This window comes from Aquarana catesbeiana, linkage group LG07 (assembly GCF_042186555.1).
Source record: "Aquarana catesbeiana isolate 2022-GZ linkage group LG07, ASM4218655v1, whole genome shotgun sequence".
Lineage (NCBI taxonomy): Eukaryota > Metazoa > Chordata > Amphibia > Anura > Ranidae > Aquarana > Aquarana catesbeiana.
In genome coordinates, this window is record NC_133330.1 from 18,253,432 (window position 1) to 18,325,520 (window position 72,089).

General features: G+C 44.5%; 1 protein-coding gene across 1 annotated transcript; it reads right to left on the reverse strand.

The window, feature by feature from the left end:
- Positions 1-20,495: 20,495 nt before the first annotated feature.
- On the reverse strand, positions 20,496-48,380 carry LOC141102847 (uncharacterized). Its single transcript, XM_073591875.1, has 4 exons — positions 47,920-48,380; positions 32,609-32,997; positions 20,910-21,020; positions 20,496-20,793 (listed from the first exon to the last, which is right to left on the reverse strand). Exons 1-4 carry the CDS (start codon positions 48,378-48,380, stop codon positions 20,687-20,689), a joined length of 1,068 nt encoding a protein of 355 aa, XP_073447976.1. The 3' UTR covers positions 20,496-20,686.
- Positions 48,381-72,089: the final 23,709 nt, after the last annotated feature.

A 72,089-nucleotide genomic window follows, 5' to 3' on the forward strand; every position in this document is an offset into this window, starting at 1 on the left:
GCAGGAGGAAGAAGAAGATGTGGTGGAAATTGGCACCACAACAGGTGAGTGTCTGCGACCACAGACTCAGGTAAAAGAGATGGTTGGTGGCAGATTTTTGAAACCTGTTTTTGTTTTGTTTCTCTCTTTTTAGGTGATCGTGATGTTAGGGATCGAGATCCTTTCACATCAGAAAGTGCCCAGATCCTCATCGGGGAGATAATGAGGTGTAATGTCGAATTGCAAAACATCCAGAAAAAAATAAATGATGTGATTCAAAAAAATAATAACATCATTGATGTTTTGGAGCGAATTTAAAACCCCACAAAATCACTTTTTGGATTGTGGTCCAATCTTTTAAATCTTTTTGCAATGTTTTGAAAAGCCAAATTTGGAGTATGCACACAGTGTGCCAACATGTGCTATCTGCCATCACGGGAGATCAATGGACGCGTTTTGGGGGTGCAACCCCTTCCTCAATAATAAAGTAGCGGTGAGGAAGGGCTTGCTCCCCCAAAACACGTCCCTTGATCCCCCATGATGGCAGCTAGCACATGTTGACATTCGTAAATTGGTGTGCATCTTCCAAATTTGGCTTTTCCAGGGGTGATTTCCCCCCATCTGAACGCTATATCAAACCCAGTTCCTAAATACTGATGTCTGATATAGCCTTCAGGTTTTACATAATGTGAACTTTGTAAGTTCAAGATTTTTGGCTTTCTTGTTGGTTTTACACTGGCCTGTTTTATCTTAAAGGGACATTTCGATTTTTGATAATGCTACTGCAAAAATTGTTATACAACAAACATGTTGGTTTGTTTTAAAAACCTTTGGTAAATGCACATGTGATTGTGCAGGTATAAAAAAGTTGGTTAATCAAGAATGTGTGGATTATTGTCTCAACACTACAACACTTTTGGGGTGATGTAATTGCTGTTTTCTGCGAAAATGGGGATTATTTCCTAAGGGCAAATCCACTTTGCACTACAAGTGCAGGTTCAGTGCAGTTGCAAGTGCAGTTGTAGTGAAATGTGTTTTTGCATTTAGTAAATAAAAGACAACAGTGCTTTGTATAATAAGGTTACACAATCACAACATTTTCTGGACTCAACACATTTCTGTCAGGGTCAGCTAAAACAAACACAAGCAGTAAATGTCCACAAAGAATTTCTTTTTTTGTTTTATTATAAAAAGGCTTCACAGATTTGCTGGCATATTGATAGCCCCCCTACCCACAAAGAACTCCAGGTAGCGTAACTGACATCACGGGCACTCAGGGAGGGCAAGCCAGGACGGCCACTTTCAAGCGCCGTCAGTGTGGTTTGATGTATCATTCCGGCCTCAGGCCCAACTGAGCCAGCATAGTTGGCCGAATGTTTCCTTAAAAAGTTATGGAGAACACAGCAGCAAGTATAATATGGTTCAGTTTATACTCCGCCATATGGATGGGTGTCATAAATAGGCGGAACCGGCTGGCCAGGATTCCAAATGTGTTCTCCACCACTCTTCGGGCTCTGGCCAGACGGTAATTAAAAACCCTCTGTTCCGGGGTGAGGGTCCTCATTGGGAATGGCCGCATCAGGTGGTCCCCCAGCGCAAACGCTTCATCAGCAACGAACACAAATGGGAGTCCTTCAACATTGTCCTCTGGAGCTGGCAAGTCCAAGCTGCCATTCTGGAGACGCCTGTAAAACTCAGTCTGGGCGATGACTCCACCATCGGACATCCGGCCATTCTTCCCCACGTCCACATACAGGAAGTCTTAATTAGCCGACACCACCGCCAACATCACTATACTATTGAACCCCTTGTAATTATAATAGTATGACCCCGAGTTGGGTGGTGGGACGATGTGGACGTATTTCCCATCAATTGCCCCTCCGCAGTTAGGAAAGTCCCACCGCTCGGCAAAGTGGGAGGCCACAGTCTGCCATTCCTGTGGCGTGGAAGGAAACTGTTGAGGAAAAAACAATAAACATTACTATTTTTTCTCAGAAACATGGCAAGCAGATTAGACACAAACATTCTGGGGCAACCTCCAGATAGCATTTATTAAGGGGAATTTAACAAGGCCAAAGTATAAGGTACACCTATCATATTCCCCCTCCCCCCCTCTCATGGGCCATTTCTAACATTATAGGGGGGGAACTCTCGGAGAGGTAACCCTCTTCACTTCATTGAGAGATGAATGCCTAAATACAGGGTATTACTTGGAACAGCCCCTCCTTAGTTACACTATTGGCAGCCCACTGGACAGGTAAGAAGTGTCATAATACAAAGATATAAATACACACTGTACACATTTGAGGACATTTGGACATTCTGCTATTACCTATCAAGATAATAATAGGATAGAAAAACTTGAAACAGTACCATTTGAAAGTATACAGGCAGGCCCTTGCACTACATGCTTTGGAGAATTCATCCATAAATCTGAGCACTAAAGAGGTGGGTATAGTGTGTATGGGTTTGGCAAAGTCAGCAGATAGATGATTGAGGATAGATAGAGAATTGGGATCAGCTGACTTAGCAGTTGGGGGTTGGGAGGGTTACTAAAAATTATTTGGGGATACCACCAAAAAAAAAGCCTCTGGCACTCTGCCTGAATTTAAAGCAAAAATAACATTTCTAAACATTTTAGGGGGTGTTTGGGGTAAAGCACTACTATGGAGCAGAAAAAAATACATTGTTAAGTGACTACATGAGGTGAATATAGGGCCAGGAGACACCATGCTGGGGAGGTTATTGAAGGGCAAATATGTATGAAGGACCTAAAATAATAATTACATAAAAATCCAGCATGCATGAGAACAAAGGGGACATTCATAGCATATTCCAATCATGGTAATTAGGGAATGAGGAAAGAAATACAATATATTAGCAAACATTCAATACAATAAAATGTGATATTAAAAGAAAAAAATCTTACCTTCATATACTCCTTCTGCAGGACCTGGATGATGGCAGAACAGGTCTCCGGGATAATGATCCCCAGAGCCTGGGAGGAGATGCCTGTCGAGAACTTGAGGTCTTGCAGGCTTCTCCCTGTCGCCAAATACCGCAGGGTAGCGACGAGCCTCTGCTCCGGAGTGATGGCTTGCCTCATGCAGGTATCCTGCCTGCTAATATAAGGGGTCAGCGAAGCCAACATACGGTGAAACACGGGGTCTGTCATCCTGAGAAAGTTCCTGAAATCATCAGGATTATTCTCACGGATCTCACGGAGCAAAGGCATATGAGAGAACTGGTCACGCTGAAGCAACCAATTCTTGGTCCATGAACTCCTCCCCACTCTGTTCATGGACTGGACTTGTGTCAAGGTCAGGACCCAAATACCAAGCCCCCACACAGCACGAACTCTACGAGGAGTACGCATACGCAACATGGCTGGAAAACGGTCGGCTGCTCAGAACGAAGTAACAGAACGCACTGAAGAACAGCAAGGCCTGTGAAGAGCGACCTGAAAAACAGTAACGAATGAACAAGAATACAATGACTAAGTTACGCGGAACTTGCTTGCACGCACTGAAGAGCAGATACAAACCCACAAGCACAAAATGAACGGCCGAAAACGATCTGAAAACCACGAGTCTGAAAAAGTGCGAATCGTCTCTCACCAAACTTTTACTAACACGAGATTAGCAAAAGGAGCCCAAAGGGTGCCGCGCTTGGTTCTGAACCGGCCTTTTCTAGTCTCGTCGTACGTGGTGTACGTGACCGCGTGGTTGGCGATCGGAAATTCTGACAACTTTGTGCGACCGTGTGTAGGCAAAACAAGTTTGAGCCAACATCCGTCGGAAAAAATCCTAGGATTTTGTTGTCGGAATGTCCGAACAAAGTCCGACCGTGTGTACGCCCTATTAGTGTAGCCAGTCTTATGGGGCAGACTGTGTTGAGAGGCAAATTAGTCTAGCGCCCCCCATAAAGTGGCTGCACTGCTTCCAGTATGCGGACGGCTGGCATTCCGCAACTGTGGGGGGAGGGGGGGTGGCGCTGCTTCTAATTTTGACTGTTCTCTCATCCTGGACCAAAAACCTTCCTCACTGTGGTATATATGTTTTCTGCTGGATCATTGGCATGGTTATATCTTCTTAGTCCTCTCCATAAAATTATCAGAAATTTGTGCTTAAAGTAGAACTATAGCTATAACACTTTTTTTTCATTTTGGATAGAATAAAAGAGGGTTATAGCCCCTGCCAGTTTATTTTTACTATCCCTGTCCCCATAGGCGTGCGCACAGGGTGTGCCAGGTGTGCCTGGGCACACCCTAATCACCCTGTCCTGGGCAGATTTCCCCTGCTGCTTGGCTGCAGAGCAAGGGACTGGGGAATGTCTGTCCTTAGTCCCTTTCTCTGTGTCAAAAGTGAGACATCAGGGGTCTGTTTAGACCCATGATATTTAACCAAAGCCCCCCAATGGGGCTCCTAAAAAAAATTGTCCATTGCCCTACTGCCCTATATATACAGTATATGCACACATATAAGCTTTGGGGTGCACACCCTAATGCAATAGGCTGTGCACACCTATGCCTGTCCCATTGCAGAGATTTCCCTTCACTTCCTGCCCCATAGCCAAACAGGAAGTAAGAGGAAATCCATGCAAATTAAGGGAATCCATCCCCACCCCCAGGACCTCAGAACTAGTGTCCCCACTCGAAAATTTCAGGGCGGGTCTTAAACAGAAAGGGGTGTGACCTTGACAGGAAGGGGTGGGTCATATTTAAATTAGGGGGTGCACGAGTTTAGTCAGGCCTAGGGCAGCACAAAACCTAAATACACTACTGGGTCACATGACAACTTTCTGATCTAGGCATATCCCTGACAATAAAGCAGAGAGATGAGTGGAGGGTTCCCCACTACTGGTTTCTCTATAGTGCTGTGTTGGGGTTGGTCTATAAATGGCTAGATTTGCCTCCTACATTGTGTGCAATGTCTATCATTTCCCTCTTACATTCTGTTGACATCTTCTGTAGCTTTATTCCTGGCCGGCTATTCTCTGCAATCTCTGTATTTATGCATCTGTTGCCCCTCGATCTGAAAACACAATGATTCCCATCATGCGATGCCCTGTGTATTTGTGTATATGTAATGATAATAATAATAATAAATGGTGCGCTAATCCAAGAAGCTATGCAGCAAAAATAGACAACTATGTCTTTTAAAAAAGAAAAATGCAGTAATGTGAACAATGATAAAGTGCACTAATACAAGAAGCTATGCAGCAAAAATAGAAAAATATGCATAAATGACTATCCCCAATAAAAAAAAAACAATAAATACAACAAAATGCGATAATATGTGAAACAGTGATAAAAGTGCTTGAATCAAAAGCCGATATTTTATTATTTTTTATGTAAAATCAGATGAATATCTGCTTTTTTTTGTTCAATAAGTTTTTATTAGACGGTATTAAACATTTTACAGTACACGAATAACTGAGAGAGGTACATTATCTCCACATGTCACATATAATGGCATTACATCTTATCATGTGACACAGGTCATGTATGAAAATGGCTGAAATACTCTTTATAAGTATCATAGTTAAAGGGCTGCCATTACTTCAGGTCCACTTAAAGTCTACAGCTTAGAGGTGGAGTCACTATGTAACAAAAGTGTGACATCCGTGGGTCCTATACCTCCAGGTAACATGACCTTCATATAACAAACAAAAAGGAACTGTACCTCAATGTAAAGAAGAGAGTAAAAAGAAAGCAAGGAATAAGAAAAAAGAGAGATAGGTAATGGGTGAGGGGAGTTATCCAGCCTCTACAGGATACAACTTTAGGAATTCGTCTACTTTTCCCAGCTATCCCTGTTGGGCCATAATTTCTGCTTATGCCGCTGAAAACTTAAAGGCGAACCAACAGGACCATATTTTATTTGCTAAATTGGATTTATTTCTCAATGCAAGCGTACTGGAATATCTGCTTTAGATTTGAGCACTTTTATCACTGTTTCACATATTATCGCTTATTATTGTATTATTTTTTTTTTTTTTAATTAGGGATATTCATTTATGCATATTTGTCTATTCTTGCTGTTTAGCTTCTTGAATTAGTGCACTTTATCGCTGTTTCACAAATTACTGCATATTACTGCAATTTTTTTTTGTGTTTTTTTTTTTTTTAAATAGGGTTAGGCGTTTATGCATATTTGTCTATTTTTGATGTTTAGCTTCTTGAATTAGCGCACTTCATGACTGTTTCACTTATTATCGCATATTACTGCATTTTTTTGGGGGGGGTTAAATGAGGGATAGTCATTCATGTATATTTGTTTATTCTTCTTGCAATTGCGTCTTGGATTAGTGCACTTTATTGTTTCACAACATTATCGCATATTACTGTTTTTTAAAAATTTTTTTAATTAGGGATAGTAATTCCTGCATATTTGTCTATTTTTGCTGCATAGCTTCTTGAATTAGCGCACCATTTTTTATTATTATTATTATTATTACATATACACAGATAGACAGGGCATCCCATGATGGGGATCATTGTTTTCAGATGCATAAATACAGAGATTGCAGAGAATAGTCGGCCAGGAATAAAGCTACAGAAGACGTCAACAGAATGTAAGAGGGAAATGGTAGATATTGCACACAATGTAGGAGGCAAATCTAGCCATTTATAGACAAACCCCAATACAGCACAATTAAGAAACAAGTAGTGGGGAACCCTCCGCTCATCTCTCTGATTTATTGTCAGGGATATAAGGCATGCCTAGACCAGAAAGGTCATGTGACCTGAGACCTCTGTAGAGTGAGGAGAGCCCGGTATAGATGGTGACAAAAGTGTCCACCTTTTCCTATTTCCCATGAAAGGGATCTCTCTGTATACAGCATAATGCACAGATCTCTCTGTATACAATACAATGCATGGATCTCTCTGTATACAGCACAATGCATGGATCTCTCTGTATACAGCACAATGCATGGGTCTCTCTGTATACAGTACAGTACATGGATCTCTTTACAACACAGTACAGTGCAGTCATCTCTCTATAAACAATGCATGGCTCTCTACATACACCCCCTATAGCTGGTGGTATTCTGCATTTTTACTGTATTGCTGGGATTTGTAGTCCTAGACAGTGGTGGAACTACCAGGTTTCTTGCACAGAGTCTTGGAGGTTTCTATTTCCACCTCTCGTTAAATACACAAATTTTCTGCTAAATCTCAGCATATAAACAAGGAAAAATAAAACATTCCAAATTGTGCTACACCCAGGGCCGTCTTTAACACAGGGCAAACGGGGCATCTTCCCAGGGCCCTGCCATTGTTGGGGGTCCATAACAGCTACCTCTGGAGCCCGTGCTGCCCGCTGGCTTTTTTCAGCTGAGTCCCTCCACCTCAATGATCCGGCGCTGGCTGCTGAGCTGCTTGCTACTGTCACTTGTAAATGCACAAGCTATGCTTGTGCATTTACAAGTGACACAGCTCTCCTCCCGAAGCAGTTTAGAACCCTCTCTGATCTGCAAACAACTCGTCTATCTATCTCTATATGAGAGCAGAGGGGGGAGGGGCGGGGGATGTACACAGGCAGAAGCTGCTCCACGGACATGCAGTAAGTAACAACTTCTCTTCTGCATCCCCACTCTGATGTTATTTAGGTGGTCGGAATGCTCAGTATTGGAAGGGGGAGGAGGGGGGATTGATGCCAGAGGAATGCTGTGTATTGATGGGGGCTGGGCTACAAACTGGAATCTGGGGAGAGGAGAGCTCTGTACTTGGGAGGGGGGAGGACTTGGATGTACACAGATCACCCCTAAACCCTGCACTCCATACACAGATCACCCATAAACCCTGCACTCCATACACAGATCACCCCTAAACCCTGCACTCCATACACAGATCACCCATAAACCCTGCACTCCATACACAGATCACCCCTCAATCCTGCACTCTGTACACAGCTCACCCCTCAATCCTGCACTCCGTACACAGCTCACCCCTCAATCCTGCACTCCCTACACAGCTCACTCCTCATTCCTGCACTCTGTACACAGCTCACCCCTCAATCCTGCACTCCGTACACAGCTCACCCCTTTTTCCTGCACTCCGTACACAGCTCACCCCTCAATCCTGCACTCCATACACAGCTCACCCCTCATTCCTGCACCCCATACACAGCTCACCCCTCAATCCTGCACTCTGTACACAGTTCACCCCTCAATCCTGCACCCCGTACACAGCTCACCCCTCAATCCTACACTCCCTACAGAGCTCACCCCTCAATCCTGCACTCTGTACACAGCTCACTCCTCAATCCTGTACTCCGTACACAGCTCACCCCTCAATCCTGCACTCCGTACACAGCTCACCCCTCAATCCTGCACTCCGTACACAGCTCACCCCTCAATCCTGCACTCTGTACACAGCTCACCCCTCAATCCTGCACTCCGTACACAGCTCACCCCTCGTTCCTGCACTCCGTACACAGCTCACCCCTCATTCCTGCACTCTGTACACAGTTCACCCCTCAATCCTGCACTCTGTACACAGCTCAACCCTAAACCCTGCACTCAATGCGACGCTTCTGCATTTACAAGTGACAGCGCTCTCCTCCCGATGGCCATTTAGAACCCTCTCTGTTCGGCAAACAACTCGTCTATCTATCTCTATAGGAGAACAGAGAGGGAGGGGGATATACACAGGCAGAAGCTGCTCCAGAGACATGCAGTAAGTTACAACTTCTCTTCTCACCCCTCTTTCCTGCACTCCGTACACAGCTCACCCCTCAATCCTGCACTCCGTACACAGCTCACCCCTCATTCCCTGCACCCCGTACACAGCTCACCTCTGAACCCTGCACTCTGTACACAGCTCACCCCTGAACACTGCACTCTGTACACAGCTCACCCCTCAATCCTGCTCTCCGTACACAGCTCACCCCTCAATCCTACACTCTGTACACAGCTTACCCCTCAATCCTGCGGTCCGTACACAGCTCACCCCTAAACCCTGCACTCCATACACAGCTCACCTCTCAATCCTGCACTCCGTAGACAGCTCACCCCTAAACTCTGCACTCCATACACAGCTCACCCCTAAACCCTGCGATCCATACACAGCTCACCCCAGTCCTGCACTCTGCAGATAGCACACTCTTTAACCCTGCATTCTGTACGTAGCTCACCCCTCCACACTGCTATATGGCAGGCGGCATGACTTGTCATTTATTTCTGGCAACCTGTCCTCAGGGATACTGCTCCTATTGGGCTCTGTTCCTAGCTGCTCTCAGTTAACCTTCATAGCTGTGTGTGCTTTGCTCTGCTCATTGCTAATAACAATTTCCAGGAGTTTTCTTTCTATTGGCGGGTCCCCTCACCTCCCCAGTCCATGATGTGAAGGCAGTAAGAAGATGATGTGCTGTAACCTTCAGCAACCAATCAGTGAACCGTATTGATGTGCTGTGACCTCTAACAACCAACAAGTAAGTGGTAATGATGCACAGTAACCTCTAGCAACCAATAAGTGAGTGGTAATGAGGCACAGTAACCTCTAGCAATCTAATCACTGAGCGGTAATAATGTGCAGTAACTTCTTGCAACCAATCAGTGAGTGGTAAGCATGTAACCTCTAGCAACCGGTGAGCGGTAAGGATGTGCAGTAACCTCTAGCAACCAATCGGTTAGCAGAAATTATGTGCTGTAACCTCTAGTAACTAATCAATGAGTCATAATGTGTGCTGTAACCTCTAGCATTCAGTTAATGAGCAGTAATGATATGCTGTAACCTCTGGCACCCAATCGCAATTGCTGCCTGACCTGATTTTGAGTCTAGCTGCTATTTACTGTATGTCTCAGAGCAATGGGGCTTGATTGAAGCTGGGGGGCCCATAGGGTCCAATCAATATGAAAGATGGCCCTGTGTTGAGCTGCAATTTTACCGCCCCGATCCTTACCCTCTTCGGTGGTGTGATCGCGATCCATTGAAAAATGGGGCCACTATGGAAGTGCTTCCACACTCCATCCAAAACAAAAACCTTCTGTGACCAGACCTGGGCTTTACCTTCATAATTAATGAAGACATGATGCTGTACAGTACTCTGACATTGGGCCCCATGATAATTATACATGGCCTTATATTAGCAAAATGTCAGTGGACATCTGGAACAGTCACTTACACATCAATAAAAAAGGTTCCCCGTGGGGTTTTGAATTGCAGCAACAAGATACAAAAAATAGAAAAATATATAATTTTATTTAGAAAAAAGTTGTTACACCAAAGAGACATTTGTTTGTGTTAAAACATTAGCTTTGTAGGTGATGCTAATACATACACATAAAAAATGCAGCCATTGAATACAAAAAGGAAAACATAGCATGATATAAATATGTAAATCATAATGAAGAACCCCGACACGTTTCAACCTATGTCAATCAAAGACAAACTAGTTACAAGTGAATTTAAGGGGGAATTGTTTAAAGATCACTGTCCCGTACGAGTGTCATTTCCGTGAGGCCATTGCTCCCATTGTCCCCTTATCAAAACAGAAAATACTTTTTTTATTGCCGAATGGAGAGGTGTTTTCACCTCTCCATTTCGCCAATTGTCAGACACATGGCCTAGTTTATATGATGCTCTGCAAATGCAATGCTTTCTATATAGGCAAAACCAGACAGGAGTTTTGTTGCCGTATTGCACAGCACACTTACAGTATGCAAATTGGAAATCAGTATTTACCTCTTGGTAGACACAGTATCTAAACACAATTACAAGATGCCCAAAGTTTCCTTCGTCGCCTTTGACCGAATACACATTTCGGTCAGAGGCGGCGATTGAAATACGTTTCTCCTTCAGCGAGAACAGAGGTGGATCTTCAGGCTACAGGCTACAGCAGAGGTGTAGCTTGAAGCTTGAGGGCCCTGATGCAAAAGTTGACCTGGCCCCCCCACTACCACCTACCACTTCAACCGTGTGTGCAGATACACCCACCACACGGCAAGATACTCAAAGTGGCTTAAGAGTTTAGAGTTCCCAGAGTTCCTCCTTACATTAGAGGACAGGGATCACCCCTGGAGTATCAGAGGACAGGGATTACTGCTGGAGAATTAGAGGACAGGGATCACTGCTGGAGAATCAGAGGACAGGGACCCCTGGAAGGTCATTTGGCAGAGCTCCTTTCCCATTCCAGCACTATAAACAGCTCCCCCCCCCCACAATACACAGGGCTGAAATCACATTCCTTTACACACAGTCTATCAGCCTTCACAGGGTGTATCTGACTTGTATGTTGCCGTTCTGACCTGTGAAAATCTCTGGTCGGAACAGCAGTGTAGTTGCAGTAGGCAATAACACCTTGTGCAGATCATGGCTGGCTGGCTGTGTTGTAAAGGAATGTGATTTCATCCCTGCGGAGGAGGAGCAGTATAGAGTGCTGTACTGGGAAAGAAGCTCAGCAGCGGGCATAGCATCCAGGGCGAAGGGGGTGGTTAGGGGGTTTTGGTGGGTGAAACTTAGATCTGGGGGGGCAAGGCCATGTGACATGAAATCTTGAGCCTGCAGCCCCTCAGGGAATGTTAAGGGATTTGTTAATGTTAAGGGATTTGTTATAGCAATTTCTGAAGGTTTCTCTGTCAGTGTTGGCAGGTGTTGGGGAAAGGTCACCTCCCAGAGGTGCGTGTCTTTACCCCAGTTGTCAGGGAAGTGGGGTAAGCGGACATCCCCGGGTGGGGGGGTACAAAGAATCCCAGCTAGTGACTATAAGACACTGAGCGGTGTCTTACCTCACCAGTGACATCGGTCCCATCATACCGTCAGGACAGCACTCTCCTCCTCTTGCCTCGCTGAGCTCAGGTACCATTCCATGTTGCCAGCACACAGCACAGACACTTCCCCATCCTGGGCTGTTCTCACCCCATGCTCTTCTCCATTCAGGAAATGGCTCACAGCTTCTCCCCAGCCAATGAGAACAAAGGGGGTGTGGACTGTGGAAGGCAAAGTGGAAGCTCAGTACTGGAGCGTGGCTGTGGGACCCTAGGGCAGATCGGAGCTGGACATTGTGGAGGACATGATAATATGAGAGGGAGGCTGCAGGGGCCCCCTGGAGCTAGGGGTGGGGTTGCGATTTTGACCCCTGCAACCCCTTATGCTACTCCCATGGGCTACAGTATATCCTGGCCTGAACGAGTCATTTGCTCCCTTTCTAAAGGGTTTTGTATTGGGGAAAACACAATAACATCCTATTAATCATTATGATTTTATAATTTTCGTCTTTTTGACTGTCATTTTATTTCCTAAGATCCTCTGTTTGGGTCTCACAGCAGGGTGGGGGGAGTATGGCATCCTTTGCCACTATATGTCCCCCTTCTTTGCGCTCCCGTGGCGGTTTTCTTTATGTTGGCCGCTGGAGGGAGCACACTGGCTTGCTGCGCATGCGCGAGTTTTCCTCGGCATGCGCTGACGTCATGATGTCACACAGATTTGCAGCAGAAGTGATGACATTCGTTGGCGGGTTCTCCCCTTTCTGGAACGCCGGGGAGACTGCGTGGTGGCCCCCTCTGTGGCAGCTCACTTTTGGCTCCATTCGAGGAGTTTTTTCCCCCTAATTGTTGAGGGAAAGGGAAGCACCTTTTCCGCGACCAGAACCGGATTTCTTGCCAGTTGGAGGGGTGGCATATATAGTTAGGCTCTTATGGCTCTAATTCAGATCCTATGCAGCAATCATCCTGGACAGACCTGAATTTCGCTTGTCTTAAAAGTAAGTAACATTATTGATGGGTACTCACTGGACGTTATATTTTGTCCACCGAGTTTACTCTATTTATTCTTTATAATATTCTTACCCTTTTAATGTTTGGCCCTTAGGTCCTGTTAGTTAATCCGCTCATGAAAATGCATGTTTGATGCATGACCTTTACGTTTGGTCACATATACTTCTCCCTCACCTTATATGGATGAGTTATACTTGCCATTAACGTTTAGGTAAATAATTTTAGGGTCTTTTTGGAGTACACTGCAGGGTCACTTTTTTTGTTCACTCTTTCGTTTCCACTTCTTTTTATTCTGTCACATACACCTTGTTTTTCTCGCACTCACTTGGCACCCCATCATCCTCTCACTTTTGTATCAATATATCTGGGTGGTCCCAGTCCTGTTCACCACACTTCATTTGTGTACTATTCCCTCTCACGTCACATCCATTTGTGTTTTGTTTTCTTTTCTTTCTACACACTTTCATTCACACTCATCCATCTCATTCCTTCTATATTCTATTCTCCTTCTCCTTTCCCTTTCATGTTTTTCATATTCCCCCTTTCCCTTCACCTTTTTGAATTTCTTTGGTTTTGCTTAGTTGGCTTTAATTTTTGGTGGGTTTTTTCCTTTTTTCCATCATTCATATTTCATTCTCATGCACTTTCACGCTCCCAGTCATCTTTATTTCATCACATATTCTCACCGTTCATTCGCCCTTTATTATTTGTTTATTTTTATCTTTATTCTTATTACCCATCTCCTCACTCATTTCAATTTAATTATACCCTAATAATATTTTTTACTAATAACTATCTATTAAGTGATATTTTACTAAAGCATTACTTTTACACACCCCAACAGTGATTGGCCTGTCTCTCGGTCCTTGGCTCCTCCCTGCCCCCTCTTATGTGTGGGCTCAAGCGCGGCCTCTTGTAGGCCCTCTCTTTGGCTCGCTGGTTTTTGCCCCTCCCCCTTTCGGAGGTGGGGGTGTCTTGGCGCATTGCTTGGATTCTCTGGCAGCTCATGGGCACAACAATCAGGAGGTTTCTCTCAGCCGTGATTGGTAAATATATTAAAACTATTATAACATACGTGTCAAGATCAATATATTTTGCCTATTAACATTTTGGTTTCTAAATGATTCTACCACTATATATGTATTTTTTTTCTCTAGGGCTTTTTGCTCGCTCCCTCAGAAGAAGACCTCCACTGTTAAAGGTCGAAACGTGACGGGGTTCTTCAGTATAACGTACATACTTACTTACTTATGTTCTTCCTTTTTGTATTCAATGGCTGCATTTTTTATGTACATGTATTAGCATCACCTACAGAGCTCATGTTTTAACACAAACAAATGTCTCTGTGATGTAACAAATTTTTTCTAAATAAAATTATATATTTTTCTAATTTTTTGTATCTTGTTGCTGCAAGTCGAAACCCCACGGGGAACCTTTTTTATTGATGCCTTATTAGGGGCATACAGAGTCCGTTTTCTCACCACTAGTATAGTTTTCCATTTTGAGTCACTTACACATTCCATGTCTCATATCTGTGGTGCAGTCGGTCGGGTTTAGGGTTTTACTAAAGCAAGTTTTTTTTCTATAAAAATAACAAACATGTTATACTTACCTGCTCTGTGCAGTGGATTTGATTTGCACAGAGCAGCCCTGATCCTCCTCTTCTCAGACCCCTCTCTGGTTCTCCTGGCCCCTCCCTCCTGTTGAGTGCCCCCTTAGCTAGCAGCTTGCTATGGGGCACCCGAGCCGAGCCACAGCTCCCTGTGTCCATTCAGACATGGAGACGCAGTTAGGCCCTGCCCCCTCTCTCCCCATTGGCTAACTGACTTTGGCCGATCAGGAGGGAGAGTCCCAGATGGCTGGGGCACCTCATTTATATTGCTGGATCGTGAGGGGGCTCAGGTAAGTATTAGGGGGGTTGAGGGGAGGCTGCTGCACACAGAAGGCTTTTTATCTTAAAAGAGAAGTATGTTTCTTGTTTTTTTTAACCCATCATACTTACCTAGGTGGATGCTGCATCTGTCCACCACCGCCTCTGCACTGAGAACCGAGTGATCGAACACCGCCGATGGCTCAGTTCTCTCACCTCCCCGAGTGGAGAGCTGGTGCCTGTCAGTCAGCATCTCTCCTGCTCTGATTCTCCACACTCATTGGAGCGCAGAGCTGTGGAGGGATGGGGAGCGGCTCGCTGAGAGACTGAGACTGCCATCAGTCCAGGCAACTGGTGGATCCCGACTTCATTGGTGGGATGACGCGGTGCCTGGTCTGATTCCAGTGACGTCAGCAGAGAGCCGACTTCAGCCCACTCTCTGCTGAAAACGGGTCACAGGAGTGCAAAACGAACGTCATTCCTGTGACCCAGAGGAGAAGCCCAGACAAACGAGCTCAGGCTGGACTTCTCCTTTAATGCATAGAATGCACCTTCTGCCTTTACAACCACTTTAAAATATTGTCAATTTTTATATTAAATTTACATTTCCTATCTGATATCCTCTGAAGGGTCATCTCACTGTCTCATTATTGATCAGATATTGATAATTACACAACCAGGACAGTAAATACAGATCTCACCTGTCACATTGAGGAAAGTCCCATTTCCTTCTCCGGATATTTGTTGGCTGATATGAAATGAAACTTCACAGTAATACATCCCGGAGTCTGACAACTCCACACTGTGCAGGGTGATGGTGGCCGATTGTCCATGGATGAACTGATCGATGTTCACTCTGGAGAGTCTTCCAGAGAAATACTTATAATTCTCAGAGATCTCCACCCCACTCCTCACTATGTGTCTGTACCACTTGTAGGACCCTATAGTAGCATTCTCTCCATCGATTCTGTAGTCACACGGTAAGGTTATGGAGTCGCCCTCTGTGGCCCATATTACTGGAGTCTGCCATACATGGATTGTCTGTGATAGAAATCCTGACAGAGAGAAAAGACCGATGAGTGTGACAAGACTATAGAGGAGAAATTACTGTACAAAGATCTGTACTAGATATATAATCATAGATAGATAGAATGTTAGGATAGAATGAAGGAAAGAAAGAAAGAGAGAAAAGAAAAGATATGTAGATACAGAGAAAGAAAGAAAGAAAGAAAGAAAGAAAGAAAGAAAGAAAGAAAGAAAGAAAGAAAGAAAGAAAGAAAGAAAGAAAGAAAGAAAGAAAGAACGACCAATACTATAGAGGGGAAAGAAAGAAAGAAGCAAGAAAGAAAGAAAGAAAGAACCAACGACCAATACTATAGAGGGGAAAGAAAGAAAGAAAGAAAGAAAGAAAGAAAGAAAGAAAGAAAGAAAGAAAGAAAGAAAGAAAGAAAGAAAGAAAGAAAGAAAGAAAGAAAGAAAGAAAGAAAGAAAGAAAGAAAGAAAGAAAGAAAGACCAATACTATAGAGGGGAAAGAAAGAGAGAAGCAAGATAGATCGATAGATAGATAGATAGATAGATAGATAGATAGATAGATAGATAGATAGATAGATAGATAGATACAGAAGATAACAAGATATTTCAACAGACAGCAAATACCAATGACCAAGACTATAGAGGTGAAAGAAAGAATAAATACAATTTCCTCCTCAGACCTGGCAGGACCCCCAGCATACAGATCAGTCCAGTGATGGGGTTCATGTTGCTCTCAGGTTCTGATCGGCTCCCCTGAATATTCGGTATTACTGGCAGGTCTCTGGATGGAGTGTCTGGGACGGAAAGTTCATAAGTCACCTCATGAGATGTCACGTAGACTTCTGGTCCACTCTCTGTTCAGACCACTTCCTTGCGATCTCTGTCTGTAATGATTCTCATATACACCCCTGTCACCTCATCAGCCACATTCACATATAATAATGAGGGTCGGAGAGTATAAAATATCTGTAATTCTGCATCTTCTGCGTGTATGACATTGAAAAGCCACTTCTGGGCAGAATGTATAGATATTTCCTCCACAGAGACAGTCATTATCTATGGAGCAGGCAGTAGTAGATACTCATTGACACTTTGCTTGATAAGTGTTTCCTGACCATTCTCAGTTCACACTCTCACTCCACACACTCCTTGTGGCAGACTCACCCGGTACAGAGGCTTTTGGAGGGGACTGAATGGTAACCTCTTGCCTACTGACTATGGGCCCTGGCATTTGAGGGAGCTACAAGCATTTGGGAAGATATTCTGTTATGTAATGCAAAAGGACATTATTAAGAAGGCCATGGTGATCTCTGCCAGCTTGGTTGGTATATTGTCTCATTTTGTTGTGTACTCTTTGCTGGGTCGTTTGTGGTGTGGCTGTATTCCAATGTTCTATTGTGTCTGCCTGCCTTGGATATTATGGGATGTGTATGTAGATTAGCTGTGAGATTGGTGGGGGCGAATTCCTCTCACAGCTCTCACTGCTGATTGGACAGTCTACCCCACCCGGAATGCAAAGGTGGGGGGATTGTCCAGAGTATTACCTGTGTACCTGTGTTTTCAATAAACAGTCCATGTTCAGCAACCAAACGAGTATTGTCTTGAGTTTTTTGTTAGTGGTTTGAATATCTGATATCTATATTCAGACTGGGAGGAAGCGGTATATGAGAAAAGCACTCAAGTGTGGGACGTTTCGTTACTGTCAGAAACCATGAACCAGGCCGAGACAGAAGTACAGTAAAATCACACTTGTTTATTAATAAAAATAAAAAGGTACATAGAGTAAGCATGGTCAAAGCATAGCCAGAGTCCAGTAACTGGATCGGGTAGTCAGCCAAGTCAGCCAAGCCAGAGTTCAGTAACCAGAGCGGGTAATCAGCCAAGCCAGAGTTCAGTAACCAGATCGGGTTATCAGCCAGGCCAGAAGTCAGGGATCCAAGTAGAGGAACAGCAAGCAGGATAAGGAGCCAGAAGGGATGTCAGCAAAGCCAGTCTTTAAACAGGAACACAGGAGATGGTTTCTTGTGATGTGACCAAAGCGAAGGCAGGAATGAAGTGAGCTGGATGTCTTTAAGTAGGCGGGACTGATGAGCAGATCCACAACAGCTGGTTAACTGTGGAGAGAGTGAGAGCTGGCAATTAGCCAACAGCTGAGCGGCCAGCTCAGAGAAGGAAGGGCTGAGCCCAGCCCTGACAGTTACACTCCGGATCTGATAAAAGATCACACACCCAGATTAGAGGACTCAGAGCCTGGGAACACCTCTATCCAGTAACGACCTGCGGGAATATAACATACAGGCCAGGAGTGGTTGGGGCTTTGCAGCAAAGGTCCTGGTGTAATGTTCCCATTGGGCAGCAGGTCAATCTGATTGATAAAGCATCAAAAGAGACCAAGCCAGGTACAGAAATGGACATTCCAGCACCTAGTTGGCAGTGGGACCCAGTTTGGATCCAATAAGATTGTATTAAAATTCTAGGAAAGGTCTACAGAATCTGAAATTGTTGAGGGGTGTGGCTATCCTTTGTCCCCTCCACTCCCCTTCCCTTCCTTCCATTATTCCATCCCACCTTCCATTATTCCATCCCAAGGAAAGAACACACTCTGAGATGAATGTTCCTGGGACTTTACTACCAAGTAAGTGGGCTTAGGACATTCACAATGGGGCTTACCCCTAAACTGGAGGTCTTCTTTATGGAATACAGCACCTTTAGCAGTCTGTGTGTGTGTGCTGCTTAAATTCTTTCACCCGATATGTAGACCCATTTTGACCCAGTTTCCATTGAAAAGAATCTGGTGGTTGTCCTGTGCCAACATATACACCAGATTATCCATGTGATTTTTTTTCCATGTTCTTGTCTTACTATATTGGCGTTGTGCTGTGTGCCACCATCTGCTATATCTACCACAATTTTTTTATAAGAACATACAAAAAAAATAACATTTGTGTTTTTGTAAAAAGAAAGACAGACAAGGGTGTGGGATCACGGTTAAAAGCTGTATACATTTATTTTGGTAAAAGCAATAGCACACTTACAGTGAATCAGCTTGTGTCCAACCAAAGTATGTACAGAGAGGCCGATGTAGAAGGCAATCCAAGGTTACTGTGTAATACAGCAGCTGACAAGCCCTGGTAAAGGTTTCTGTGGACCCGTTTAGTGGACAGGAAACAGCATCCGCCACCGATCTGTACACTCATGGAATTTTTTTTAATGAAAATAAATCAGCGCGTGTATGCAGAAACAAAGCAGCTGTACACCAGGGTCAAACAATCAAATCCCTTAGAACAAATATATAAAAGAAGGTGCAGCGCTAGATAAATAAAAACTTCCAGGAACAAGGTATATTGTACATTGTTATCTTCATACACTCATGAAATGGCTGCACATTATGGCAGGGTGGCAACGCATTTCAAAGGACCTCCTCTTTGTCAGGCCGGTCCACCACTGATAACTGGAGGCATTTTATGGTCCATAGGAAGAAGAAGGACATAATTTCCAAGATTGTTGCCAGTGAATGTGCAGCTGATCTGTCAGTTCCTGCAGATCCCATAGGGATGGAGCTGCTCTATATATCTATATATTAGGAATATAAAGGGGGAGGCGGGGCAGTGCTAGGGAACTGAGATTTGAGCAGGTTGGAATATGGTGGTGAATTATGGGAATATTGTGATGGATCATTTCGCCAGAAGAGGGTGCAGCTGCTGAGGGGGTTTTTAAAGATTATAAAAACATTAAAGACAATATAATAAGTTGAGCCAATGTAATCTGCATTTTCTTGGTTAGTAAGACAATTGCCAGACACATCAGAGACATCATTTTTAGGGTGTCTCTGCTCCACTGATTTCCTCACAGCTCCCCCAATCCCATCCTCATATCTGACATTCCTTTATCACAGCTCAGTGGGTTGAATATTGTCTATACTAGCAACTAGTGGTTACTAAATGATGGACTGCGGTCTGGAACCGGACTAAGTGACAGTCTGGACCGCAGCCATGCAACTGCCATGGCTGTGTGTCCTCTCCCGGTCTTCCCGCCCCAGCCACCGAAGTCATGCTCACACTGGGCAGGAGGAGCTGCAGATCGAGACTGAGGGGTGGAAGCTCTCTCCCAATCGGCACAAGGTATCTTAACAACATGGTGATTACCTGGCTTATCCATATGAAAAGACTTCCACTATCTGTCCCGATCGGGACGAGTCTTTTCATATTAAAAGCCGGGTAATATTATTAACTTGGGCATCTCCCGCCCCTTGATCTGCAGCTCCTCCCACCCGCTGTGAGGATGACATCGGTGGCCAGGCTGGAGGCCCGAGAGAGGACACCCCAGGATGATTAGTTCCTCTGCCCTGCCAAAGGTACCACAGGACTGTGCAAGGGAGGCTTGCATTAAAAAGGGCACTGTAATAAGGGGGGGTTGTGTGGTGTAAAGGGGCGCTGTGTGGTGTAAAGGGGGTGTAAAGCAGCACTGTGTGGTGTAAAAGGGAGCTGTGTGGTGTAAAGGGGCACTGAGTGGTGTAAAGGGGCACTGCGTGGAGTAACAGTGGTGTAAAGGGGCACTGAGTGGTGTAAAAGGGCAATGTGTGCTGTAACGGGGGTGTAAAGGGGTACTGTATGGTGTAAAGGGGCACTATGTCATGTACAGGGGCACTACGTGATGTAACAGTGGTGTAAAGAGGCTCTGTGTGGTATAACAGGGGTGTAAAGGGGCACTACATGGTGTAACAGGGGTGCAAAGGGGCGCTGTGTGGTGTAAAAGGGAGCTGTGTGGTGTAAATGGGCACTGAGTGGTGTAAAGGGGCACTGCATGGTGTAAAGGGGCACTTTGTGGTGTAAATGGGTGCTGTGTGGTGTAAAGGGGACTGAAATATAAAGGGGGTAGTGTTGTGAAGGAGCACTGAGGACACTGTGTGACTGCTTTAAATAGGGGACTGTGATGTAAAGGGGACCATGATGTGAAAGGTATGCTGAAGACGATGATGTAAAGAAGGGTTGGTGGTGTGTTATGGTGCTAATGAGATTCTGACCTCTGCTGGAAGGAAATTTTGCTGACCGAACCTCCGTCAATTTTAATTCAAGACCCCTGGTCTATACCATATTCTCCTCTGAAGGTTGAGCGTTTGGTTGGGAGAAAGTCATGTTGAGTTTCACTTCACTTTTTTTACTCTCCGAGTCATGAATCCCATTCTTCTTATCTGCAGGTCAATATATATACAAATACATAAATCTCTCTGTATATAGAGTATATAAATGAAATAACCCAAACAGAGAGACATTCAATAGAAGGGGCACAGGAGAAAATTCTACTCACCTCCATTGCAACAGCAGACAGACAGGGCAGCCAGGACCACCAGAACCCCCAGGGCCATTCTAATGATATTCGGGACGGTGTATGGGGGAGGTCCAGAAATTGCGGCTGATGCTAAAACACAGGATGGAAGATGTATAAATAGATGTTCTGTGTCTGGAATAATTGTCACTCAAAGCCCAGAATATCTCCTATACAATGAGTCCACCAGAAGTTCTGCTCTTCACTCCCAATAATTCCCAGAGCAGCCTCAATAGACTCGGTATTAACCACTTCAGCCCCTGAGGGATTTACCCCCTTCCTGACCAGAGCACTTTTTGCGATTCGGCACTGCGTCACTTTAACTGACAATTGCGCAGCCATGCGACGTGGCTCCAAAACAAAATAGAGCTTTCTTTTGGTGGTATTTGATCACCTCTGCGATTTTTATTTTTTGCGCTATAAACAAAATAAGAGCGACAATTTTGAAAAAAACACATTATTTTTTACTTTTTGCTATAATAAATATCCCCAAAAAATATATGAAAAAACATTTTTTTTCCTCAGTTTAGGCCAATACGTATTCTTCTACTTATTTTTGGTAAAAAAAAATCACAATAAGCATTTATTGATTGGTTTGCGCAAAAGTTATAGCGTTTACAAAATAGGGGATAGTTTTATGGAATTTTTATTAATAATTTTTTTTTACTAGTTTTGGCGGCGATCAGCGATTTTTATTGTGACTGCGACGTTATGGTGGACATGTCGGACATTTTTTACACATTTTTGGGACCATTGTCGTTTATACAGCAATCAGTGCTATAGAAATGCACTGATTCCTGTGCAAATGATACTGGCAGTGAAGGGGTTAACCACTAGGGGGCGGGGAGGGGTTAAGTATGTCCTAGGGGAGTGATTCTAACTGTCAGGGGGATGGGCAGTGTATGTGACGTCACTGATCTCTGCTCCGATGACAGGGAGCAGAGATCGAGTGACACTGTCACTAGGCAGAACGGGGAGATGCTGTTTACAATGGCATCTCCCCGTTCGTCCTCTCCGTGAGGCGATCGCGGGTATGCCCACGGCGATCGAGTCCGCGGGACCCGTGACCCGGCTCACGGAGATTGCATGCGCGCACACGGCGGCAAATTCATAGTAACGTAGGGGTACGTTACTTTGCGCAGCCGTGCCATTCTGCCGACATATATCTACAGGAGCCGGTCAGGAACCGGTTAAACAACCTCTGGTGAGTCCAATCCGCACTGACACCCAGATAGAAAGTAATTGTGCTGCAAGTTTGAAAACTTGCTAAGCTCTTGCTAGACTTGCCAGGCTTCACAAGTTTGTTGCACAATTGCAGCAAGTCCGCATTTAATCACTCCAGATCAATTTTCTTTGCAAACATTCTGCAAGTCTGCAGCAAGTTCTGGTTCAGTTATGTTGTATAATAGTCATCCCACCACAGGGGGTCACTGTGGCTGAATTTTCATCATTGCTCCCTGCTGTGTGTAAGGTTTTTCTTTAACCACTTGCCGACCGGGCCATTGCCGAAAGACGGCAACAGCGCGGTCGGCTAGTTCTGGGTGGACGTCCATGGACGTCATTCCAGAATGTTGCTCCCACGCGCCCTCTGGGGCGCGCACTCGGGAACATCTGTGACCGCCTGGTCCGGAGGACCCGGCGCATCACGGATCACGGTAAATAGCCACTGATCGCGGCCGTTTACCACGTGATCGTTCCGTCAAATGATGGAGCGATCACATGTAAACAAACCGGCATCACGTCATGACGCCGGTTCCTCCCTCCCCTCTCTGTACTGATAGGTACAGTGCGGAGGAGAGGGGGAGAGGGGGAGAGATGGCAGCGCTGTGGGCTGGATGTTTAGTGCCCACAGCGCTGCTCAATATAAAAAATGGCAATAATCTGCAATACTGCAATACTCTGCAACACTGTGCAACACACTGCAATACTGCAATACTCTGCAACACTGTGCAACACACTGCAATACTCTGCAATACTGCAATACTCTGCATCACTGTGCAATACTCTGCAACACTGCAAAACTCTGCCAATACTCACCAATACTCGCCAATACTCGCCAATACTCGCCAATACTCGCCAATACTCTGCCAATACTAGCCAATACTCTGCAACACTGTGCAATACTCTGCAAAACTGCAAAACTCTGCCAATACTCGCCATTACTCTACCAATAAATTTTAACAGAAACAAAGAATTTTTTTTTTTTTATCGAATTTTCAGTATTTTTGGTTTATAGCGCAAAAAATAAAAAACCCAGCAGTGATTAAATACCACCAAAAGAAAGCTCTATTTGTGTGAAAAAAAGGACAAAAATTTCATATAGGTACAGTGTTGCATGACTAAATTACATGAGTAATTGTCATTCAAAGTGTGAGAGCACCGAAAGCTGAAAATTGGTCTGGTTAGGAAGGGAGTTTAAGTGCCCAGTTGTCAAGTGGTTAATTGGTGCTTTGGCAGTCATAGAATCATTTTGGAAGTGGTGACCATGAGATCTGATATGGAACTCAGGGAGGTAGAAATCAAGGAGTGACTAACCCGAATATCCCATTGGTGTAGCACAATTTGGAATGTTTTTTTTTTCCTTGTTTATATGCTGAGATTTAGCAGAAAATGTGTGTATTTAACGAGAGGTGAAAATAGAAACCTCAAAGACCCGGTGCAAGAAACCTGGTAGTTCCACCACTGTCTAGAGCAGTGTTTCTCAACTCCAGTCCTCAAGGCGCCCCAACAGGTCATGTTTTCAGGATTTCCCTCAGATGAAACAGCTGTGGTAATTACTAAGGTAGTGAAATTGATCAAATCACCTGTGCAAAATAATAGGAAGCCTGAAAACATGACCTGTTGGGGCGCCTTGAGGACTGGAGTTGAGAAACACTGGTCTAGAGGACTACAAATCCCAGCAATACACTAACAATGCAGAATACCACCAGCTATAGGGTGTGTATAGAGAGCCATGCATTGTATATAGAGAGATGACTGCACTGTACTGTGTTGTAAAGAGATCCATGTACTGTACTGTATACAGAGAGATCCATGCATGGTGCTGTATACAGAGAGATCCCTTTCATGGGAATAGGAAAAGGTGGACACTTTTGTCACCATCTATACCTGGCTCTCCTCACTCTACAGAGGTCTCAGGTCACATGATACCTTTCTGGTCTAGGCATGCCTTATATCCCTGACAATAAAGCAGAGAGATGAGTGGAGGGTTCCCCACTACTGGTTTCTCTATTGTGCTGTATTGGGGTTGGTCTATAAATGGCTAGATTTGCCTCCTACATTGTGTGCAATGTCTATCATTTCCCTCTTACATTCTGTTGACGTCTTCTGTAGCTTTATTCCTGGCCGGCTATTCTCTGCAATCTCTGTATTTATGCATCTGTTGCCCCTCGATCTGAAAACACAATGATTCCCATCATGTAATGCCCTGTGTATCTTTGTAGACAGGGCATCACAAGGGCCTGGTATGGAGTTTAGGGGGACCCCCACACCATTTTTTTTTAAATTTTGGTTCAGGGTTCCCCTGTGGGGAATTCCCATGCCGTTTTTATCAATGAACTTCTATGTGTATTGTCGGACCGGCAATGCATTAATAGCTGCGAGTAGTTTTAAATGACTTTTTTTCTTTTGAAATGTCATTTTGCTGTCAGACTGTTCTAAACACGGGAAACATGCGCCCCTTTACAGGCATACTATAGACACCCCCCTGGTACAAAATTTAAAGGAATATTACACTTTTATTGTTTCACTTTAAGCATTATTAAAATCACTGCTCCCGAAAAAACGGCCATTTTTAAAACTTTTTTTTGCATTGATCCTTGTCCCCTGGTGCAGGACCCAGGTCCCCAAACACTTTTTATGACAATAACTTGCATATAAGCCTTTAAAATTAGCACTTTTGATTATTCATGTTCGAGTCCCATAGACTTTAACGGTGTTCGCGTGTTCGAACAAATTTTTTTCCTGTTCGCATGTTCTGGTGAGAACCGAACAGAGGGGTGTTCGGCTTATCCCTGCTCACCACCTGTCAAACACACTGGGATGGAGAGGAGCAGCAGGGCCTGTGAATAAGCCTTTATTTGCATTTGGCGGCAGCACCCTTAGGGCTCTTTCACACGTGATGTCGGGGGGGGGGGATTTGGTAATACCCTGTTGTTGAGCTGCAGTTTTACCGCCCCGATCCCCCCCCCAGCAGCTGAGGGTGTACACACACTGGAGCAAGAATTATGCCCCGTGTTGCTTTCGGTGGTGCGATCGCGATCCATTGAAAAATGGGGCCACTATGGAAGCGCTTCCACACTCCATCCAAAACAAAACCCTCCTGTGACCAGACCTGGGCTTTACCTTTATAAATAGTGAAGACATGATGCTGAGATGCTGGTACTGTACTCTGACATTGGGCCCCATAATAATTATACATGGCCTTATATTGGCAAAATGTCCATGGACATCTGGTAGAGTTACTTACACATCAATAAAAAAGGTTCCCCGTGGGGTTTTGAATTGCAGCAACAAGATACAAAAAATTAGAAAAATATATAATTTTATTTAGAAAAAATTTGTTACATCAAAGAGACATTTGTTTGTGTTAAAACATGAGCTCTGTAGGTGATGCTAATACATGTACATAAAAAATGCAGCCATTGAATACAAAAAGGAATATAAGTATGTCAATCATACTGAAGAACCCCGGTGCGTTTCGACCTATGTCAATCAAAGAAAGACAAGTTACAAGTAAATTTAAGGGAAATTGTTTAAAGAGCACTGTCCCGTACGAGGGTCTTTTCCGTGCGGCCATTGCTCCCATTGTCCCCTTATCAGAACAGAAAATACTTTTTTTATTGCTGAATGGAGAGGTGTTTTCACCTCTCCATTTCACCGATTGTCAGACACATGGCCTAGTTTATATGTTGCTCTGTGAATGCAATGCTTTCTATATAGGCAAAAACAGAGAGGAGTTTTGTTGCTGTATTGCACAGCACACTTACAGTATGCAAATTGGAAATAAGTATTTATCTCTTGGTAGACACAGAGGGGCAGATTTACGAAGCATTTGCACCATGACTTGCGGTGCACGCCAATGCGCAAATGACATTTTCGTATTTACAAAACATTTGCACCGGTAACACAGCGCGATCCCCCATTTACTATTCTCTTCCCGGAGCACGGGAAGAGGCGATCGGTACGCCACTATAGACATGGCGCACGGCATCTTTAAATTAAAATTTAAACAAGCTGGAAGTGCCAATATTATGGGGGTGATGTGGGTGATGTGGGGAAGTGTAGTACTAACTGTCCAAATAACAAATATGGCCAAAATAGAATGAGAAAGTGACTTTCTCTGAACAAGCCGGCAGCACCGGCAAATACATTTAGAGCTGCGGGAGGTGAATTTATACACTGCGCATGCTCAAATGGCATTTGCGCTTGTTCAAATGCTTTGGTTCAGTGCGCTGGCAAAATATTAGTAAATGTCAAGCAACGTAAATGCATTTGCATAGGTTGAACGGGCCCACCTCTAGACTTTTTTTTTTTACGCTGGTTCACTTCGCGGCTATAATGAAATGTCGGTCCGGCAATACACATAAAAGTTCATTGATAAAAACAGCATTAAGAAAAAAAAAAAAATTCAGAAAAAAAAATGCGTGGTGTTCCCCCGAAATTCAATACCAGGCCCTTCAGGTCTGGTGTGGATTTTAAGGGGAAACCCGCGCCAAAATTTTTTAAAAAAAGGCGTAGGGTCCCCCTAAAAATCCATACCAGACCCTTATCTGAGCACGCAACCTGGCAGGTTGCAGGAAAAGAGGGGGGGAAGAGAGAGCAGCCCCCCCTCCTGAACTGTACCAGGCCACATGCCCTCAACATTAGGAGGGTGCTTTGGGGTAGCGGCCCCCCAAAGCACCTTGTCCCCATGTTGATGAGGACAAGGGCCTCATCCCCACAACCCTTGGCCGGTGGTTGTGGGGGTCTGCGGGCGGGGGGGGCTTATCGGAATCTGGAAGCCCCCTTTAACAAGGGGACCCCCAGATCCCGCCCCCCCGTGTGAAATGGTAAGCGGGTACTTTTGTACCCCTACCATTTCACAAAAAAAGTGTCTAAAATGTTAAAAATGACAAGAGACATTTTTTGACAATTCCTTTATTTAAATGCTTCTTCTTTCCATCTTCTTTCTTCTATCTTCCTTCGGTTTCTTCCTCCATCTTCATCTTCTTCTTCCTCCGCGGCATCTTCTTCCCTTCTTTGTTCTCGGGCCGCTCCACATCCATGGGAGGCTCCCGCTGTGTGACGCTTCCCGTCTTCTGACATCAGAGGGGGTGACATCAGAGGGGGTCACCCATTACGTAACGTCCCAACCCCCCTCTGACATCACGGGGAATGCCACAGGGAAGTCCCCGTCAAGTCCCCGTGCATCAGAGGGGGCAGGGTCACCGGGTGGAGAAGTGTCAGAAGACAAGAAGCATCACACAGCAGGAGCCTCCCATGGATGCGGAGCGGCCCGAGAATGAAGAAGGGAAGAAGACACCACGGAGGAAGATGCCGGACAAGAACACCGGAGGAAGAACCAGAAGAACCAGAAGAAGAAGAAGATGGAGGAAGAAACCTAAGGAAGATAGAAGAAAGAAGATAGAAGAAAGAAGATGGGAAGAAGAAGCATTTAAATAAAGGAATTGTCAAAAACTGTCTCTTGTCATTTTTAACATTTTAGACAGTTTTTTTGTGAAATGGTAGGGGTACTCCCTTACCATTTCACACAGGGGGGGCGGGATCTGGGGGTCCCCTTGTTAAAGGGGGCTTCCAGGTTCCGATAAGCCCCCCCACCTGCAGACCCCCACAACCAAAGGCCCAGGGTTGTGGGGATGAGGCCCTTGTCCTCATCAACATGGGGACAAGGTGCTTTGGGGGGCCACTACCCCAAAGCACCCTCCCAATGTTAACGGCATGTGGCCTGGTGCGGTTCAGGAGGGGGGCCACTCTCTCATCCCCCTCTTTTCCTTCGGCCTGCCAGGTTGCGTGCTCCGATAAGGGTCTGGTATGGATTTCTGGGGGGACCCCACGCCAATTTTTTATTTAATTTTGGCGCGGGGTTCCCCTTAAAATCCATACCAGACCTGAAGGATCTGGTATGAATTTTGAGGGGGGCCCCTACGTCATTTTTTTTTTTTATTTTGGCACGGGTTCCCCTTAATATCCATACCAGACCTGAAGGGCCTGGTGTGGAATTTAGGGGGACCCCAAGCCAGTTTTTTTTATTAATTTTGGTTCGGAGTTCCCCTGTGGGGAAATCCCATGCAGTTGTTATCAATGAACTTTTATGTGTATTGTCGGACCGGCAATTCATTAATAGCCGCGAGTAGTTTTAAATGACTTTTTTCCTTTGTAATGTCATTTTGCTGTCAGACTGTTCTAAACACGGGAAACATGCGCCCCTTTATAGGCATACTATAGACACCCCCCAGGTACGAAATTTAAAGGAATATTACACTTTTATTGTTTCACTTTAAGCATTATTAAAATCACTGCTCCCGAAAAAACGGCAGTTTGTAAAACTTTTTTTGAATTGATACATGTCCCCTGGGGCAGGACCCGGGTCCCCAAACCCCTTTTAGGACAATACCATGCAAATTAGCCTTTAAAATGAGCACTTTTGATTTCGAACATTCGAGTCCCATAGACTTCAATGGGGTTCTAACGTTCGTGCAAAGTTTTGGTCTGTTCGCAAGTTCTGGTGCGAACTGAACCGGGGGGGTGTTCGGCTCATCCTTAGTGTATCCGGGGCATGATGGGACTATGCCGTTATAAGAGGCGGGGTCACCCGGTGACATCACACGGTGACCACGCCCCATGCCTATATAAGTCGCCGCACACCTCTTAGACGGCATTACAGCGGGAGAGAGCGTCGTGTCAACATCAGAAGAAGAGAAGAGGGGAGAAGAAGACCGGGTCCCCGCTAGCAAAAGAGCTGGAAGAAGATAGCGGGGGATCCGGCAGAAGATGCCGGACAAGAACCAGACAGCGGACAGTACCCCATACTCATTCACGCAGGGTGGGGGGCTGGGATCTCCAAATCACATCAAATAGTGGGTGTGTTCAGTCAAATTTCACAAAAACAGTAGGAGGGTCTTAAAGGGGCATTAAATACCAGGATTTCATTACATACAGAGTGCAGAGTTGTCACTTGTAAACACAGAAACCAGACTTCTGTGTTTACAAGTGATTGTTGAGAGCAGGCACCAAAGGGTCTGAGCCAGAGGTGGTGGAACTGAGTTCCACCAAGTTCCCTCTGAAAAAAAGCCCTGATGTCTATTATGATCTCCTTAAAAATGCATTATCATTCTAACATTTACATGTATGTTCTAATCCTCCCTGAGTTGGTTGTTGTTCCCCTTGGCTGTCATGGGCTCTGGCTGTGTTTGGTGTGTGCCCCTGGCTCTAGCACGTTTGGGGATGGTGGCCCCCGTTGGCCACTTTTTTGGGCCTCATGGAAGGGTGGGGGGAGTATGGCATCCTTTGCCACTATATGCCCCCCTTCTTTTCTTCCCCCGAGGCGGCCTTCTTTATGTTGGCCGCTGGAGGGAGCATACTCTTGCCGGCGGCGTCCTGCGATCACTCCAGGTGCCCTCTGGCTTGCCGCACATGCGCGAGTTTTCCTCGGCGTGCACGGACATCATGACGTCACGCAGATTTGCAGCGGAAGTGACGACATTTGTCGGCGGGTTCTCCCCGTTCCGGAATGCTGGGGAGACCGTGTGGTGGCCGCCCTTGTGCGGCTCACTTTTGACTCCATTCGGGGGTTTTTTCCCCCTAATTGTTGGGGGAAAAGGAGGCGCCTTTTCCACAACCACAACCAATCGGATTTCTTGACAATTGGAGGGGTGGCATATATAGTTAGGCTCTTATGGATCTAATTCAGATCCTATGCAGCAATCACTCTGGACAGACCTGAATTTCGTTTGTCTTAGAAGTAATGTTATTGATGGGTACTCACTGGACTTTTTTTGTCCACCAAGTTTACTCGATTTATTCTTTATAATATTCTTACCCTTATAATGTTTGGCCCTGTTAGTTCATCCGCTCATGAAAATGGACGTTTGATGCATGACTTTTACGTTTGGTCACATATACTTCTCCCTCACCTTATATGGATAAGTTAAACTTGCCATTAACATTTAGGTAAATAATTTTAGGGTCTTTTTGGAGTACACTGCAGGGTCACATTTTTTGTTCACTCTTTGGTTTTCACTTCTTTTTCTTCTGTCCCATACACCCTGTTTTTCTCGCACTCACTTGGCACTCCATCATCCTCTCACTTTTTCCTTGCACTTTTGTATCAATATATCTGGGTGGTCCCAGTCCTGTTCACTGCACTTCATTTTTATACTATTCCCTCTCATGTCACCTCCATTTGTGTTTTGTTTTGTTTTCTTTCTACACACTTTCATTCACACTCATCCGTCTCATTCCTTCTATATTCTATTCTCCTTTCCCTTTCATAGAATAGAAGTTTGGGAGTCTGGACCCCAACCAGAACTCACCAGAGACAAGAAGGCAAGCAGACTATCACGGTACGATATATGAAAGTACAAATAAAGTATATAAACAATCATAAAAATTTACAAAAATGTATTAGTACAAAAGCCAAGGCAAAAGAATTAAAAGCACAGGTGACTTGGTATTTCGACTAGTTTCACGGGTTTACCGCTTCATCTGAAAATACTGTACAACTACAAATAGACAAAAAGTCAATAACAATACAGTCAGGTATATATGGGAGGATTTTTTAATAATGATAAAGTGGGGAATGAAGGGGGTAGTCAAAATATGAGGCTGCTTACCCAAGCTCCGGTGCAAGCAGAACACATGGCACGCCCAGTGCAGCCTCCCGTGATGACTGGGGGAGATTTTAAAGGATCAGATGGCTAGTGTCTAGGCGCAATAATATACATAGGGTAAAGTTGCCAAATTTATTAAAAAAGTGCCAATAAACCAGTGCCAGTGACAAAACAAGGAACCCAAGGTATAATGGTAGGCTCTCTCTTTGGCTCGCTGGTTTTTGCCCCTCCCCTTTCGGAGTTTGAGGTGGGGGTGTCTTGGCGCATTGCTTGGATTCTCTGGCAGCTCATGGGCACAACAATCAGGAAGTTTCTCTCAGCTGTGATTGGTAAATTTATTCAAACTATTATAATATACGTGTCAAGATCAATATATTTTGCCTGTTAACATTTTGGTTTCTAAATGATTCTACCACTATATATGTATTTTTTTCTCTATAGTTTTTTGCTCCCCCAGAAGAATACCTCCACTGTTAAAGGTTGAAACGCGTCGGGCTTCTTCAGTATGATTTACATATTCATATCATGCTATGTTCTTCCTTTTTGTATTCAATGGCTGCATTTTTTATGTACATGTATTACCATCACCTACAGAGCTCATGTTTTAACACAAACAAATGTCTCTTTGATGTAACAATTTTTTTTCTAAATAAAATGATATATTTTTCAAATTTTTTGTATCTTGTTGCTGCAATTCAAAACCCCACGGGGAACCTTTTTTTACTGATGCCTTATTAGGGATGTGCAGCATTTTCTTTCTCACCACTAGTATAGTTTTCCATTTTGAGTCACTTACACATTCCATGTCTTATATCTGTGGTGGAGTCGGTCAGGTTTAGGGTTTTACTAAACCAAGTTTTTTTTTTTCCTATAAAAATAATAAACATGTTATACTTACCTGCTCTGTGCAGTGGATTTGCACAGAGCAGCCCTGATTCTCCTCTTCTCAGGTCCCTCGCCGGTTCTCCTGGTCCCTCCCTCCTGTTGAGTGCCCCCTCAGCCAGCAATGCTTGCTATGGGGGCACCCGAGCCACAGCTCCCTGTGTCCATTCAGACATGGAGATGCAGTTAGGCCCCGCCCCCTCTCTCCCCATTGGCTAACTGACTTTTGCCGATCAGGAGGGAGAGTCCCATATGGCCGAGGCACCTTGTTTATATCGCTGGATCGAGAGGGGGCTCAGTTAAGTATTAGGGGGGCTGAGGGGAGGCTGCTGCACACAGAAGGCTTTTTATCTTAAAAGAGATGTATGTTTTTTGTTTTTTTTTAACCCATCATACTTACCTAGGTGGATGCTGCATCTGTCCCCTGCCGCCTCTGCACTGAGAACCGAGCGATTGAACACCGCCGATGGCTCGGTCCTCTCACCTCCCCGAGCAGAGAGCTAGTGTCTGTCAGTCAGCATCTCTCCTGCTCTGATTCTCCATGCTCATTGGAGCGCTGAGCTGTGGAGGGGCGGGGAGCGGCTCACTGAGAGACTGAGACGGCCATCAGTCCAGGCAACTGGCGGATCCCGACTTCATTGTCGGGATGACGCGGTGCCTGGACTGATTCCAGTGACGTCAGCAGAGAGCGGACTTCAGCCCACTCTCTGCTGAAAACGGGTCACAGGAGTGCAAAACGAACGACATTCCTGTGACCCAGAGGAGAAGCCCAGAGAAACGAGCTCAGGCTGGACTTCTCCTTTAATGCATAGAATGCATCTTCTGCCTTTACAACCATTTTAAAATATTGTCGATTTTTATATTAAATTTACATTTCCTATCTGATATCCTCTGAAGGGTCATCTCACTGTCTCATTATTGATCAGATATTGATAATTACACAACCAGGACAGTAAATACAGATCTCACCTGTCACATTGAGGAAAGTCCCATTTCCATCTCCGGATATTTGTTGGACGATTTGAAATATAATTTCACAGTAATACATCCCGGAGTCTGACAACTCCACACTGTGCAGGGTGATGGCGGCCGATCGTCCATGGAAGAACTGATCGAAGTTCACTCCGGAGATTCTTCCAGAGAAATACTTATCATTCTCAGAGATCTCCACCCCACTCCTCACTATGTGTCTGTACCACTTGTACCTCCCGAAATAAAAGTTCTCTCCATCGATTCTGTAGTCACATGGTAAGGTTATGGAGTCGCCCTCTGTGGCCCATATTACTGGAGTCTGCCATACATGGATTGTCTGTGATAGAAATCCTGACAGAGAGAAGAGACCGATGAGTGTGACAAGACTATAGAGGAGAAATTACTGTACAAAGATCTGTACTAGATATATAATCATATAATCATAGATAGATTATTAGGATGGAAAGAAAGAAAGAAAGAAAGAAAGAAAGAAAGAAAGAAAGAAAGAAAGAAAGAAAGAAAGAAAGAAAGAAAGAAAGATATCTCGTCAGACAGCAAATACCAATGACCAAGACTATAGAGGAGAAAGAAAGAATAAATACAATTTCCTCCACAGACCTGGCAGGACCCCCAGCATACAGATCAGTCCAATGATGGGGTTCATGTTGCTCTGATGGTTCTGGTCGTCTCCCCTGAATATTCGGTATTACTGGCAGGTCTCTGCGCTGGGCGGAGTGTCTGGGATGGAAAGTTCTCTCTGTGGTCACCTTATGAGATGTCACGTAGACCTCTGGTCCACTCTCTGATCAGACCACTTCCTGGCGATCTCTGTGTATGGTGATTATCATATACGCCCCCGTCACCTCATCAACCACATTCCACATACAGTATCTCACAAAAGTGAGTACACCCCTGACATTTTTGTAAATATTTTATTATATCTTTTTATGTGACAACACTGAAGAAATGACACTTTGCTACAATGTAAAGTAGTGAGTGTACAGCTTGTATAACAGTGTAAATTTGCTGTCCCCTCAAAATAACTCAACACACAGCCATTAACCACTTGACCACTGGGCACTTAAACCCCCTTCCTAACCAGACCAATTTTCAGCTTTCGGTGCTCTCACACTTTGAATGACAATTACTCAGTCATACAACACTTTACCCATATGAAATTTTTATCCTTTTTTTCACACAAATAGAGCTTTCTTTTGGTGGTATTTAATCACCGTTGGGTTTTTTATTTTTTGCGCTATAAAAGAAAAAAGACTGAAAATTTGGTAAAAAAATGAATTTTTCTTTGTTTCTGTTATAAAATTTAGCAAATTAGTAATTTTTCTTCGTAAATTTTGGCCAAAATTTATACCGCTACATATCTTTGGTAAAAATAAGTACAACTTGGTGTATATTATTTGGTCTTTGTGAATGTTAGAGAGTCCAAAAGCTACGGTGCCAATATCTGAAAATTGATCACACCTGAATTACTGACGGCCTATCTCATTTCTTGAGACCCTAACATGCCAGAAAAGTACAAATACCCCTCAAATGACCCCTTTTTGGAAAGAAGACATTCCAAGGTATTTAGAAAGATGCATGGTGAGTTTTTTTGAAATTGTCATCTTTTCCCACAATTCTTTGCAAAATCAAGATTTTTTTTTTCTTTTTTTTTTTTTTCACAAAATTATCATATTAGAAGGTTATTTCTCACACACAGCATATGCATACCACAAATTACACCCCAAAACACATTCTGCTATTACTCCCGAGTATGGCGATACCACATATGTGAGACTTTTACACAGCATGGCCACATACAGAGGCCCAACATGCAGGGGAGCACCTCCAGGCGTTCTGGAGCGCCCAGGCCAATTCTGACATTTCTCTCCTACATGTAAAAATCATAATTTATTTGCTAGAAAATTACATAGAACCCCAAAACAATATATATATTTTTTTTAGCAAAGACCCTAGAGAATACAATGGCGGTTGTTGCAACTTTTTATCTCGCACGGTATTTGTGCAGCAATTTTTCGAACGCGTTTTTTTGGGGAAAGAAACAGTTTTGTGCTTTAAAAAAAAACAAAACAGTAAAGTTAGCCCAATGTTTTTGCATAATGTGAAAGATGAAGTTACGCCGAGTAAATAGATACCCAACATGTCACCCTTCAAAATTGCACACTCTCGTGGAATGGTGCCAAACGTCGCTACTTAAAAATCTCCATAGGTGACACTTTAAAATTTTTTCCTGGTTACATGTTTTGAGTTACAGAGGAGGTCTAGGGCCAAAATTATTGCTCTCGCTCTACCGATCGCAGCGATACCTCACATGTGTGGTTTGAACACCGTTTTCATATGTGGGCGGGACTTACGTATGTGTTCGCTTCTGCATGCGAGCACACGGACATGGGCGCTTTAAATTTTTTTTTTTTTTTTTTTATTGTTTATTTTACTTTATTTATTTTAGTTTGACACTTTTTCCCCCCCCAAAAATTTTTTGATCACTTTTATTTCTATTACAAGGAATGTAAACATCCTTGTAATAGGAATATGGCATGACAGGTCCTCTTTACAGTGAGATATGTTGTCAATAAGACCCCACATCTCACCTCTAGGCTGGGAAGCCTGAAATAATAATAAAAAAAAAACGATCTTGGCTTCGATCGTAGCGGTGAGTCGGTAGAAGCACCGGAGGGTGGCGGGAAGGGGGGGGCGTCCCCTCTCGCCTCCCATAAGAATGATCAAGCAGTGGAACAGCCACTATGATCATTCCTATGGTGTAGGAAATCGCTGGCTGAAAAAGCTGATATCTGAATGATGCCTGTAGCTGCACCCATCATTCAGATATACCCGCTCAAAGTCAGGGAGGTCATATGACTGTGGGCGGGAACTGGTTAAAAATTGCGGAGTATTGCGGGGTATATTGCAGAGTATTGCGGGGTATATTGCAGAGTATTGCGGGGTATATTGCAGAGTATTGCAGGGTATATTGCAGAGTAGTGCCCGCGTATATTGCAGAGTAGTGCCGGGTATAATGCAGAGTAGTGCCGGGTATTATGCAGAGTATTGCAGGGTTTTATGCAGAGTATTGCAGGGTATAGTGCAGAGTATTGCAGGGTGTTATGCAGAGTATTGCAGGGTGTTATGCAGAGTATTGCAGGGTGTTATGCAGAGTATTGCAGGGTATAGTGCAGAGTATTGCAGGGTGTTATGCAGAGTATTGCAGGGTGTTATGCAGAGTATTGCAGGGTATAGTGCAGAGTATTGCAGGGTGTTATGCAGAGTATTGCAGGGTGTTATGCAGAGTATTGCAGGGTGTTATGCAGAGTATTGCAGGGTGTTATGCAGAGTATTGCAGGGTGTTATGCAGAGTATTGCAGGGTGTTATGCAGAGTATTGCAGGGTGTTATGCAGAGTATTGCAGGGTATAGTGCAGAGTATTGTAGGGTATTATGCAGGGATGGCTGAGCATTGAGGGATGGATGGATGTGACAGCAATTGTCACTGAGCACCGCTGTGAGCACTACACATACAGCCCACAGCGGTGCTGCCATCCGATCCCTCCCCCTCTCCCCTCGCACTGTACCGATCGGTACAGAGAGGGGAGGGAGGAACCGGCGTCATGAGATGACGCCGGTCTGTTGACATGTGATCGCTCTGTCATTTGACGGAGCGATCACATGGTAAACGGCCGCGATTAGCGGCCGTTTACCGTGATCCGTGATGCGCCGGGTCCTCCGGACCCGGCGGTCACGGAAGTTCTCGGGTGCGCGCCCCAGGGGGCGCGCGAGAGCAGTATTCTGGGAGGACGTCCATGGACGTCCACCCAGAACTAGCCGACCGCGCTGTTGCCGTCTTTCGGCTATGGCCCGGTCGGCAAGTGGTTAATGTCTAAACCGCTGGCAACAAAAGTGAGTACACCCCTAAGTGAAAATGTCCAAATTGGTCCCAATTAGCCATTTTCCCTCCCCAGTGTCATGTGACTCCTTAGTGTTACAAGGTCTCAGGTGTGAATGGGGAGCAGAAGTGTTAAATTTGGTGTTATTGCTCTCACTCTCTCATACTGGTCACTGGAAGTTCAACATGGCACCTCATGGCAAAGAACTCTCTGAGGATCTGAAAAAAAGAATTGTTGCTCTACATAAAGATGGCCTAGGCTATAAGAAGGTGGCTAAGACCCTGAAACTGAGCTGCAGCATGGTGGCCAAGACCATACTGCTGTTTAAAAGGACAGGTTCCACTCAGAACAGGCCTCGCCATGGTCCACCAAAGAAGTAGAGTGTACATCCTCAGCGTCATATCCAGAGGTTGTCTTTGGGAAATAGACGTATGAGCGCTGCCAGCATTGCTGCAGAGGTTGAAGGGGTGGGGGGTCAGCCTTTCAGTGCTCAGACCATATGCCGCACACTGCATCAAATTGGTCTGCATGGCTGTCATCCCAGAAGGAGGCCTCTTCTAAAGATGATGCACAAGAAAGCCTGCAAACAGTTTGCTGAAGACAAGCAGACTAAGGACATGGATTACTGGAACCATGTCCTGTGGTCTGATGAGACCAAGATAAACTTATTTGGTTCAGATGGTGTCAAGCGTGTGTGGCGACAACCAAGTGAGGAGTACAAAGACAAGTGTGCCTTGCCTACAGTCAAGCATGGTGGTGGGAGTGTCATGGTCTGGGGCTGCATGAGTGCTGCTGGCACTGGGGAAGAGGACTCCAGTGGCAACATATGAAGGTCTGGTGAACTCCATGCCCAAGGGGGTTAAGATAGTGTTGGAAAAAAATGGTGGCCACACAAAATATTGACACTTTGGGCCCAATTTGGAAATTTTCACTTAGGGGTGTACTTACTTTTGTTGTCAGCAGTTTAGACATTAATGGCTGTGTGTTGAGTTATTTTGAGGGGAGAGCAAATTTACACTGTTATACAAGCTGTACACTCACTACTTTACATTGTAGCAAAGTGTCATTTCTTCAGTGTTGTCACATGAAAAGGTATAATAAAATATTTACAAAAATGTGAGGGGTGTACTCACTTTTGTGAGATACTGTATATTAATGAGGATCGGAGAGTATAAAATATCTGGAATTCTGCATCTTCTGCTTGTATGACACTGAATAGTCTGTGAAGCCGCTTCTGGGCAGAATGTATAGATATTTCCTCCACAGAGACAGTCATTATCTATGGAGGAGGCAGTAGTGGATACTCATTGACACTTTGCTTTATAAGTGTTTCCTGGCCGTTCTCAGTTCACACTCTCACTCCACACACTCCGGATCTGATAGGAGATCACACACCCATCTCAGAGGACTCAGAGTCTGGGAACACCTCTATTCAGTAATGACCTGCGGGAATATTACATACCGGCCATATCCCACAAGTCCTATGGAATAGCTCATTGTTGTCAGGCAGAAGGTGTCTGTGTATATATATATATATATATATATATATATATATATATATATAGAAAAAAAAATCTGTCCTAAAGCCTCAACTGTCATGAATAATCCCTATAATTTATTTAATTTGTTTATTTCTTATGATTGTCAGCTCCATCTACTGGGCATAATGTAGTATTTACCTAAAATACTTTAATCTGGAAAATAACGCATTATGACCACTAGATGGAGGTGATGATCATAGGAAATAAATGATAGACACTTTACATGGATTATTCATGAGGTATTCTCTTGATTCTTTATAAATAGACGCCTTAACCCTACACTACCTGATACTGATATACCGTGATACCAATGAGCATAAATTGTCATTAAACCCTCCGTGTGCAATAGGCCAGGAATTCAAAAGGCAATAACAGTCCACTAAGATGAACTCTCCTATGATAATGTGAACGAATCGTGTTACTTGACTGATGTACAAGCCTCAGATATGTGATAGATATTTTCCTCAATCCACCAATTTTCCCAATCCTCAATCCATCATAATCATTCCTTACTGCAGATGACCCCACCCCGTGTGATATGTATGGTGGGGTTAGAGGCAGTGTAGAGGACAGTGATGTCCTATGGGTGGGAGTGGAGGTGTATTCTCTGTGTTGTGTGAGCTGTTCATCAAAGAGGCCTCCAGGTAGATCACTGAGGACACTGATAGATAATATCCTCCTCACCTCTATGTTGGAGACATCAATCCCAGACTTTATTGAATGGAACGAGGAAGGGAATGGATCTCCAGGTACCACACACACCTCTCTCCATGCTGGGGAACACTGTGGCTGTGACATCACAGAGGAAGAATTTGAGGGGGAACATCTGAGTTTTCTACATCATCCAATCTTTCTGGAGGAGAAGGAAGAAAGCATCTCATTGTACACATAGCACATTTGAGATGAGATTTTCACCCCGTCTCTTACATAGGACAATGGTGACAATGACATTGTAGAAACTTTGCATTGATGGTGGAGAATGTTATCTGATACAGGTACATCAATGGACATGACGGGCTATTGCAGGAAGGAGTTTAGGCATTTCAAAGGAAATTCTGTGTATGCAGCTATTATAGGTGTAGTTTATAAATGCTATATTCTCTCATAATGAATGGAGGTTGCCTAGAACGTGCTTGAAGGTTGCATTCTACACATCATTTTCCAATCTTTTCATACACTTTACTTTGTATTGATTGATTAACAACATTTTGTTGAAATGGCATAGATTTATATTCACCCCAAAATATAATCAACAAAATATGCTGATTAAAATGATATCACATTAGTGTGACTTTTATGTAACATAGAGGAATGGTAAAGCTCATGGTGAAGGTATGCTTTTTCCTTTAGGAGAACTTTATTCCCCTTTCAATGCTTCATTATAATGTACTCAGAGGGAAAACGGTTTACACAAACTGTTAGTGATACATTAAGATCAGATTAAATTGGGTTGATTGATGGGGGAACAGATTAGCATGACAGCTACTTTTTCATAGCTCTGTGATCTCTGAAGATTTGAATGACCTTGTATTTACTTATGTAAATATTTGATGCTTGAGTAGTGAATGCAAATGTCATCCAGATCATTTCCCTGGATGTTGTCTTATGCATATGCTTCTCTTAATGCATCTGTTTTTCCTGCTCCCCTCAATACTCCTGTGTGCTCCTGCTTCTATCACTGCTCCTGTGTTTTCCTGCTTCTCTAACAGCCCCTGTCCATCCCTGCTTCTCCAATTGCTCTTCCAGCTTCTCTCATGGCTCCTGTGTGCTCCTTCTTCTCCTATGGCTCCCTTGTGTTCCTGTTTCTCTCATGGCTCCTGTGTGTGCCTGCTTTTCTCATTGGTCCTATGTGCTACTGTTTCTCTCATGGCTCCTGTGTGTTCCTGCTTCCCTCACTGCTCCTGCTTCTCCTACTGATCCTGTGTGTTCCTGCTTCCCTCACTGCTCCTGTGTGTTCCTGCTTCTCTCACTGCTCCTGTGTGTTCCTGCTTCTCTCACTGTTCCTGTTTCTCCTACTGATCCTGCGTGTTTCTGCTTCCCTCACTGCTCCTGCTTCTCCTACTGATCCTGTGTGTTCCTGCTTCCCTCACTGCTCCTGCATGCTCCTGCTTCTCTCACCGCTCCTGCGTGTTTGTGCTTCTCTCACTGCTCCTATGTGTTCCTGCCTCTCTTACTGCTTCTGTGTGTTCCTGCTTCTCTCACTTCTTCTGCATGCTCCTGCTTCTCTCACTGCTCCTGTGTGATTCTGCTTCTCTCACTGTTCCTATGTGTTCCTGCTTCTCTCACTGCTCCGGTGTGTTCCTGCTCCTCTCACTGCTCCTGTGTGTTTTTGCTTCTCTCACTGTTCCTATGTGTTCCTGCTTCTCTTACTGCTCCTGTGTGTTTCTGTTTCTCTCACTGCTCCTGTGTGTTTCTGCTTCTCTCACTGCTCCTGTGAGCTCCTGCTTCTCTCACTGCTCCTGTGTGTTCCTGCTTCTCTCATTGCTCCTGTGTTTCTGCTTCTATCACTACTCCTGTGTGCTGCTGCTTCTCTCACTGCTCCTGTGTGTTTCTGCTTCTCTCATTGCTCCTGTGTGTTTCTGCTTCTCTCATTGCTCCTGTGTGTTTCTGCTTCTCTCACTGCTCCTGCATGCTCTGCTTCTCTCACTACTCCTGTGTGCTCCTGCTTCTCTTACTGATCCTGTGTGTTCCTGCTTCCCTCACTGCTCCTGTGTGTTCCTGCTTCTCTCACTGCTCCTGTGTGTTCCTGCTTCTCTCACTGTTCCTGTTTCTCCTACTGATCCTGCGTGTTTCTGCTTCCCTCACTGCTCCTGCTTCTCCTACTGATCCTGTGTGTTCCTGCTTCCCTCACTGCTCCTGCATGCTCCTGCTTCTCTCACCGCTCCTGCGTGTTTGTGCTTCTCTCACTGCTCCTATGTGTTCCTGCCTCTCTTACTGCTTCTGTGTGTTCCTGCTTCTCTCACTTCTTCTGCATGCTCCTGCTTCTCTCACTGCTCCTGTGTGATTCTGCTTCTCTCACTGTTCCTATGTGTTCCTGCTTCTCTCACTGCTCCGGTGTGTTCCTGCTCCTCTCACTGCTCCTGTGTGTTTTTGCTTCTCTCACTGTTCCTATGTGTTCCTGCTTCTCTTACTGCTCCTGTGTGTTTCTGTTTCTCTCACTGCTCCTGTGTGTTTCTGCTTCTCTCACTGCTCCTGTGAGCTCCTGCTTCTCTCACTGCTCCTGTGTGTTCCTGCTTCTCTCATTGCTCCTGTGTTTCTGCTTCTATCACTACTCCTGTGTGCTGCTGCTTCTCTCATTGTTCCTGTGTGTTTCTGCTTCTCTCATTGCTCCTGTGTGTTTCTGCTTCTCTCACTGCTCCTGCATGCTCTGCTTCTCTCACTACTCCTGTGTGCTCCTGCTTCTCTTACTGCTCCTGTGTGTTTCTGCTTCTCTCAATGCTCCTGTGTGTTTCTGCTTCTCCCAATGCTCCTGTGTGTTCCTTCTTCCTTCTTTGCCTCTGCTTCTCCTACTGATCCGGTGTGTTCCTGCCTCCCTCAATGCTCTTATGTGCTCCTACTTCTCGAACTGCTTCTCTCAATATTCACAGCACTGGTGACTGCTCATTCTCCTGTCTACTTCATGGGACTGTTGATCAGCTAGGACATTTAGGCACTCACAAATTGTGTCTGTTACCATTTATTGCACAAAAAACAAGAGAAGTAGTCCTGGGACTTTAGATGAGGTGAGAGAGGTTTAGCCAATGTTCACAACTGTGTGATTCACAACTTGACGGTTGGATAGAGCGGTCACATCTCTAAGAACAAACTGACAACCATTGGATATTTTTCATTCCATTGAGATATTTTCTAGACATGATTTTAAGGGGCTGTGGAGACCGTAGTGTGAAATACCCCTATCCAGAATGTGCTGATCCTCTGGATGTTCCCCTGTTGTGGCTTTTGTCTGCTCCGCCTCCTCAGCTCCCGAGCTGGATGCACTACATGGCCGCCATCTTGATATCCAGTGTTTGGCGATTTATCTCAGCCTTTCGATACAACATTCATGCATCCGCCCCTGAAGAAGCGAGCAGGGTCTTGCAAAATGCATAGGGCTTTATTGATGCTTGTTTATGGCGGTACATGCTGGATATTATTGATGTCTGCATTATGTTTACATACTTTCCTGTCCATATGTATGTACATTTTATTTTTTTATTGTGTATGTGTATTTACTGACCCAGCAACTTTCAAGTTGTATTATTGCTCATTGATGTATAACATTTGTAATAAATCTTTACATATTTACTTTCATCTGTGTTGTGTACATTGGCTATGCCGGGTAACTTGGTGGAGAAAGACTGCGCTGTACAACAGTGAAACAAACAAAACGAAAGCTGCCAACACTCAAATGTACAAGGTTCCAAATGAATAAAAAAGTGACAGTGTGGCGCTGCTAGAGAAATAGAAATGTATCCTAAGTGAGGTGAACTAAAAACAAATATAATGTGCCAAAGTACTGAAACCAAACAGAAGTAAACAAGATTGTGTGCAACACAATAGGTGTGTGTAACGTGAAGTCCACAGGGATGTAGAGTAATGCATTCAGAGGTACACTTCAGCGGTAAATAAATACTCTTACCAGCTGTGGTGGACCCTATATGTCATACGACAAAGGGGTCATAGAGGCTTGAGATCCTATGGGGTATGGATCAGATGCTGCTCAGGTACTGGACGTAGGAGGATGGGGCAGGTCTGAAGCGGTGTCCCCAACTCTCGGTCCGTAGATTCCACAGGTACTCTGCAACCAAACGATCGTCTCCCAAGGTATTCCCACATAGGCTCTAAAGGACAACCATAAAAGAAGAGGGAAGGAGGACTTCAATAGTGCAGGTAAAACCAAATGGTTTTATTGGTAAAAGTCAATTATCAGATACTGGTACAATAAAAGTGATCACAAAAAAGGAATGATAAAAAGTAAAAGCAATGTGGGGTACAAGGAATGCTAGCATGACTGTCGTTTTCCATTATTCCACCCTTAGAAAAGAGCAAACCCTGAGATGAATGTTCCTGAGATCACACTGCCAGTAAAGTAAATGGGCTTAGGACATTCACAATGAAACTTATTATTCACTGAGATGTCAATCTTCATGGAATCCAACATTAGAGCAGTGTGTGTGTTGCTTGATATTGCTTAGCTGATATTCAGTGTCCATCTTGACCTAATCAGGTTCCACTGCAAAGTATCTGGCAGTTGTCCTATGCCAATATTTACATCAGAGTTTCCATGTGTCTTTTTTACGTGTTCCTGTTGCTGTGCTACATGCCACAATCTGCCATATATACAGTCACTATAAATTGTAATAAAAAACTACAAATAAAAAAAAAAAAAAATAACTTTTGTGCTGTTTGGAAATTTTGCAAACAGCTTTAATTTTTTGCCGACATATCTGTGGCCCTTTAAATGAAGTTGGTCTACAGGAGAAAGAAGGACATCATTCTGTGGGTTAGGGCCAGTGCAGTTGATCTGCAAGCTCCTGAAGACCTTGTAGGGATTGAGCTTTGCTATATACAATATCTACAGTATATACTCAAAACATGAAAGGTGGAGGTGGGGCAGTGCTGGGGAACTGAGAGAGTGTGAGCTAGATGGAATATGGTGGCGCATCATGGGAATACAGAATTGCAATCAATTAGCCAAAAGGTGGTGAGCTTCTGGGGGTGTTTTTGGAGGTTTCTGTAATATAATAAGTTGAGTCAATGTTATCTGCATTTTCTTGGGTGATAAGACAACCATTGCCAATCAGTAACATCATTTTCAGGGTGTCTCTGTTCCTCCGATTTCCTTACGGCTCCTCCAGTCTCATCTTCATATCTTGCGGTCCTTTGTCACAGCTCAGTGGGTTGGACATTGTCCATACCAATAGCCACATTCTCTGAAGGTGGAATGTTTGGTTGTGAGGAAGCCATGTTGGGTTTCAGTTCTCTCTCCAGATGGTGACTCCCACCCCCTTATCTGTAAGACAATAATATACAATAATGTAAATCTCTCTCTCTCTCTCTCTCTCTCTCTCTCTCTCTCTCTCTCTCTCTCTCTCTCTCTCTCTCTCTCTCTCTCTCTCTCTCTCTCTCTCTCTCTCTCTCTCTCTCTCTCTCTCTCTCTCTCTCTCTCTCTCTCTATATATATATATATATATAAACATTGAAACCAATAAAGGTATATTTTATAGAGGGGGCAACGGAAAAAGTTCTATTAACCTCAGCTAGAACAGCAGAAAGACAGATTGACCAGGACCAGCAGAACCCCCAGGATGAATTTAATGATATTCAGGATGGTGTACAGGGAATATTTGGAGTCCATGGCTGGGAGTGCTGCTAAAACACAAGATGGAAGATGTTTGATTAGATTTGTTCTGTGTCTGGAATAATCGTCTCTCTAAGCCCAGAATATCTCCCATACGAGTCCACCAGACATTCTGCTCTGCACCCCCAATACAACCCAGAGCAGCCTCAAATAATTGGCCAATAGACTCAGTGCAGCACTAAGAAACATCTGTTTTTCCTTTTTATGGTGTCTTTATGGCATGGTGCTTGAGTACATCGAAAGGAATGGAAATGGTGCTGAGAAGAGGACCGGAGAAGAAGGTTTCCTACTAGACATAAGTGGTTTATACAATTCAGTGTGATGAGTGAATCATGACCCACTTAGGGGTCTAAGACTGGGTTCACATATGCTGCAGCTGCGGTTCACAGCATGGGGTCTGGTGCGTCCCTGTTCACTAATTCAGGTGCAAATTACATCCACATTTTTGCCTGAATTTGCCCCTGAATAAGAACCGAAGACATACAGGGCCCTTTTTAAATGCAGACTGTGGCCGCCATGTCAATTGGATGCGGGGAGACCCACATCCAATTTGCATATGTGTGTACCTAGCCTTAGAAGGAGAATTATCAAAAGAGATGGAGTTTTTTTATAAAAACTCATATGCTATTGGTCAGCCAACATCCAAATCTTAGATACGGTACAAAGTTTTCCCCTCAAGGGTGGGACTTTAAAGGCATAGATTGTCAGACATATCATATAGTAAAAAATAACAAAATTTTATTAAACAATGTATCAAAAATTCATAACATACATATATTAGCATATATTAAAATTGTCTGTGCAAATGGCTTTGGAGTATATGATATCTCTGGTAAGACTCAGAGAACAAATACACTCAAAGAGTGGACATAGACATATAAGCATAGGATCAAAAGCATTCGATATATCCTACGCGTTGCGGAATGTCCTACACTCCTTCTTCAGGGATGAACCGATATGAAAAATATTTTCTACATGTAACAATCTAAAATACAAAGAAATACATATTTTAACAACAACATAGCTCAGTCAGTGTTTAAATCAGATGTAACAAAGCATGCATATATGTCGCTGTTGTACTCACACGTCCAACATGCCACCAGAGCCTTAAGGAATGGCCAACTAACCCCAAGAAGCACAGATATAGCAAGCTGGAATTAAAAGATAGGTGAGTTCCTGATTGGTGGAGAAAGTGGATGCAGAAACAAAGCTGAAGGCGAACCGAGACCGCAAACAGCAGGAAGCTGGGAATGAAACAAAAAAACTCTCAAAGTATATAAACTAACACTGAATATTTTATTTTATTTTAGTCCCCCATCTTTTTTCCACCATTGTTACCAAAAAGCCTCACATAAAGAGGTTGGTCAAGAGGTCAAAGCGGGGCCCATCTAAGTTAAATTGATTTTATAATATTCAAACAAAATATACGTATACATAAATATATATATATATATATATATATATAAATATATATATATATATATATAAATATATATATATATATATATATATATATATATATATATATATATATATATATATATATATATATATATATATATATATATATATACATATATACACATAGGCATACAAAGAAATATATACAAAAAGTATCAATAAAAATATACCTCAAAAAGGTGCTGTGTGTGCACATGCACAAGCAACATGGGATGAAAAGTGGCACACTGGGTCAGGAGGATATGATGTAGGTCCCTGGTCGCATACAGTATAGGCTGATAAGAAATATGTATCAGAACTCCAAATTACAATTTAGTAGCTTGAAAAGGATCCAGGCAGAAACTCAAAAGCATCACCCAGGTACAATGATCCAACAGAGATATAGTCTATAAATGACAGGGAAGGTAAAGTAAAACCAGGATAGATGTGGCCTTTGGATAGTCATTTTGTTGAAATAAAAATTGCAGAGGAAAAAAAATAGCATATTACCCGAATCAATGTTTCGCTGTTAAGCTGCCTTGCCAGAAAACACAGCACTAATGCACCATTGCTAAAGCAAGCCTACATATAGGAGCTAATTGAACAAACCTCCCCTTTCTAGCAGGCGTGGGTGATTATGTCTGATGACAATCATCCACACCCACACAACAGCTGATACCGCGATTCCCCAAGTGCGCTGCGCACGGCTGTCACCCCCTGCCCACATCTAAGATGGCGATGCAGGAGGAGTGGCGTTGTGCTCCCACCGACACGCATGCGCGATCGCCCAGGGAGCCACTAAACATGAAGAAGAGACTGGCGATCTCTTCTACTGCAGGGGCGCCTGCATGGAAAATGACAACAGTGCTGATAGTGGCATGACAGTGGGAGGTGGGACATGGATGGAAGGGAAAAAGATAGCATCGACCTCAGTGGAGGTAGGGCCGATGATGCCCACAAGGTGGGGGAGATCGCAGGGAGATAAGCCGAGCGGGAGCATAGAATTGGATCAAGAGTGGAACACTCGGTCCAAAAACTGCCCAGAACGGCCTGGGCGTGCCGGGATCGCCCGCAGATGAATCGCATGGCCCACTGTGTATGCCATCATCAGGGGGAAAAATAATAATTAAATAAAAAATAAAAATAGGAAAAAATATATATTAATATAGACAGAATAGAAAGGAATGGGGTCAGGCAGAGAAAATGGCATATGGGAATAGAAAAGAAGCAAAGTAGACCAAGAGAGGCCCTAGTGACATACGGCACCAACAAGCAAAACAACACAGATGCATATGGATAAAAGATCAAAGGCAAAACATTTTTTGGGGTACACGTGCCCCAATAACCATGAACTGTCGTCATAAAATGAGATGAATAAACTAAATATTGTACACATAATGAGTGGATCATATGTATATGTGTAAAGAGAGGGGAAGAAAGAGAGCAGAGTAGAGAACCAGAGAGGATGGTTGTGTCGTAAAAAACAAAACATATATAAATATCTCACTCTTTTTTCCATACCTCCAGACACAAACCCCTCCAGAAAGGGCCTGTAATTGACTGCCTCATTCAGGCCTGGAAAGGTTGTGGCCTGGAGCTTAAAAATCCACTTAAGTTCTTTTTGTAGAATGGTTTTGTTCCAGTCTCCCCCTCATGCACTGGGGTGAACTCTATCCAGGACCAAAAACTTGATCCTCGGACAGATACCGCAGTGCAGGGACAGAACATGTCTTCCAAGGGGGAGATCTGGAACACATTTTTTCATGCTCAAAATATGTTTGGACATCCTAGATCGTAGTTCAACCTTTGTTTTGCCTACGTAAAACGAGCCGCAATTGCAGAGTAGCAAATATACCACCCCCTGGTCTTACAATTAGCGAAATGCGCCGCTTTAAAGGGCCCTCCATTTGGCAGCACACATGTGGGTCCCACCTGTATGTATGGACAAAAGGTGCAACCCCCACATGTGTATGTGCCTAGGGTTTTGCAGGGATCGCCCCGATTCTCACCCTTGAACTCGCTTTGAACAATGCAATCTCTAATTCATGTGGCACATCTAAAGGTGATGAGTGGTTTTGTTGACACAAACCTGCCCAAATTGGCATCCATGGAAAGAAGGTGCCAATATTTCTGCAGTATATTGTGAATTTTATTATGTTGGTTGGAATAGGATATTATAATTCTAGTCGCAATAGAGTTTTGGGCATCACATATTTGTTTATGAGAATATAGAAGTTCATGTCTTGTTTTTTCCAAAGATTTTTTGTAGGCCTTCTTGAGGCAGGTTTTGGAGTATCCTCTCTCCAGTAATCTAGTTTGTAACTCTTTTGCTTCGATTTGAAAGGTTTTCTCGTCGGAGCGATTCCTTCTAGTGCGTAAATACTGACTGAAGGGTATGGAAGTCAAGAGAGGACGTGGATGAAAGCTGGATGCGTGGAGTATAGAGTTTCCTGCCATTGGCTTCCTAAACAGGCGAGTCTGGATGGCACCGCCCTCTGCACGGAGGATGGTGACATCCAGAAAGGTCACCTCGTTTTGATGGTAGGTCATGTTGAAGTTTAAATTGAATTGGTTTTTGTTAAGCCTGGCCAGAAAGAAGGAGGTGAGCAGGTTGTTTACCTTTTGGCGGAGGCACACGTAACACAAGAGGAAGATTGAAGATTTATGTGTGTCACTAATTGAACCGCAGTGTTTAACCACTTAACCACTTAAGGACCGAGCCTCTTTCTGAGAGATTTTTTTTTTGCTAGAAAAATACTTAGAACCCCCAAACATTATACATTTTTTTTCTAACACCTTAGAGAATAAAATGGTGGTCGTTGCAATACTTTCTGTCAGACCGTATTTGCACAGCGGTCCTACAAGCGCACTTAATTTGGGTAAAAATACAATTTTTTTTAATTAAAAAATAAGACAGCAGTAAAGTTAGTCCAATTTTTTTTTATATTGTGAAAGATAATGTTACGCCGAGTAAATTGATACCCAACATGTCAGGCTTCAAAATTGCGGACGTTCGTGGAATGGCGACAAACTTTGGCACTTAAAAATCTCCACAGGCGACGTTTAAAAATGTCTACAGATTACCTGTTTAGAGTTACAGAGGTCTAGTGCTAGAATTATTGCTCTCGGTCTAACGATCGCGGCGAAACCTCACATGTGTGATTAAACACTGTTTACATATGCAGTCGCAACTTACGTATGCGTTCAGTTCTGCGCACGAGCATGGGGGGATGGGACGCTTTAAAAACAAATGTTTCCTTATTTATTTATTTATTTTTATTTTTTACTGTCTCTTTGAGAAAAAAATTCTGATCACTTTTATTGCTGTCAGAAGGAACGTAAACTTCACTTGTGACAGTAATAGGCAGTGACAGGTCCTCTGTATGGAGGGATCTGGGGTCTAAAAAACCCCAAATCCCTCCTTTGCACTTAACAGAATTTAAGCCGAGGCCGCATATTCACATACGGTCAGCGTAAAAGGGGTTAAAAGTGATTGGATGCAAACAGTACTTTGTATTTATTTTTTGTTACATATCAGAGGGATTTACAATGTATCATAGAGTCTTGTAACAATATGATAAATGTTATCAAATGCAGTCTATGACTTGTGTGTGGCATCTGCTGCTGTGCCTCCATGACATGCCAAAGGAGGCTCCCGTCTGCCACCCCCGTCACCCTCAATGCTGGAAAATGACACCTGCTTGGGGCTGGTTACATGCCATGGCCGTGATGCATTACTTTGTGGCTGCTGCATTTCTAACTCGGGGTGCAGAGACTGACAGGCGGCACCGTATGTCAAACTCACTAATTGTGTCTAATGTGGTGAGGTGTCAGTACTGCCTCCTGAACACTTGTCAGCCACTTCTTCACTGCCCTCTGAGAAGCGATCTGCTGTGGATTGTTTTCCAGAGGGCAGTAAGAATTGCAGCTTGTCTGAAAGAGCCCTTCCAGCTGGTCAACATGTTTTAAATGTTTCATAAGTTACAGGTGTATTTCAGGGCCGTAGATAAGGGGGTCCTCCTGTACAGGACCCTGGCCAGCAGGGCAGCAAGGGGGCCCTGGCATCAGAGCGAATTGGATATGGGCAGGGAGGGTGATCTGTGTGTGTGTGTGTGTGGTGGGGAGGATGGTGGGGCAATTACTAGAACCAATCCCCTGTATGGCTCTCTCTGCAGCAGCTGAAAGCTGGCTTCTTCTCTCTCTCCCATTGGCTTTCAGCTGCTGCAGAGAAAGCCATACAGGGGGTCAGTTCCAGTAATTGCCCCCCCCTGCCGCACTGATCACCCTCCCTGTGCACCATACATTGCCCCATGCTGCTCACGCCCCCCCGTGTGCACCCCCTTGTGCTTCCAGCTTCCCTCCTCTCCTTCCTGCCGGCAGCTGTAAGCACACAATATGAGCTTTCAAGAGGGAGAGTGGGGGAAGGGTCTGGTAAATGTCATATTTGCAAGCCCTTTCCTTTCCTGAATGAACACAATGAGTGATCAGTAGGGATGGGCTTTATGTTCGGGTCGAACATGAGTTCAACTCGAACATTGGCTGTTAACCCATTCGCCGAATAGCGAACAATTTGGGGTGTTCGCAGCAAACTCAAAAGCCGCGGAACGCCCTTTAAAAGTCTATGGGAGAAATCAAAAGTGCTCATTTTAAAGGCTTATTTGCAAGTTATTGTCATAAAAAGTGTTTGGGGACCCATGTCCTGCCCCAGGGGACATGTATCAATGCAAAAAAAAAAAAACGGCTGTTTTTTCGGGAGCAGTGATTTTAATAATGCTTAAAGTGAAACAATAAAAGTGTAATATTCCTTTAAATTTCGTACCTGGGGGGTGTCTATAGTATGCCTGTAAAGTGGCGCATGTTTCCTGTGTTTAGAACAGTCTGAGTGCAAAATGACATTTCCAAGGAAAAAAGTCATGCAAAACTACTATCGCTAGCGCCGGCTAATTGTCGGTCCGGCAATACACATAAAAGTTCATTGATAAAAACGGCATGGAATTTCCCCACAGGGGAACCTGAACCAAAATTTTTAAAAAAATGTGTGGTGGTCCCCCTAAAATCCATACCAGGCCCTTCAGGTCTGGTACGGATTTTAAGGGGAACCCCGCGCTAAAAATAAAAAAAAATGGCGTGGGGTACCCCCAAAAATCCATACCAGACCCTTATCCGAGCACGCAGATCCCGCCCCCCTGTGTGAATTGGTAATGGGGTACAAATGAACCCCTACCATTTCACAAAAAAAGTGTCAAAAATGTTAAAAAAGACAAGAGATGGTTTTTGACAATTCCTTTATTAATTTCTTCTTCGTTCCCGTCTTCTTCTTCCATCTTCTTTCTTCTGGTCTTCCTTGGGTGTTCTTCTTCTTCCTCCATCTTCTTCCCCTGCTTCTTTCTCCACTTCTTCCTCCGCACGATTAGCCTCAGTGGGAGTCTTCTGCTGTGTGACGCTTCTGTTGACGTGACTTCTTATATAATGGAGGGCGGGGCCAACCGGTGACCACGCCCCCTCTGACGCACAGGGACTTCCCTATGGCTTTCCCTGTGTTGTCAGACCTGAAGGGCCTGGTATGGAATTTAGGGGGACCCCCACACATTTTTAAAAAAATTTTTGGTTTGGAGTTCCCCTGTGGGGAAATTCCATGCCATTTTTATTAATGAACTTTTATGTGTATTGCCGGACCGACAATCCATTATAGCCGGTGATAGCAGTTTTAAATGACTTTTATTCCTTTAAAAATGTAATTTTGTGCAGGGACTGTTCTAAGCACGGGAAACATGTGCCCCTTTACAGGCATACTATAGACACCCCCCAGGTACGATATTTAAAGGAATATTACACTTTTATTGTTTCACTTTAAGCATTATTAAAATCACTGCTCCCGAAAAAACATCAGTTTTTAAAACTTTTTTTTGGATTGATACATGTCCCCTGGGGCAGGACCCGGGTCCCCAAACACTATTTATGACAATACCATGCATATAAGCCTTTAAAATTTGCACTTTTGATTTTTCATGTTCGAGTCCCATAGACTTTAACGGTGTTCGCGTGTTCTGGATGCTAACTAGGGGGTGTTCGGCTCATCCTTAGTGATCAGTACTGAGTTCATTTTATAACTAAAGCATTGACTGTATGGGACCCTGTGGTTTACAGCAGCCCTTGTGTTTATTGTTAAGTCCTGATATAAAAGTGCTCTTTCACCCCAAGATCCTCACTTTATGAGAACGTTCCAGAAGGAGTGAAATGTATTAGGACTTACAGGACCAGGTGGATGAGATTGTACCTTGGATTTGTGAATAAACATACATGGGACTTTTAATGGAGCCTGGCGGCTCTTAGTAAGTTTACCCAACAGTGACAGTGGTAGGGGGCGCTAGTGCATTGATTAATCAACTGAAAAATAAAGGATAAGTTTGTACCATAAAGAGGTCATATTGTTTCGGTGAGTAGGAATTTTTACCACACACATCGGGTGCAACTGTACGTATCTGTCAATGGTGATGGTGTCAAGTTTTAGAAATGGATCACATTTATCAGATAGTGAAGTCCATAAAAGCAATCCTCACTTTATTAAAAAATTAGGGGGTACTCACAAGTGAAAAATGAATGCAGGCATATAAATAAAAAAAGGCAGCGGTAGTGGTGTGGTAGCGACCTCACATCATCACCACGCCACTACCGCGGTCTTTTTCGATTCTTTTGATTTATATGCCTGTATTAATTTTTTACTTGTGAGTACATTTTTTACTTGTGAGTACCCCCTTATTTTTTAACAAAGTGAGGATTGCTTTTATGGACTTCACTATGTGCCTTCTTGTCTTCTTATATGGCACATATCATTTCCATTGACTGGTATTGGAGTCTGATGCTGTCTCATTAATGGCTATTGGGAATCTGCAGAGGATCCTTATATCCCCCCAGAGTTTCCACTCTGCTCCCTATGTTTCATTACGCTGGGAATTTGGTGTGAGGTTTTTCATCCCTACCTATCTATACCCACCGTCTCCTCATTTATCTCCTACCTTCAGTGCTGCATTTGGACATAGATCACTGTACTAAGATCTTTAAATAAAAAGATAAATTGACCTATAGAAAAAGAAAGATAGATAGATATCTTGACAGAGAGCAGAGAAGAAAGAAAGAAAGAAAGAAAGAAAGAAAGAAAGAAAGAAAGAAAGAAAGAAAGAAAGAAAGAAAGAAAGAAAGAAAGAAAGAAAGAAAGAAAGAAAGAAAGAAAGAAAGAAAGAGAAAGAAAGAAAGAGAGAAAGAAAGAAAGAAATATCTCGACAGACAGCAAATACCAATGACCAAGACTATAGAGCAGAAAGAAAGAATAAATACAATTTCCTCCTCAGACCTGGCAGGACCCCCAGCATACAGATCAGTCCAGTGATGGGGTTCATGTTGCTCTGATGGTTCTGGTCGGCTCCCCTGAATATTCGGTATTACTGGCAGGTCTCTGCGCTGGGCGGAGTGTCTGGGATGGAAAGTTCTCTCTGTGGTCACCTTATGAGATGTCACGTAGAACCTCTGACCACTCTCTGATCAGACCACTTCCTGGTCATCTCTGTGTATGGGGATTCTCATATAGAAAGAGAAAGAAAGGATAGATCTTGTCCTTCAGACCTGGCAGGGCCCCCAGCATACAGATCAGTCCAGTGATGGGGTTCATGTTCCTCTGCAGTGGCGTCTCCAGCTTTCATATGTATGGGGGGCACATGGGGGGACAGGGACAAAAGTAGGGGGGCCAACTGCCAACTATAATATATATATATATATATATATATATATATATATATATATATATATATATATATATATATATATATATATATATATATATATATGTGTATATATATATATATATATGTATATATATATATATATATATATACACACACACACACACACACACACAGTGCCTTGAAAAAGTATTCATACCCCCTAAATTTTGTTACAACCAAAAATGTAAATGTATTTTATTGGGATTTTATGTGATAGACCAACACAAAGTGGCAAATAATTGTGAAGTGGAAGGAAAATGATAAATGTTTTTCAAAATTGGCACCCATGGCGGATCCTATATCTGGTACCCCCCCATCCTATATCCCCCCCCAGGCGGACAGGCAGTGCACCACAGGTCAAGGTCAAGTGATGTTAGGGTAGTATACAGGCAGATGATATAGTGGCAGGTTAGGTGATATAGTGCAAAGTTAGGGTGATATAGTGCCAGGTTAGGGTGATATAGACCCAGTTTAGGTGATATACAGTAGTGCCACATTAGGTTATAGTGCCAAGTTGGGTGATATACAGAAGTGCCAGGTTAGGTGATATACAGTAGTGCCAGGTTAGGTTATAGTGCCAAGTTAGGTGTACTGTATATAGTAGTGGCAGGTTAGGTGGTAGTGGCAGGCTAGGTGGAAGTGCCAGGTTAGGTGGTAGTGGCAGGCTAGGTGGTAGTGGCAGGCTAGGAGGTAGTGGCAGGGTAGGTGGTAGTGCCAGGTTAGGTGATAGTGCCAGGTTAGGTGTTAGTGGCAGGCTAGGTTGTAGTGCCAGGTTAATTGGTAGTGGCAGGCTAGGAGGTAGTGGCAGGCGAGGTGGTAGTGCCAGGTTAGGTGATAGTGTCAGGTTCAGGGGCGTTGCTAGGTGGCAAAAAGACCAGGGGCTTCAGCCCGAAGTCCAAGGCCGGACCCGGTGGGGGGGGGGGGGGGGTGTTGTACACGTGATGCAGGCTTTTTTTTTTGGCTGGGCCGTGACTTACCTGACCTACATACACTGACGGTAGTGAACACTGACCTTTACATTCACTGACCTACCTACACTGACCGTAGTGACCTACCTACACTGACATTTACCTACACTGACATTTAAATACACTGACATTTACATACACTGACCTACCTACACTGACATTTACCTACACTGACCTACCTACACTGACCTACCTACACTGACATTTACATTCACTGACCTACCTACACTGACCGTAGTGACCTACCTGCACTGACCTACCTACACTGACATTTACCTACACTGACATTTACATTCACTGAAATTTACATTCACTGACCTACCTACACTGACCGTAGTGACCTACCTACACTGACTTACCTACACTGACATTTACCTACACTGACCGTAGTGACCTACCTACACTGACATTTACCTACACTGACATTTACCTACACTGACCGTAGTGACCTACCTACACTGACATTTACCTACACTGACCGTAGTGACCTACCTACACTGACATTTACCTACACTGACATTTACCTACACTGACCGTAGTGACCTACCTACACTGACATTTACATACACTGACATTTACCTACACTGACATTTACCTACACTGACATTTACTTACACTGACACTTACCTACACTGACATTTACCTACACTGACATTTACCTACACTGACATTTACATACACTGACATTTACATACACTGACCTACCTACACTGACATTTACCTACACTGACATTTACCTACACTGACATTTACATACACTGACCTACCTACACTGACCATAGTGACCTACCTGCACTGACATTTACCTACACTGACATTTACATACACTGACATTTACATACACTGACCTACCTACACTGACACTTACATACACTGACTTACCTACACTGACCGTAGTGACCTACCTACACTGACCTACCTACACTGACATTTACCTACACTGACCAGCCTGACCCACATACACTGTCTGACCTACCTCAGCTCAGCCGTGGTGTGCGGTGTCACAGCAGCCAGGCAGTCAGAGGACGAGGAGGAGCCGAGGAGGAGAGGAGAGCAGGCCGCCCGAGCGCTGAGCGGGGATCTTACAGTGGCGCGGCGGCCGCATTGAAATTCCCGCCTTCTGGAGCCTGCAGCGCCTATGATGGACGTCACACGTCCCGCGGTCCGAGCATTGGACCAGGGGGACGTCCATCATAGGCGTTGCAGGCTCCAGAAGGCGGGACCTGCTACGGCACTCGGCCAAACTCGGCCAAATTCGCCGGCGCTCGGGATCAGATCGGTCCTGGCGCTCGCCGCTCGGGGCTTGTAATGAAGAGCTGCATGCCTGAGGCTCGGGGCTTTTCGGGGGCACATTCGGGGCTTCAGCCACGGCTAGCCACCCCCTCCCGACGCCCCTGGTCAGGTTAGGTGGTAGTGGCAGGCTAGATGGTAGTGCCAGGTTAGGTGGTAGTTCCAGGCTAGGTGGTAGTGCCAGGTTAGGTGGTAGTGGCAGGCTAGGTGGTAGTGCCAGGTTAGGTGGTAGTGGCAGGCTAGTTAGTAGTAGCAGGTTAGGTGGTAGTGCTAGGTTAGGTAATAGTGCCAGGTTAGGTGGTAGTGGCAGGCTAGCTGGTAGTGCCAGATTAGGTGGTAGTGGCAGGCTAGGTGGTAGTGCCAGGTTAGCGTGGTATAGTGCCAGGTTAGGTGGTAGTGCCAGGCTAGGCGGTAGTGCCAGGTTAGGGTGGTATAGTGCCAGGTTTGGTGGTAGTGGCAGGTTAGGGTGGTAGTGACAGGTTAGGGTGGTATAGTGCCAGGTTAGGTGGTAGTGGCAGGCTAAGTGGTAGTGCCAGGTTAGGTGGTAGTGGCAGGCTAGATGGTAATGCCAGGTTAGGTGGTAGTGCCAGGTTAGGTGGTAGTGGAAGGCTAGGTAGTAGTAGCAGGTTAGGTGGTAGTGCTAGGTTAGGTAATAGTGCCAGGTTAGGTGGTAGTGGCAGGCTAGGTGGTAGTGCCAGGTTAGGTGGTAGTGGCAGGCTAGGTGGTAGTGCCAGGCTAGGCGATAGTGCCAGGTTAGGGTGGTATAGTGCCAGGTTAGGTGGTAGTGGCAGGTTAGGGTGGTAGTGACAGGTTAGGGTGGTATAGTGCCAGGTTAGGTGGCAGTAGCAGGCTAGGTGGTAGTGCCAGGTTAGGTGGTAGTGGCAGGCTAGGTGGTAGTGCCAGGTTAGGTGATAGTGCCAGGTTATGTGGTAGTGGCAGGCTAAGTGGTAGTGCCACGTTAGGTGGTAGTGGCAGGCTAGATGGTAGTGCCAGGTTAGGTGGTAGTGCCAGGCTAGGTGGTAGTGCCAGGATAGGTGGTAGTGCCAGGTTAGGTGGTAGTGGCAGGCTAGGTGGTAGTAGCAGGTTAGGTGGTAGTGCCAGGTTAGGTAATAGTGACAGGTTAGGTGGTAGTGGCAGGCTAAGTAGTAGTGCCAGGTTAGGTGGTAGTGGCAGGCTAGGTGGTAGTGCCAGGCTAGGTGGTAGTGCCAGGTTAGGGTGGTATAGTGCCAGGCTAGGTGGTAGTGCCAGGTTAGGGTGGTATAGTGCTAGGTTAGGTGGTAGTGGCAGGTTAGGTGGTAGTGTCAGGTTAGGGTGGTAGTGACAGGTTAGGTGGCAGTGGCAGGCTAGGTGGTAGTGCCAGCTTAGGTGGTAGAGGCAGGCTAGGAGGTAGTGGCAGGCTAGGTGGTAGTGCCAGGATAGTTGATAGTGCCAGGTTAGGTGGTAGTGGCAGACTAGGTGGTAGTGCCAGGATAGGTGGTAGTGCCAGGATAGGTGGTAGTGCCAGGTTAGGTGGTAGTGGCAGGCTAGGTGGTAGTGCCAGGTTAGGTGGTAGTGGCAGGCTAGGTGGTAGTAGCAGGTTAGGTGGTAGTGCCAGGTTAGGTAATAGTGACAGGTTAGGTGGTAGTGGCAGGCTAGGTGGTAGTGCCAGGCTAGGTGGTAGTGCCAGGTTAGGGTGGTATAGTGCCAGGTTAGGTGGTAGTGCCAGGCTAGGTGGTAGTGCCAGGTTAGGGTGGTATAGTGCTAGGTTAGGTGCTAGTGGCAGGTTAGGTGGTAGTGTCAGGTTAGGGTGGTAGTGACAGGTTAGGGTGGTATAGTTCCAGGTTAGGTGGCAGTGGCAGGCTAGGTGGTAGTGCCAGCTTAGGTGGTAGAGGCAGGCTAGGAGGTAGTGGCAGGCTAGGTGGTAGTGCCAGGATAGTTGATAGTGCCAGGTTAGGTGGTAGTGGCAGACTAATTGGTAGTGCCAGGTTAGGTGGTAGTGGCAGGCTAGGAGAAAGTGTCAGGCTAGGTGGCAGTGCCAGGTTAGGTGGTAGTTGCAGGCTAGGCGGTAGTGGCAGGTTAGGTGGTAGTGCCAGGTTAGGTAGTAGTGGCAGGCTAGGTTGTAGTGCCAGGTTAGGTGGTAGTGGCAGGCTAGGTGGTAGTACCAGGTTAGGTGGTAGAGGCAGGCTTGGTGGTAGTGCCAGGCTAGATGGTAATGCCAGGTTAAGGTGGTATAGTGCCAGGTGAGGGGGTAGTGGCAGGCTAGGTGGTAGTGCCAGGCTATTTGGTAGTGGCAGGTTATGGTGGTATAGTGCCAGGTTAGCTGGTAGTAGCAGGTTAGGTGGTAGTGCCAGGCTAGATGGTAGTGCAAGGTTAGGGTGGTATAGTGCCAGGTTAGGTGGTAGTGGCAGGTTAGGGTGATAGTGCCAGTTTAGGGTGGTATAGTGCCAGGTTAGGTGGTAGTGCCAGGTTAGGTAATAGTGTCAGAGTAAATACATGACAACATGAACAGATAAGAGAATGCTGGTCCTGTTCCCCTCTGCCTCCATCACCTGCAATAAAATTATGAATCTATGGCTGTCCCTGCTGCTGCAGAACCTCATGCTCCCCCTCCCTGAAGTAAACATTAAGAAAAAAAACTCACATGGGAGCTGGCAAGCAAGGACTGATTCTGGCTTCTTCCTTGAACTGAAGTCAAAATGTGGCGGGCGGGAGGGGAAGAGGGAGGGGCTGCAGCACAGACAAAGCATTATTGGCTAACACTGAGATGCAAATATCCCCCTCCCTTTGATGGTCGGGAGTCAGGACACTGACATCATGCAGCCCTGCATCTTAGAGGTGGAAGCACTGCTGCTGGAACTGGCTCTGTCTTCTGTCATTATGATAAGCAGGAGACCCGGACTGCAAACTTTACACAAGAGGACAGGGAGCACGGCAATTACAGAGCGATGCCCTCTGTGTGTCTCTCCCTCCAGCAGCTCAGAGCCTACAGAGAATCGCTCTGTAATTGCCGTGCCAATCATTTTAATTGGGGGGCACATGGGGGGGCACAGTATGTTGGGGGGGTCAGGGCCCCCTGTGGCCCCACCCTAGTGATGCCACTGGTTCTCTGATAGGTTCTGGTCAGCTCCCCTGAATATTTGGTATTACTGGCAGGTCTCTGCACTGGGTGGAAGCGGAAAGTTCTCTCTGTGGTCACCTTATGAGATGTCACATAGACTTCTGGTCCACTCTCTGATCAGACCACTTCTTGGTGATCTCTGTGTATGGGGATTTTCATATACACCTCTGTCACCTCATCAGCCACATTCTTATATAATGAGGGTAGGAGAGAAAGAAATATCTGAATATTTTACCTGAAATTCTGCAGCTTCTGCTTGTATAACATTGAATAGTCTATGAAGCCATTTATGGGTGGAATATATAGATATTTCCTCCACAGTCATTATCTATGGAGGAGGCAGTAGTGGATAATCATTGAAACTTTGCTTTATAAGTGTTTCCTGGCCGTTCTTAGTTCACGCTCTCACTCCACACACTCCGGATCTGATAAAAGATCACACACCCAGATCAGAGGACCCAGAGACTGGGAACACCTCTATTCAGTAATGACCTGCGGGAATATTACATGCCGGCCAGGATTGGTTGGGGCTTTGCAGCAAAGGTCCCAGTATAGTGTTCCCATTGGGCAGCAGGTCAATCTGCTTGACAAAGCATCAAAGGAGACCAAGCCAGGTACAGAAATGGACATTCCAGCACCCAGTTGGCAGTGGGACACAGTCTGGATCCAATAAGATTGTATTAAAATCCTAAGAAGGGTCTTTAGAATCTGGTATTGTTGAGGGGTACAGCTATCCTTTGTCCCCTCCTCTCATCTTCCCTTCCTTTCTAGATTCTTCTATAAGGTGACTGACACCTTTCATTATTCCACCCTGAGGAAAAAAACGAGACAAATGTTCCTGGAACCTTAAGTGGACTTAGGACATTCACAATGGGTCGTGCCCTTCAACTAAAGGTCCATCTTTTTGGAATTGGGCACCCATAGCAGTGTGTGTGTGTGTGAGCTGCCTTAATTCGTTTACCCGATATGTAGACCCTTCTTGATTCAGTTTTTATGGCAAAGAATCTGGTGGTTTTCCTGTGCTAAAATTCACACCAGATTATCCATGTGATTTTTTTTTTCCATGTTTCCATCGTACTATATTGGAATTGTGCTACGTGCCACCATTTGCCATTTCTACCACAAATCTTTCCAATAAAAACATACAAAAAAATAACATTCGTGTTTATTGTAAAAAGAAAGGCAGACAAGGATGCAGGATCACGATTCAAAGCTGTATACATTTATTTATGTAAAAGCAATAGCACACTTACAGTGAAGCAGTTTGTGTCCAAGCAGATAGCCCGATGTAGAAGGCAATCCAAGGTTACTGTGTAATACAGCAGCTGACAAGCCCAGGTACAGGTGGCTGTGCACTCATTCAGCAGAAAGTCAGGGAGTAGAGTTGGGAGAACAGTTCGAGCCCAGCAAAAGTTCAGCCCGAACAGCGTCTGTTTGCCCATTTGGCGAACACCCAAATTTACGGGGTGCTCAGTGGGATGTTCGCCCGTCAAGCGCCCCACAATGCACTGCGCGCTGTATAGTGTATAGCTGGTTGTTAAGGAGCGGGCTGGGAAGCCATCTACTGCATCCTTAACAACTGATGAGTCATCAGCTGTCAACAGGCTTCCCGCTGACAGCTGAATTAAAAAAAGCATTGCTGGCAGCAGAAAAAAAGTGAAAGAAAAAACTGCGTGGGGGTCCCCCCAATCCATTCTAAGTCTTTTGGCTCTGGAATGAATTTTATAGGGAACTCCACGCCAGAATTAAATAAAGAAAACAGCATGGGGTCCCCAGCAAAATCTAAATGCAAACCAGACCCATATCCGAGCAAGCACCACGGCAGGTCAGGTTGTTTGCTCTTCCCCCCTCCTCCTGAACCATACCAGGTTACATGCTCTCAACATGGGGGGTGCTTTGGAGGGTGCCCACCCCAAAGTACCTTGTCCTCATGTTGATGGGGACAAGGGCCACTTCCCGACAACCCTGAGCGGTGGTTGTGAGGGTCTCCGGGCAGGTAGCTTATTGGAATCTGGAAGCCCCCTTTAACAAGGGGGCCCCCAGATCCTGCCCCCCATGTGAATGAGTAGGGGTACATTGTACCCCTACTCATTCACCAAAAAAAGTGTCAAAAATATATAAAGACAGGATGCAGTTTTTGTCTCTCTGAACGTAGATCCACCGTCAATCACAACGCTTGCCGCTTTGACAGTTCTTAAATAATTAAGGTGCGGGGCCACCTAGTCATGTCACCGACCAAGCGTGCACCCTCCACCCATGTTGAGGGCATGTGGCCTGGTATAGCTCAGGATAGGGGCGCTCCCCCCCTTTCGTGACCTGCCGGGCTGCTTGTTCAGATAAGGGTCTGGTATGGATTTTGGGGGGACCCCACAGAGTTTTTTATTTTAGCATGTGCCATTTTTTTCAACATTTTTGTATTGCCGGAAATTATATTGTATTTCCAGCAATGATATTGTATTTCCGGCAATTTAAATGTAATTTTTTTCTTTTTAAATGTCAGTTTTGCTGCAGCATGTTCTAAACACGGTACAGATGTGCCACTTTACAGGTAGACTAAGGGGACTCCCAATGCACTATATTTAAAGGAATTTTTCATTTTTATTGTTTCACTTCAAGCATTATTAAAATCACTGCTTCTGTAAAAACAATCTTTTTAAAAAAAGTTTTTTGCATACATGTCCCCCAGGGCAGTACCCAGGCCCCCATACCCTTTTTATGGCCAATAACTTGCATATAAGCCTTAAAAATGGGCACTTTTGATTTTCAAGTTGGAGTCCCATAGACTTTATTAGGTTTTACAATTTGGGTCCGAACATTTGCGATGTTTGAGATTTCTGGCACAAACTGAACCAGGTGTTCAGCCCAACTCTATCAGGGAGCAGTGTCCATTTCCACACATTGTACACATGTGGAGTGGCTGCATGTTATGGCAGAGTGACATTTTGAAGGACCTCCTCTTTATCAAGCCTGCCCACCACTGATAACCGGAGGCATTTTATGGTCCAATAGGAGGAAGCAGAACATCATTTCACAGATTATGGCCAGTGAAACTGCAGCTGATTTGTCAGCTCCTGCAGATAATGTAGAGATGGAGTTACCGTATATACTCGAGTATATGTCGAGTTTTTCAGCACTTTTTTTTGTGCTGAAAGTGCCCCCCTCGACTTATACTGGAGTCAAGCACTTTTCTGCAGCAAAAAATTTCATTTTCTGAACCGAATTTGGGGCTCCGTATCTCAGGACTACTTGGTGCTAGGAGCCCCAAATGTGGCGTGCAAACCCAGTGGAACTGGTACCATAACATATCCAAAGATGGAGTTCCTAGCTCCAAGTGGCCCCGAGATACGGGGCCCCAAACCCGGTTTGGAAAATGTCATTCTCTGCTACAGAAAAGTGCTTGACATTTTCTGAACCGATATTTGGGGCCCTCTATCTTGGGGCCACTTGGTGCTAGTAACCCTAGCTTTGGATATTTTATGGTGCTAGTTCCACTGGGTTTGCACACCAAATTGGGGTTCTTAGCACTAAGTGGCCCCAAGATACGGGGGCCCCAAATTCGGTCAACTGTGTCCATCTGCAGCAATGTCATTTTGGGACCCTTTGGATTCAGAGACCCCAAATTTTGGCTGCAGCTAGGGGGCATCTAGGAACCCTTAACTACCGAGTTTGAAGTTCGGGGGACCTATGGCTGCAAATGGGCACAGTGAGGCATGCAAATGGGCACAGTGAGGCTGCAAATGGGCATTGTTGACCCTTTTTCCACTTACAGTAGCTGTGCATTTCTCACCCTCGTCTTATACTCGGGTCAATAAGTTTTTCCCATTTTTTTGTGGTAATTTAGGGCCTCGACTTATACTCGGAAGACTTATACTCGAGTATATACGGTACTCTATATACTCATTTATACAGTATATTGGGAATACATGGGGGGGGGGGGCAGTGCTGGGGAACTGAGAGTGTGTGAGCTGGTTGGAATATAGTGGTGCATCATGGGAATACGGTGATGGATCATTTGGCCAGAAGATAGTACAGCTGCTGGGGGTGTTTTTGAAAGTTTCTGTAATATATTAAGTTGTGTCAATGTTATCTGCATTTTCTTGGGTGGTCAGACAACCATTGCTAATCAGTAACATAATTTTCAGGGTGTCCCTGCTCCACCGATTTCCTCATAATTCCCCAATCTCATCCTTAAATGTTGTCTATACCATATTCTTCTTTGAAGGTGGAGCGTTTGGTTGTTAGGAGTCCATGTTGAGTTTCACTTGACTATTTACTCTCCGAGTCATGATTCCCATTCTTCTTATCTGCAGGACAATATATATACAAATACATAAATCTCTTTGTATATAGAGTATATACGTGAAATAACCCAGAGTAATATTCGATAGGAGGGACACAGGAGAAAATTCTACTCACCGGCTGGAACAGCAAACAGACAGGGCGGCCAGGACCCCCAGGACCAATCTGATGATATTTGGGACAGTGTAGGATGGAGGTTCAGAATTTGAGGCTGAAAATTAAAATACAGGATGGAAGATGTATAAATAGATTTGTTCTGTGTCTGAAATAATTGTCACTCCAAGCCCAGAATATCTCCCATACAATGAGTTCAACAGAATTTCAGCTCTTCACTCCCAATAATCCCCAGAGCAGCCTCAATAAACTCGATGCTAAGCAACCTCTGGAGTCCAATCCACACTGACACCAGAGTGACTCCAATTTTTAGGGAAAATAATAGTGATGAAGCCTTGACTAGGTACCAGTGCCATATTGTTTGATCACACATAAATGATGGCTTCAGGATCAGAGAAATAAGAGATGCAATGAAAAGGACTTGAACATTATACAATCAGATATGACCATTGGAAGGAACCATGGGTGGACTGTAACACTCGAGAAGGGAGTTCTGTGTACATAGAAATATAGAAGATTGATAGCAGAAAAAGGGCTTCACTGAATCTGTCCCTGTACATCTCTCCTATATCTATGGCCAAATTTCAGAAATCAAGGACATAGATACAACTTTTTTAAAAAGGAAAGTTTTGAAAGGGATTTTCATGTCTCTCACAAGAAATATTAGGCTTGAGATTACAGCAAGAAAAAGAAAGAAGATTTATCGAAAAGCTACAGTAGAGTGTTGTCCCGTAGTATCCATCAATCAATACTAAAAGTTTGGGGTATAGGTGATCTCCTTTATTGGCTAACTTGAGTTATTAAAGATACAAACTTTCAGAATAACTCAGATCTCCTCTTCCAGTTTTATTTCTGAAAATGGTTATAAAACTTACATATATTCTGTATAATATATATATGAGGGTTTCAGAAATGTATACACATTAATAAATCACCGGGACCAGATGGCTTGCATCCGAGGGTACTTAGGGAACTCAGTCAGGTGATTGCCAGACCGTTGTTTCTAATTTTTACAGACAGCCTATTGACTGGAATGGTACCAGCTGATTGGAGAAAAGCCAATGTAGCACCAATATTTAAAAAGGGCCCAAAAAACATCCCTGGGAATTACAGACCAGTTAGCCTAACATCAATAGTATGTAAACTCTTGGAGGGGATGATAAGGGACTATATACAAGATTTTAGTAATAAGAATGATATCATTAGCAGTAATCAGCATGGATTCATGAAGAATCGTTCTTGCCAAACCAATCTATTAACCTTCTATGAGGAGGTGAGTTGCCATCTAGATAAAGGAAGGCCCGTAGATGTGGTGTATCTGGATTTTGCAAAAGCATTTGACACAGTTCCCCATAAACGTTTACTGTACAAAATAAGGTGCGTTGGCATGGACCATAAGGTGAGTACATGGATTAAAAACTGGCTACAAGGGCGTGTTCAGAGGGTGGTGATAAATGGGGAGTACTCAGAATGGTCAGGGGTGGGTAGTGGGGTCCCCCAGGGTTCTGTGCTGGGACCAATCCTATTTAATTTGTTCATAAACGACCTGGAGGATGGGATAAACAGTTCCATCTCTGTATTTGCAGACGATACTAAGCTAAGCAGGGCAATAACTTCTCCGCAGGATGTGGAAATCTTGCAAAAAGACCTGAACAAATTAATGGGGTGGGCGACTACATGGCAAATGAGATTCAATGTAGAAAAATGTAAAATAATGCATTTGGGTGTCAAAAATATGAATGCAATCTATACACTGGGGGGAGAACCTCTGGGGGAATCTAGGATGGAAAAGGACTTGGGGGTCCTAGTGGATGATAGGCTCAGCAATGGCATGCAATGCCAAGCTGCTGCTAATAAAGCAAACAGAATATTGGCATTAAAAGGGGGATCAACTGCAGAGATAAAACGATAATTCTCCCGCTCTACAAGACTCTGGTCCGCCCGCACCTGGAGTATGCTGTCCAGTTCTGGGCACCAGTCCTCAGGAGGGACGTACTGGAAATGGAGCGAGTACAAAGAAGGGCAACAAAGCTAATAAAGGGTCTGGAGGATCTTAGTTATGAGGAAAGGTTGCGAGCACTGAACTTATTCTCTCTGGAGAAGAGACGCTTGAGAGGGGATATGATTTCAATTTACAAATACTGTACTGGTGACCCCACAATAGGGATAAAACTTTTTCGCAGAAGAGAGTTTAATAAGACTCGTGGCCACTCATTACAATTAGAAGAAAAGAGGTTTAACCTTAAACTACGTAGAGGGTTCTTTACTGTAAGAGCGGCAAGGATGTGGAATTCCCTTCCACAGGCGGTGGTCTCAGCGGGGAGCATTGATAGCTTCAAGAAACTATTAGATAATCACCTGAATGACCGCAATATACAGGGATATGTAATGTAATACTGACACATAATCACACACATAGGTTGGACTTGATGGACTTGTGTCTTTTTTCAACCTCACCTACTATGTAACTATGTAACTATGTATAAAACCTGAAGAAAGTATCAGAGTTATGCCAAAAACTCATGCTTGTAATAATTCATGTTAGTCAATTTGCAGTATATTGCCAAAAGTATTAGAGTGGAGACTGTCAGCCAGGCCTTCTCATCCAACATCAGTGCCTGACCTCACACTTGCACTTCTGGAAGAACGGTCAAACATTCCCATAGACACTCCTAAACCTTGTGGACAGACTTCCCAGAAGACTTCAAGCTGTTATAGCTGCAAAGGGTGGGCCAACTCAATATTGAAACACAACATCACAATAGTGTAACATAATACATATGATCATCAATCACAATCTGAAATAAAAATTGCAAATAATGTAATAACTCAGTGTTCAATCACAAACAAATAATTGTCCATATAGAGGAAATCATGAGTGAGTCAATGGCCTGGAGCAAAAGTGCAACTTGGAGGAGGGCCAGCATGACTGGGGTGGGCATTGAGATGGAGAGAATAGTGGTGTGATGGGGGAGGTATTAATCCACTTACCCAGGTTGGTGGGGGATAGGGGTGTCCTGTGGGTGTTCTTGTTGGAGCTCAGTCAGGGCTTCTCACAGAATCAAGGTTTCTCCCACCCACCGTCCCTTTGTTTGTTGTTTTGGGTGGCTACCTTCCAACCTTTCTGATAGTATAATAGTTGGGATGTTTTTTTCCCTGGTGGGGCAGTTCTTGGTGGGGTATGTTTTTCCATGACCGTTCGCATTAGGGGTTAATTTCTTTCTAGTCGTAACAGCATCGGGAGGTCTATGGGGTTTTTGAAGGCGGTGGTGGATAAAATAATGGATAATTAGGGGGGTTGGGCCCCTCTGGAGGTATAGGTATCCCTTCTTTTCCTAATAATACAATGCTAACAATGGTTTTAAGTTGGTTGTATTTGGTAGGAAGTAACTGGTAATTGTCCCTGAGATGGTGTAAGTTGCGGCTGGGGGCCTTTCATGGGGTGACAGATACAACTGGTTGGTCGAGAGAAAAAATAACCCTTCAAAGACCTTAGACAGGGTAGGATTAAGCTGGGGTTTTGGTTTAATGGTTATGTATAAAATGTATTATATGCATTACGATTGTTTATGTTGTTATTTGTATTTCATCTTGTTGTAATAAAAGGATGCTATGGCCATTCAACTCCAAAAAAATATGTGTCGTCTGGTCAATCTTGGTAGGTGAAGGAATGGGGTTTAGTTGTTTATTTAATAGGAAGCTTGAGCCTCTGTAATCTGCACATCCGTCAGTCATGTATATACTCCAATAATTTCCATATCCAGTAACTGTGCTCCTCCACCACGTGAGACTTATGGAAACGTAGTGTGCACCACCAACATATATCATACTCTAGCCTCTCAACTTACTAATATGACCCCTGTGTTACCAGCAGGACAAAACACGCTGTGTTTCCCTTTAAGGGAATCGGGGATGCAGGTCTGCAGGTCTGATGTATCAGCTTCAATATCTCCTATATCTCCATACCAGCCTCCAAACTAGTGGTCAGAATATGTAAGGTAACAGAACACACAATTTAGTGTTCTCTGTATCGATAGTATTTATTAATAAAAGACAAATGATTGCACTTACATCATAGCTCCCAACTGTCCCTGATTTGTAACAAAGTCCCTCTGTTCCTCTTTCCTCCTCCTTTGTCCCTCATTTTGGTCTGATAGTTGTATATAAAATGTACTATTTATCTATCAAAAAGTGTTTTGCAGTGCTAAATCTTTTATCCGTCTTCTAAATTGCTGCATTTGTAAATTTCAAAGCCAATATAAAGGAATAGTAGTGGTAAAAAAAAATCACTAGTGGGTTCAACTAGGTTCTAGGGGGATGCTTTGGGAGAGGAGAGAGCACTAGAGCTAGCAAGGGGGGTCAGATATGTACTGGGAGGACGCTTTGGGAAGGGAGAGAGCCAGTGCAAGATGGGGGTGGGGGGGTTGGATATGTGCTGTGGGGGCGCTTTGAAAGTGGAGAGGGGTAGTGCAAGGAGGGTAGGGGCTATTGGATATGTGCTGGGGGGCGCTTGGGAGGGGAGAGGACTGATGCTAACGGGGAGGCTCAGATATGTGCTAGGGGGGATGCTTTGGGAGGGGAGAGAGCTAGCAAGGGGGTGGTGGGCTTGGATATGTGCTGGGGGCACGTTAGGAGGGGAGAGGACTGGTGCTAGCAGGGGGGATCAGATATGTGCTAGGGCTGATGCTTTGGGAGGGGAGAGAGCTACAGCTAGCAAGGGGGTCAAATATGTGCTGGGGGGGTGCTTTGGGAGGGGAGAGGGCCAGTGCAAGATGGTGGTGGGGGGGTTGGATATGTGCTGTGGGGGCGCTTTGAAAGGGGAAAGGGGTAGGTTCTTCACCTTAATGCATTAAGGTGAAAAACCTTCTGTGGTGCAACAGACACCCCTTTTCTTACATGACCCAATCTTTCCAGCGACGAGAACGAGCTCCAGCTTCTGTCTCGGTTCCTCATTGGGTAGTTTGATAGCAGCAGAAGGCATTAGCTCCCGCTGCTGTCAATCAAATCCAATGACACAGGACCGAGTCCTGCTATCTGTGTCAATGGACGCGCCTGCAGGAGTATCCCCATGGAAAGCGTCTCTCCATGCGGGCACCCAATGAAGAGGATGAGCCAGGAGCGCCACCGAGGGGGAACCCCAGAAAAGGAGGATCGGGGCCACTCTGTGAAAAACCCCTGCACAGAGGAAGTAAGTATGACATGTTTGTTATTTTTCAAAAAAAAAAAAAACAACCTTTACAATCACTTTAAAAATCTCTATAAGCAATGCTTTAAATTGTTTTACAGGTTACCAGTTTAGAGTTACTAAGGAGGTCTAGTGCTAGAATTATTCCTATCGCTATAACGTTCATAACGATACCTCACATGTGTGGTGCAAATGCTGTTGACATATGTATCTGATGGGATGGGGGTGCTTTAAGAAAATATATATGTTTTTAGACGGTCCACTTTTTTTTATCACTTTTATTCCTTTCACAAGAAATGTAAACATCCCTTGTGATAGAAATAAAGTATTGCCTCCTCACCACCTGTCAAACACACTGGGGTCACTTTTCAGAGGAGCAGCAGGGCCTGTGAATAAGCCTTTATTTGCATTTTGCGGCAGCTCCCTTAGGGCTCTTTCACATGTGATGTCGAGGGGGTGGTAAAGCCCTGCTGTTGAGCTGCAGTTTTACCACCCCCGATCCTTACCTTCTTTAGCTGCAGTGGCAGCAGCTGAGGGTGTACACACGCTGCGGCAAGAATTGTGCCCCCTGTTGCTTTTGGTGGTGCGATCGCGATCCATTGAAAAATGGGGCCACTATGGAAGTGCTTCCACACTCCATCCAAAACAAAACCCTCCTGTGACCAGACCTGGGCTTTACCTTTATAATTAGTGAAGACATGATGCTGAGATGCCGGTATAATAATAATTATACATGGCCTTATATTGGCAAAATGTCCGTGGACATCTGGAAGAGTCACTCACACATTCCATGTCTCATATCTGTGGTGGAGTCGGTCGGGTTTAGGGTTTTACTAAAGCAAGTTTTTTTCCCTATAAAAATAGCAAACATGTTATACTTACCTACTCTGTGAAGTGGATTTGCACAGAACAACCCCGATCCTCCTCTTCTCAGGTCCCTCGCCGGTTCTCCTGGCCCCTCCCTCCTGTTGAGTGCCCTCTCAGCCAGCAGCTTGCTATGGGGGCACCCGAGCCGAGCCACAGCTCCCTGTGTCCATTCAGACATGGAGATGCGATTAGGCCCTGCCCCCTCTCTCCTCATTGGCTAACTGATTTTGGCCGATCAGGAGGGAGATTCCCAGGCGGCCGAGGCACCCCATTTATATCGCTGGATCGAGAGAGGGCTCAGGTAAGTATTATTGGGGCCGAGGGGAGGCTTCTGCACACAGAAGACTTTTTATCTTAAAAGAGAAGTATGTTTTTTTTTTTTTTTAACCCATCATACTTACCTAGGTGGATGCTGCATCTGTCCACCACCGCCTCTGCACTGAGAACTGAGCGATCGAACACCGCCGATGGCTCGGTTCTCTCACCTCCCCGAGTGGAGAGCTGGTGCCTGTCAGTCAGCATCTCTCCTGCTCTGATTCTCCACACTCATTGGAGTGCTGAGCTGTGGAGGGGCGGAGAGCGGCTCACTGAGATACTGAGATGGCCATCAGTCCAAGCAACTGGCGGATCCCGACTTCATTGTCGGGATGACGCGGTGCCTGGACTGATTCCAGTGACGTCAGCAGAGAGCCGACTTCAGCCCACTCTCTGCTGAAAACGGGTCACAGGAGTGCAAAACGAATGACATTCCTGTGACCCAGAGGAGAAGCCCAGACAAACGAGCTCAGGCTGGACTTCTCCTTTAATGCATAGAATGCACCTTCTGCCTTTACAATCCTTTTAAAATAATGTAAATTTTTACATGGAATTTACATTTCCTATCTGATATCCTCTGAAGGGTCATCTCACTGTCTCATTATTGCTCAGATATTGATAATTACACAACCAGGACAGTAAATACAGATCTCACCTGTCACATTGAGGAAAGTCCCATTTCCATCTCCGGTTATTTGTTGGCCGATCTGAAAAACAACTTCACAGTAATACATCCCGGAGTCTGACAACTCCACACTATGCAGGGTGATGGCGGCCGATCGTCTTTGGATGAACTGATCTTGGTCCACTCTGGAGAGTCTTCCAGAGAAATACTTATCATTCTCAGAGACCTCCACCTCACTCCTCACCATGTTTCTGTACCACTTGAAGGACCCAATAGTAGCATTCGCTCCATCGATTCTGTAGTCACACGGTAAGGTTATGGAGTCGCCCTCTTTGGCCCATATTACTGGAGTCTGCCATACATGGATTGTCTGTGATAGAAATCCTGACAGAGAGAAAAGACCGATGAGTGTGACAAGACTATAGAGGAGAAATTACTGTACAAAGATCTGATAGATAGATAGATAGATAGACAGATCGATAGATAGATAGATAGATAGATAGATAGATAGATAGATAGATAGATAGATAGATAGATAGATAGATAGATAGATAGATAGACAGATAGAATATTAGGAAAGAAAGAAAGAAAGAAAGAAAGAAAGAAAGAAAGAAAGAAAGAAAGAAAGAAAGAAAGAAAGAAAGAAAGAAAGAAAGAAAGAAAGAAAGAAAGAAAGAAAGAAAGAAAGAAAGAAAAAAAAGAAAATACCAATGACCAAGACTATAGAGGAGAAAGAAAGAATAAATACAATTTCCTCCTCAGACCTGGCAGGACCCCCAGCATACAGATTAGTCCAGTGATGGGGTTCATGTTTCTCTGATTGGTTCTGGTCGTCTCCCCTGAATATTCGGTATTACTGGCAGGTCTCTGCGCTGGGCGGAGTGTCTGGGATGGAAAGTTCTCTCTGTGGTCACCTTATGAGATGTCACTTAGACTTCTGGTCCACTCTCTGATCAGACCACTTCCCTGTGATCTTTGTTTATTATGGTTCTCATATACATCCCCCTCACCTCATCAACCACATTCAACATATAATAATGAGGATCGGAGAGTATAAAATATATGAAGATTATATCTGGAAATCTGCTTCTTTTGCTTGTATGACACTGAATAGTCTGCAAAGCTGCTTCTAGGTGGAATGTATAGATTAGGGATGAGCCGACCACCACCGGTTCGGTTCGCACCAGAACCTGTGAACGGACCGAAAATTTGCGCGAACTTTAGAACCCCATTGAAGTCTATGGGACTCGAACGTTCGAAATCAAAAGTGCTAATTTTGAAGACTAATTTGCTTGGCATTGTCCTAAAAAGTGTTTGGGGACCCGGGTCCTGCCCCAGGGGACATGTATCAATGCAAAAAAAGTTTCAAAAATGTCAGTTTTTTCGGGAGCAGTGATTTTAATGATGCTTAAAGTGAAAAAAAAGTGCAATATTCCTTTAAATATCGTATCTGGGGGGCGTCTATAGTATGCCTGTAAAGTGGCGCGTGTTTCCTGTGCTTAGAACAGTCCCTGCACAAAATGACATTTTTGAAGGAATAAAAGTCATTTAAAACTGCTTGCAGCTTTAATGTAATGTCGGGTCCCGACAATATGGATGAAAATCAGTGAGACAAATGGCATGGGTACCCCCCAGTCCATTACCAGGCCCTTTGGGTCTTGTATGGATATTAAGGGGAACCCCGCACCCAAATTAAAAAAAGAAAGGGCGTGGGGCCCCCA

Coding starts and splice junctions, on each gene's coding strand:
- LOC141102847 (XM_073591875.1), bottom strand. CDS start 48,380: ATGACCTACCATCAAAACGAGGTGACCTTTCTGGATGTCACCATCCTC. Junction 32,998..47,919: donor ATGGATGCCAATTTGGGCAG/GTTTGTGTCAAC, acceptor TCTCCTCTATAG/TCTTGTCACACTCATCGGTC. Junction 20,794..20,909: donor TGTCTGCTGTTGCAATGGAG/GTGAGTAGAATT, acceptor ATTGACCTGCAG/ATAAGAAGAATGGGATTCAT.